Here is a 72089-nt window from a genome sequence, read left to right as displayed (position 1 = left end):
TTCCTTTTTCGTTTAAAGAAACGTTAACTTTTCTTATTGGATTCTTAATATTTGATTTCTAAAAGCATTAAGTTACTTGATTTTAAATTTTAACTCTCTCTCTGAGCGATAGAAAGAGACATTAAAAGAGATTTAAATTAAGTGTGACCACGTCAAACACAATAACAGTTATAAGCCGTTGAAACACATTCATGTATAAAAAAGTCTGATTGGGTGCTTTGTGTACGCTTATTATTACGTAGGGAATAATAGGCTTATCAGTTGTGGGTGGTTTCAGGACTGTTTGGTCGAAGTAAAAATCCTAGTTTCTTGTAGGAAAACACCACTACCTTCTTATAAGGCCGGAAAAGCTCTTGTAAATGTTATGAGATTTTTATAACGAAATTCGAACTTTTTTTTTTCTCCCGAACCAATTCTCTCTACACTACGGTTTAAAAAGGCGGAGAATAAATATGACATATTAATTGGTTAAATATAAATTACATTTCGATGAAATATTTTTTGTTCATCCTTCTCTTCTGTAGATGATTCATTTATAGAAGCATGTATGCATGAAATCCACTAACTATGGGCTTCATCTCTTCGAAAATCAAATGATCTAAATCAATTATGTTTATCAATTAAACTAATGAAGAAAAAAAAAGAACACCATTCTATTATTCCTCCTTCCCCTTCATAATTGACTTAAGTTACGTGTACAATTAATATTATGCATAAACGCCAGAAGAAAATCTTATAGATGTGATTCTGATTACCGAGTATAGGGACTTTTTTTTTCTCCCTAGATTTTTATTCCTTTATTATTATTATTTTTATTTGATCCTAAGTTAACTGATCTCTGGATCAGGTAGGCAGGTAGGGAAAAACTCGTGTTTTTATTCCTGAAATTTAGATAAATCGACCTTGGAACTCTCACACATAATATAGATACAAATATCACTACTTAAATTTATGAACAAGAGTGGTAGAAAATCGTCTGACATATTCTTGTCACCGTTGGTTCTAGCACGCTGGCAGACTTGCACTCAGCAGCTTCTCTACCGGTTCAAAACATTATGTCTAATACAGTGCCAGCTACTCCCTTTGAGCAATAATGATATCATAGAATTTATGTATTCTTATTTATTTTACTCAGGATAATCGCTTCAGTCGCTTAAATAATCAAATTATTCCCGAATAATAAAAACTGAAAATATTTTTGATATTAAAAGAAATACAGACTAAACGACCCACATGGAAATATAAACATTGCAAAACATATGAAATAGAATAAAATAAAATTATTGAAGTTAGAAATAATATTTTTATGGATTTCTTTACATATTAAATTTTTAATAAAATTCGACTTTGAATAAAAAGAAGATCACATTTTAAATTTTATTGAAAATGATATAGCAATTTGGCTGTTTTTCCACATAACACTAACAGATGCCTCCAGAAACTGTTTCCAATATTAAAATTATTAAATTAGCAGATATTAACCAATCATCCTCTCTTCTTTCGAAAGTTCGTTCAAGTTTTATATCAACATTTCCAAGAATTTCTGATTTCTGTCAAAACCTATTATCAAAATTTATTTATCTGCTTCGAATTTCTCTTTAAACTCCAAATTTGTCTTTCCAATGGTAATTCTTTTAAATATGTGAGATATAATTGCAAGTGAATATGTCTTAGGCGACTGATGTTTCCATAACATTAGAGCTTATTAAGTCAGACACAGAAACAAGTGCACAGGAGCAATGTTAGTCAGACCTATAAGTTAATTTTCAATTTCACAAGTGACACATCTAAGTAGTAAGTGTGAACTACATGCAAGTGTTGAATGACACCTAAATTAGCGACGACTTTAATGTGGGACTGAATATGACCGTTTAATTTTAATTGTGGGAGAAGTCGGCCGTATTAAATAGCGACTTACGTAGAGTGGAAGCATCTTTCTAAAGTAGGAGGGGGAGGGTTCTACTGTATAAACTATTGACATTCTTTGACAAATGCACAACTATAGTAGCATTCTTTGACAAATTCCTGTTGTAATGACACTGAAACTGCACACAGCTGTTGTCGCACTTTTTGAGAGTGCAGCTACAAGCACAACTGCAGCTGCTGCACTCTCTCTATCGCATGATTGACAGTATTAACTATTAACCTCTTTCTTTTGACACATGAAACGAAGAGAAAAATCCGTCATCTCCATGTGTTATGGACAGGAGTTAGAAAATCATAACACAGGTGCCACTTCCAATCTTCATTCAAACGCCTCTTATCTTATCTTACTTTCTTTAGACGAGGGATCAAATGAATAGCCAGTTTATTAACCATGGCATGCTTAAGTACGGAAGCAGTTGGCTTTGTTCTCACTGCCTGTCCAGGATCATTTAGATTAGAAACATTCACGATGGATGAGCATGTGTGTGTGTGTGTGTCAGTGTGTATACGCGGGCTCTTGAATGTAGTAATTTAGTAAGGAATACACCATTAAACACTTCTAATAGCTGGCGAGACTCTATTCTTTGTGGTTTTAGTGGTCCATTTCAATATTTTATCCACATTTCGAAAATTCAGATATGTAACGGTTTTGTGATCTGGTGGCCTACTGACAGAACAATAACCTGTTTTTTATAATATGGAGAAGGGATTAACTTGGTATGGATAATTAGAACCGCAATGATCACTCATGTTTATGTTTAGTGGGAAGAATATAAACGTTTTTTTTATTAATTAGATATAATAATTAGAGATAATAATGCACTTAAAATCCCACTCATGAGAGTGGGATTTTAAGTGCATTTCCAAAATCCGTAAACACATCTTAGATTCTTTTTGTCATCCAAACGTACATACGCATGTACGTTTGGATGACAAACATATGTATGAAATTTAATGAAATTTACTATTTTTGCAATCCACACTGAAATTTGTACCTCTTTGTCCGATTTAAACCTTTAAATTATCTTTAGTTTAAAAACATTGCAAAATTCAAGACGATACAAAGTTATATGCATCCTATGTTAAACATAACAAACTATCTACACAACCTAAGCCAAAAAACGGGTCTGAACTAAGTTGTGGCGATAATTAATGCCATATTATCCATGCTTATGGATATGGCATACAGTGTCCTTACCACTATTCATAGTTCTTCATGTCCTTCTCATCATTCATTGTTCATACTGAGACTATTCATAGCAATCTTGATTAGCATAGATGATTCTAGTTTTAATTATGCGCTTTCTTTCATATTATTTTTTTCCACGGATATTTGTAAAGTGACAAAATTCTGGGATGTTTCTATTCTGAAGCAGGCCGATACTCTGTTCATCACGTATGACAAATTATTGGTGACGTTGGATTCTACTCATTTGTGGATTTAATCTAAAGAGGATAAACAGTTTCGTAAATTTGAAATCTCTTTAGGTTCTCGTCAGGGGTCAAGTAGGGAGTTTAGACTGTCCAACGAAGATTCACGATTAAATCAAATGCTGTTATCTTCAACTTATTCAAAATATTGTTTGATGTACATACGAACGTTTTATTGTTATTATTAGTTCACTCTGTTTCAGCCTGTTAATGTGTCATAATACTCATATGGAGTCAAAAGATAACTTTGCAGTATGATATGTCGTGTGATTTTATAAGACACATTTTCGTTTGCCATTATTGGATACCGGATGTTGATTGCATTTTCTTTTAATTAGTTATAACGGGCAAGTTGAAGAGGAACTTTTAGACTCTTCCTTATAAATAATTAATTAAATGTAAAACCTTAGCTGCTTTTTTGTACAGCAATATAAAAGTTGTTTTCGGTCTAGTTCAATTTCTCCTAATGTCTAATTTAATCAGGTCTCTTTACTTTAGAGATTTAAATAAATTATCTGTAGCTTCTCTGTCTATAGGTATTGGCGCGAGACATATTTTTATAGTTAAAATATATATACGGAATTCTTTAAATAACTTTTATGCAGTTTAATACTATTATCGTTTCAGCATATTAAGCTGTACGCTTTTCGAGAATAAAAGAGCAATATTCAGGACGGTACTACACTGACTTGAAAGAGGGAGGGAGGGATAGCAACACTGAAAAAATAAACGGCTGCCAATTTTCATAATGTTTTGTGATGAAAGTGCCAGTAATAATGAGGAAACATTGAAGAGATGTGGCAAGATAAGGCTACAAAAACAAGGCAGAGGATATTAGAATAAGAAGAGGATGCGTCAGCTGAGTGTTTCTAATAAAAATACCAAAAAACTTTCTCAAGTGTTTGTGAGTGTTTCCGATTTTGATTAAGATTTTTAAGCATTTTTTACTAGCGAAGACATAATAGGAGAACTCTTTATAGACATAACTTGTCTTGTCTTTTATTTCTTGGATCTTTTTTTATGCAGAATTTAGAAGAAAAATAGCAGAGAAAGATCCTCATTGAAATTCATAGTCCAAGTATGAATTTTTGCCAAATCGGCATACTGTGTGTTCCTCTCTAATCCAAGCAATAACAAAATTCTTTGTATTCATTTTTTTATTTAATGTACTTTAATTTTTTTTTACTAGCACTGAAATATTGTTATATAGTATCTAACCATCTAGATTCCTGATGCCAAAATCACGCTTAACTGTTACAGGCGATGCACACTCCGTTAGAAAAAAAAAATCATTTCTGAAGTAGACTTAATACGACTGCCGAAACCATTTCATTGTCTCAGACTTTTTTTTGTTGTTGTTGTTCGCATTTCTCGGTGAAGATCAAAAACAAGAACACATCTATACAAAAAAAAAAAAAATTCTTATGAATGGTATAGACAGTCCTTTGAAGTAGATCTTTTAATTAGCCGTGTTCATAACATTGGCTAAATTAGAGGTATGGAAACCACACTGGAACATATTCGTATCTTTAACTGAGTTAACAGTATTATACACGGCTAATTAAAATGCTATATGCACCTGAATATTGTACATTAATAGGCAACAGAGTATTTTATTTATTTATTTATTTGGGAAATGGGGAAGCATTCGGTCTTTCACTGTGATCATCTCCAAAGTTTTTTTTTTTTTTTTTTTTTTTTTAATGTTGGACCCAAATACGAGAGGTTGGCTGGTCAACCTATAGTACTTTAGGTTGACCAGAAGGAACTTGTTAACATTAGATTTGAAAGCCTGTATATTGTATTCCTTGGGGAATACCTCAGGGGGAGAAGACTGTTCCATAGTACAGCAGTAGCAGGGATGAAGGAGGAGGAAAAGAAACTTTTTCAGTGCATTTCTCCGCTGTGATAGATGGAAGACGATGTTTTTAATAATGTATGTATGTATGTATGTTTTGCTGGATTGGGAGTTAAGAATCCCTAATTACTTCCTAGAGAAAAATGTATTTTCCAAGAGAAAAAGGTTCCTACAAACGTTAGATAAAATAGGACCTATACTATTTAATAGGATCTTTTACTGGCAGACTTAGCTTCTTGGAAGTATATACAGTTTGAATAGTTATGTTAAATTATTCAGTCTTGTTCATCTATTGATGCATAATTCTACAGTGTGAAATGTGTGAAATGCGCATAATATTGGGCATTTCACACACCCTCGCACGCACTTACACACACACACGCACGCACTTACACATACACGCACGCACTTACACGCATGCACGCACTTACACACACACACGCACGCACTTACACACACACACACACACACACACACACACACACACACACACACACACACACACACACACACACACACACACACACACACACACACACACACACACACACAAATTTGTGAAATTCCCCAAATATTTTTCATATATTTTCCATACGATTGTCACAAGTTATAGTCAGGTGTTTCATTAATTATAATTATCATATATATGAGAAGACCGCTACTATGAAACTACGAAACAATTTTAGATTTTTCATGCGTATTTCAACTATTATTTAAAATGTTTTCTACTTTAAATGAACGAGAACTTGTCTTCCAAAAACGCTATAAAATGACCGAGTGTTTTTTTTTCTGCAACCAGGATAATATCAACAGCAACACTCAGTGTGAGAATCTCATCGTCTGCATAACTTTTTGGCACGTGCTAATGACTCGGTTAAATGCTACAACTAATTGCTTTGTTATACAATGGGATGAAGAAAGAGAAAAATCATTCTGCAGATGATTAGAATGTCACTGTAAAAGCTACTGTAATATCATTCAGAATTCTTTTTTAGGATGTTTGATTGACCTTCCGAAGCACCTCTAAAATACATAAATATCATTGGAAGATATTACAGTTTTTTTTTCAGCCTCCTACGACTTTCGATCTCTAGATTATTAGGACTGTAGTTTATTGAATTGTTTTTTCTTGAGAACTTCACACGAATAAGGCTTCGAACGATGTTACTTGTATCATATTAGCCATTTGATATTACTCTCCGTGTTCAATTCTTTCTTTTTCAGTTTATCAAGGATTTATTGCAATATTTCCAGCTTTGAAATCCATCTACCAGTTTCCAGCACGTGTATGCGCTACTTTCCTTTACTCGATCAACATCGAATTCTTGTTTTTCTCATGATGGATTCTATTTGTTACCTTCTTAATAAACCCGAACATTGAAAAGTTTGAATGAAATTCGCGTCAACAATTACGTGATTATTTGAAAAGAATACGCGGAATAATTATTTTAATCATCAAGTACAAAAACAAAAATATCGCAATTTAAATTATTTAGAAATATAAATTATAAATATAAATATATATAAATTATTTGAAAAGTATTTCTTAATTTGTAACTTTTCCTTATTCTGTATTGTATCATATTGCACGGTATACCATGTGACCAGTAGAAAGAACGATATTCCTATTGGTCTTTTTGAATTTAAGTAAAAGCTGTATTTGACGATAGGTTCTCAATCGAGTATGTACACCAGATGATTTAACCATTTCTCAGGAGAGAAACTTCATCGATACAAACTACTACTTCTGCTTGAGACCGGCTAAAATATTTTTTTGCATCTTGTACGGAACTCAAACCCAAATTTAAGATCTCCTGCGATATGGAGGCATAGTGAGATCAGTTAGAATACTAGAAATTCTGTGGTGGTTTATAGTACCGTAGATATAATATCTTTGTGACGTATTCGGGATTTAGATTTAAAGAAGATTCTGAGAGACCTTTTCATAATGATCTTCGCAGGATTTCGGAAAGGCTCAAAAATTTTTTTAAATTAAAATGATACTCAAAAAATTACTCTTTTTCATACTAGATCCATTGGCCTGTTACTGACACGGCTTTTTACAAAACTAATTTTTGAATAATGATGACGGTTTATCCTATCAGTTCCTATCAAATCTGTTTGTTATGAAGATGTGGATGTTCTATCGCCGATTTGTCTATTTTTATACAATGAAAACCTGGCTTTCCTGAGAGAGAAAAAAAATCTCTTGTCACCTCTATATGTAATTGATTAATTCATTTTCAGTTGAAGAATACATATAAATGGTCCTCAAGAGTCAGCCCGATCGAACCGAGCCCTCTCCAATCAAACATTTTTGTTGATGACTGACGGAAGCTTTTTCTTTTTTGTTGGAGCTCCAAGTTTGAAATAAATAATTGGTTTAGAACAATCGCAATATACACAAGTACTTGATAATCAAATATGAATTTGAGACTTGTTTGTATAAAGGTAACAGCTATTTGGATGCATTTTCTTAATAATGAACAAGTTTGTTGCATATCACATCTCGTGTTGCAGAAGAGGAAGAAAGAGAAAAACGAAGAGGGAAAAGAAAAACAACAAGCGGTAATTAAACAAAAGAAGAATTATGATAAAATGACAAAGAGAAATATCAAACGACAACCCCCCCCCCAAAAAAAAATTCTGACTACCATTCAAAATTCCGTATGAAAATCTGTACTTCAATTTAGCGTGAAAGGAAAGAGGCTACTTTTATCCAAATTCTTATAAAATTCGTCGTTCTCATAGATTATTCATTAAAATGAGTGAACTACCCATCAAACTGTAAAATATTTATGTAAGATTTTGTTCTTAAAGGAAAATCGGTACATTTTTAGACTTCATTTAATTTCTGGATAATGAGACTTCGGATAACTTAAAAATGGAAAATGGTGGGGGGGAGGCATCTAAACGAGATTATTAAATGGCAGGTATAAAACTTTAATGTTAACGTTCAGCGTTCAATTGACCCATATAGTATCCTGCAGAGTGTTAGACTGAATGAAGAAAAGTATTCATATATGCCTTGAATATCTGTAGATGATAGTTTCACGGAAATATTGATAGAAGAAATCCTTCCAGAAGCATGAGAGATAAATGAAGACCAATGAACATGGCGTGTTCTATGTTCGATCGGAATGGATATTCAGTGATTCGTGTTAATTTTAACAATTTTGTGAACATTTGCAGGGGATGCGCTGGCGCGCGTTATGTGTCGTACATAAAACACAGAGCGAAAAGTCAGTGTTTATTTAAATAAGTATCGGAAAGTCCTAAGAAAAGGTTCCATATCAATATGACTGCTGTTTTTTCCCCGCAAAGTCTATATTGTAAGAAAATATTCAGAATTCTGTTCAGATGTTAGCCTGTCATCCATCAGTTCAAGTTATCTTGGATTCGTAGAAAGTGGGTGCTTTTCTTCATTGTTCAGATGAACCGACTGTAGCATAAAAAACAAAGGAAAAAAAGCGAAGAATACACACACACACACACACACACATATATTAAAGATCTATATATATTAAAATACCAAGAAATTACATACTTGAATTTTAATCCTTTTTCATACCAAGGCAAGTGATGTGAGGTCATTAGCCTCTATATACAAGTAGCTCAGACGTGAATATATTTCTGGCGCAAAACATTGATTTGCTTCCTTGGGTTAAAAATTAAAAACTTAGTATATAATTTCTTGATATCTTTAATATATAATAGAAATAAAGTAAAAATCTCTCAGTATCTTACTTTTATTTAGAGATTATTATTAATAAGTTCTAACACCTTTTAGCTATTTTTATATGAGAAAATTATGAATCTGCATTTCTTTCACCTTGGTAACTCTCTTGGTTGTCATGAGATTGACATGGTGTTCCACAGTTTGGTGTTGACAACAATACCTTGTGTAATAATTTGTTCAAGCTCCAAGGATACCCTAACAGAAAGGATTTTGCTTAGAGAATTGCGTGTAGAGCCGCCTTCCAGTCAATACCATCAAATGGAGGTATTAACATCGGAGATACAATCTGTTACAGATTAGAAACAGTAGAACATGCATTCTACAGCTGTCCACTTGTCCTGTTTATTTGAAACGGATTATGTAATGTGTTGGGCATTCCATTACTCACAACGGAACAGGTTATTATTATTATTTTTTGCAATACCCACCACCTGTCAGCAATGGAAAGAGAATTTTGAATTTTATAATTAATGAATTAAAATGCCATTTATGGAAGGTTAGAAAGAAAATCAGCAATATGACATCCAAATGCTTTATAATATTGTACTGTGGAAATTTTATTGTTCAGTCAGACTATTTTTGTATTTATAAAGAAGCATTGTAGGATATATCAAATTTATGACTAGATGGTGCATCCTCTTAATTCAGTGTGGTCTTATAGTCATTTACAGGGATGACTGAAGAGCAATCCCAGGCAGAGAAGGCCAACTCAAGGGGGGGTTAACTCAAATAAGATACAGTAACCACTGGGTATAGGTCATCTTTGCGCTTTAGTTTCAATTGGTCTTTTGGTTGTTCATATATATGGGATTGGTAAAAATAAAAACCGATGGCCTTTGGCTATATGATGATATAAAAGAGCTGAGGCCTTTTCTTTATCTCTCGTACTATCTACCTATCTTTTCTTTTTCCTAATACTATGAAGCTCTCCTGCACCCCATACTAACTTTTCTAGGCCTATGATGAGCACCACTTTACTTTTTCACCTCAATAAAGGTCGAAACCGGTCTAGGTAGTGGCCCTTCTTATTATCCATAGCATTATACATGTCCGAAAGGATCTGCGCTTTGCATTATGGGATAATGCTAAGGCAAGTGACGTGAAGTCATTAGCCTTATATGTATAATAAAACCAAGGTTAAAAAACCTTTCAACACACACACATATATAACGAAATAAAATAATGTTTTAGTTCTGGAGAGACAGTAATCGGATATCTTATTCTCTCTATCTCTGTATTGCTAATAGTATAGACATGAATTTTAATAGATATTCTATGATAATGTTGATTTATGCAATTCCAATCTACAAAGGGGATTTAGTCAGTGAAAGAACGTTCTTCATATACAGAAAGAAGATAACAAGAAATAAAGCAGAGCACAAGGCTTGAAAGTATTTTGATACTGATACAGAAACTACCATTATCAGAAATACTGGGGAATCTAAAAGGAAACGGGATACCCAACTGAAAAATGGAGATATACAATTTCGAAATGGGTTATTCTCAGATCCTTTTTTGTCCCATCCAATCCGATGTACTGTAAGTATCATCAGCTTGTTTTTGGCATTTGTCCAAAGATAAGAGTATCAGGATGATCTAGCAGAAGTGGCCAAAGTCTCATTGTAATAGATTATTCCATTATTTGGAAAATAGGACGAATGAGAGTGATTCATCAGTAATTGGATGACACACACACATACACACACAAAGAGAGAGAGAGAGAGAACCTCAACAAAATTCAAACCTTTTTCAGTGGAAAGACGTGGGTGTGAATCCTGAATAGGACGAAATGAATCCTCATCAGGGACTTTCAGTTGAAGTTGAATTAACTTATCTCATACGGAGGTGCAAGGTTTTCCATCCAAAAACTCGGGTTTATCATCCCACAACCAGGCAAATCTTCCAGGAGAACACAAGCAATTAACATATAAAATATATTTAGACATGATTATCCATCTTATCCTAAAACCAAGGTTACGAAATGTCTGATAAACCAGTCATAGGGCTTCAGGTATCGGGGATTATTATTATTTATTAATATACGTCACTTATTTTTTTGAGGCATCTTAATTACAGGATAATATCCAAGAGCGGGAGTAAATAACAGTAGAACAAACAATGCAAACATGGTGAAATATAAAAACGTTTTTACTCTGAGGTATCATTTTATAGAATAACCAGAAGAAATTTTCAGAGTCAGGAGGCCATTTTTGTGTTTATGTTACTTAATGTCTTGAGTCTAATTTCTATTAGACTCAAGACATTAAGAGGCCACATAACAATAATTGGTGCATATGCACCAGAAGAGGGAAAAGAAGAAGACAGTAATATATTTTATAAAGAATTACAGAATGCCATAGATAAAACAAACAAAACTGACTATTTACTGCTATCAGGAGATTTAAATGCCAGAATAGGAAACAAAAAATACAAAACAAACATAGGTAAATTTGGCGAAGATACATGTAATCAAAATGGTCGCAGATTGCGCGATTTTGTCATTTATAATAATATGAGAATAATGAATTCAATGTTTAAACACAAGGAAATACATAAATATACTTGGTCAGCCAGAGGATATAAATCAGTAATCGACTACGTTATCACAAATTTTAAATTAGCGGAGTTAATTTTAGACGTAAGAGCATATCGAGGCTTTGAATTAAACTCTGATCATTATATGGTATCAGCAAAAATTCGTTTTAAACCAAAGTGGTTAAAAACACATAGAATTGAAAATTCTTACCAGCCAAGCTACAAAATTTCTTCATTACAGGATCCTCAAGTTAGACTACAATATCAAAAATGCACAAACTTAAAAACAGAAACCACACATGAATCAAGTGACATAGAAGATGAATGGGAAAATTTGAAACAAATTCTCACAAAAGCAGCAACAGAAACCTTAGGAATAAAGCACAAATGGATTAGAAAAAGAGGACTACGAGACTGGAACAAAGAAATAGAAAATATAATAAAAACCAAAAAGACAGTTACCAGAAATGGCTAAATTCCAAAACAATAGAAGCAGAAATAGAGTATAAAAGAAATAGTGCAATTTCAAAACGAGAAGTAAGGAAAAAACATAGAGAAAGATGGAACAATTTCGTAACAGAACTAGAAAAGGATTTATTTAAGCCACAACCCAAAACCTATAAAGTAATAAAATACACGAATAAAGAAATAAAAGAAAAGATAAAAATCCGAACAATAGATTTAGAAAAATGGGTGACCTATTTCCAAAATCTCTGGACAGATGAGAACAATGAATTAAAATTTTATAAGACAAAGAATGACCTAATAGAAAATATCACAATGTTAGAATGAAAAATATAATAAAGAAGATGAAAAATAGGAAAATGCCAGGAGAAGACAATATAAATATAGAACTCTACAAAAATGCAGGTGAAAAATTTAATGAAAGACTTTTGAAATTTTTTAATATGGTTTGGATGTCCGGAAAAACCCCTAACTCTTGGATAAAAGCACTGGTCATCGCAATCTATAAAAAAGGAAATAAAGACAATTGCAATAATTATAGGGGAATTAGCCTGCTGAATACAGGATATAAAATATATGCAGGAATATTAAAAGAGAAACTAAGCAGCATTGTAGAAAACAAATTACTAGAAGAACAAAATGGCTTCCGAAAAGGTCCTGCATAGATCCAATTTTTACTTTAAAATTATTAATAGAAAAGATAAGAGAATTTCAAAAAGAAACACATGTGGCGTTTATTGATTATGAAAAAGCTTTTGACAAAATTAGTTGACAAAAATTGTTTAAAATATTAATCAATTTAAACATACCAAACCAACTTTTACAATCTATTCAAGAAATATATACAGGAAATAAAATAGCAGTTAAATTAGAACACACCTCAGAATGGAAAGATATATCAAGAGGAGTACGACAAGGATGTACCCTCTCACCTCTGCTTTTCAATATATATATAAATGAAATATTAACAATCTGGAAACAGCATAACCCATTTGGTATACAAATGAATCCGCAAATGAAGATAGATACACCTATTTGCAGATGATCAAATAGGTATTAGCTACATCAGAAGATGACTTACAAAGATCATTAAAATCATTAAATGATATCTCAAAGCAATATAATATGACAATATCCAAAGAAAAAACAAAAATAATGGCATTCAAAGGAGAAACCCCAATAAGAAGTAAAATAGTGATAGATAATAAAATACTAGAACAAGTAAACACTTTCAGATACCTGGGATGTGATCTATCATACGAAGAAGAAAAAGACATAGACACTAAAATATCAAACTTTGTCAAAGTAAATGGCATAATAAACAGTATATTTAAGCCATCCCTGGTACAAAAACACACTAGAATCAGACTATATAACGTCTTGTCAAAACCAACTCTACTATACGGAAGCGAAACATGGACCACGAAAAGGAAAGATGAAAAACGAATTCAAACAGCAGAAATGAAGTTCCTCAGAAAAACAGCTGGATATACCAAGTGGGACCACAAAACAAATGAAGAAATCTTACAATCCCTAAAAATCAAACCAGTTAATTACTACATAAGACAGTATAAACAAAAATGGCTAGAACATTTAAATCGAATGGACAACAGCAGACTACCAAAAATATTATACAGATACAAAATAAGTGGAAAAAGAAGAATCGGAAGACCAAGAAAGAGATGGCATGAGACCGGAACAGGCCACATGGCCTATATTCCATGATAGGAGGAAGAATAAGATGTTACTTAATAGCTTAAAGTGATATTTCGGTGATAAAAGATCAGTGGATGCCATTCATGTGATGCATTATGGTGAGAGGATATTTGACTTGGTTTATGATGCAGGTTTAAAAATGGAATATCCAGTAAACAACTTTATCTCATGAGATGACATTATTTAAGCTAGTTTACAATAATGAAATGAAAAGAAGAAACAAAACTTAACTACTGGATAGTGTCATCCGATAGAGCAAACACCATTTATTAAATATATCCGTTTAAAATAATTTAAAGAAATATTTAAGAAATTGCATCTTGACGAAGAGTTAAGTCTTATCTACAACAAAATAAAAGATCATGATTATCGTATGTACGCAGAGTGATTTTTTTCTTTATTATTGACTTAAGTGTGGCTTCAGTACATTAATCTCATGACGCAAACATTCAATGACTGCTGTCGCTTCACATATTAATATCATTCTCTGTAAAGACAGTAAGCTATGCAGGGAAGCCAAAGTTAATGAACATAGAAGTTCCATATATTATAGTCTTCCAATCAACAACTACTTCAATTAAACTTCTAATCACTCTTAGATGAATAGTCCAGATATGACTTCCAACAGACACACGACATTAAACATTAATTTTACGATAAATTTTGTGAAGTAAACAGAAATACATAAGTGCATTGTTAAATATTGCAAACAGTTCAGTGGAAAAAAACAGTTCTAACATGCACTTTTACACTGAATTTCTGTATTAAATTTTCAATAATTCTCTTTAAAAAAAACTCGTTTCTTTATGCTCAATTGTTGGCGTAGTAACGAAGAGTGTAATACATATCGATATTTTGCTTGTTGTTGAACTGCATTAGCTATATTAAACTTGGCGAACTTTGACCTAAAATAATGATGTTTCTATTTAAAGTATTCTCTACAAATGTAGGTTAGTTGATCGAAAGAAAAATTGCTTTAGTTTCTTTGTAAAGTTTGTATTGACTTGTAGTTCATTGTTGCATGCGGAATAGTTGATTAGAAACAATTTTGTCTCTATGCGGGCTCACGCGATATAGAACAAGAGATGGAAATAGAACTGTTTATTTTGGCTATGAAAAACAATTGCAACAATTTAGTAAACTATTTAGTCTTATTTGTCATTTGTTTCATTTTCATTCTCGGAAATCAACGAGCTAATAATTAAAACACGCATATAGTTGCGTAACTTTTTTTTTATCTATTCATGAAAGATATTTTTCCTTTTTATCTTTCAACTTTACTTCCGGTATTTAGAAAACTAAAACGAATATGCTTTCAAAGTGAAAAAAAACTACTGCCATAAAAAAACAATAAAGTAAAAAAAAAAGAAAAAAGAAACACCTGTTTTGCTTGATCCTTCATCCCCAGTCGTAGCGAGCAGCTATTGGCTACTGGATGATTAGACACAATAGCAAAGGCGCGCGCTTGTTTGTCTCCAAGAGCAACCTTTAAACTAGAAGTCACCTAGATAGAGCTATTTCTCAGTTTGTACGCACACATGCCGAGTCTTAGTTGCATAATTCCGGCTAAGAGAGAACCTGCACACACAACTAACTTCCTACGTCCGACACTTGTGACGTCACAGTCTTTTATACACCCCCACTACAAAGTGATATAAAAGCGAGCAGAGTGCCACTGATGCTCAGTGTTCGCGCCAAAACGCCTGTTGCGTTCGCAAGCTCCACCGCCATCCTCCAATAAGCTGAGTGGATACACACACATACATACATACATACATACTTACATACACACATACATAACGACCACCCTTCAATTGCCTACTAAAGACGTTGACGAGTAGTACGCTTGCCGCTTATCACTTCGGACACTTCAACGCTGACTTCTCCTTTAGTCGGTCTCTTCTCCCAGTACACGATGCAGGCTACTATTTGTCTTCTTGTACTCTCTGTCATAGTAGCATGGTCCACAGATGGAACCGAAGCTTTACTGAGAAAATGGGACATCCGAGAAGATGAAAATGCACCTGCTTGGAGTCGTCAGGTGAGATGAAAATTACTTCATACAAATTTTTTAATTAAACTTAACTCGAAAAACAACTACTAGTTATTGATATGCATTTATTTTTCAGTTAAATGTAAGATACTAAAATTTGTAGTTGAACTGTATTAAGCTACAGAGAGTAAACAGTTTTTATTCCCTAACTGACAGCTTTTCGAGTTGTATTTGAGAGGCACTTGGATTCATTCTTGCATTTGTATTTAGTTAAACAATACGTTTCAACCTATTCAGTGAGCGATTTATAATAAAAAGATTACTTTGGAAAATGAATATGTAGAATATGAAATTCCCAAAATATCGAAACTTTGATGTTATTTGAATATTGCTTAACTTAGTATCTTATTCCATAGGCTGAACTATTTCCTACTTGATGTTTTTATAAGTTAAAAAAGCTAATAAACTTAAACAAATCACTATCATATTAAATGTTTGTACACATTAATTAATAATTATATTTCGGAGGTATATAAGTCATACTTAATCGTCTTTTTCTTTGAAAAATGTTTAAAATGCTATTTAAAAAAATTCTGAACTCAGGAAACCAATCTTTTTTTAAAAAAATATTATTGTAATAACTAGGATGTATCTAATCAAAAATTATTGCTACTTCTAAGAATTAACGGACCACAGAATCCTAGCTTCATTTGAGATTTAATGCCTTATAATTAGTAGCTCATGGATTATTTTGTCATTCCCATCAAATAAGGATTAGTTTTATTGACTATAAAATATTCAAATAAAATTCATAAATCATTGAGATTACGTGTACGACTTTGCTTAGAGAGTTTAGTGGATGGGAGGCATTAAAATTACTTTTTTTTAATTTCACTTTAGCAATTTTATGCATGGCAGAAATTGCATTATCTTGTACAGTTACTAGTAAAAATGATTTTTTATGTGACGGTTTAATTTTGTAATCAGAAACTGTCTAAGAAATATGAACTTAAAGGATTAAGAAATTTTATTGGAATTAAATACTAGTTTGTGCATTTCTGACATAATTTATGTTAAGCATGTTTTAGTCAGCGATCCAAATCATCTTCAGTCGCCGTGTTTTACAAAGAGGAAAGAAAAACACAAGATAAATATATATATTTGATGAATATTTTTGTATATCATTGCTATAAGAGTAGCAAATGAATGGAAATTACCTCTAGGTTTCTACCATAGAACTTTATGGGATGCACATAATGGTTAATCTAATTCCGCTTTTAAGTTTTTTCTAATGCTCTAAAATTCATCAACAGCTAGTGATCGCTATTTGCCCTCTAAAATAGAAAGAACCAAGTTTGAATTTCATCTAGGGCGCTATGAATCATTACCAGGACCGATAATTCAGCTGATGATGAGTTTATCGGTCTCATACGGATGTGGAACGGTTTTCTCATTCAACTGCTAAGAACAAAACAGTTTATTTGGTAGGGCTTCCGATATTAAAACAAATAACAATAACTACCAATATATATATATATATATATATATATATATATATATATAATTTTGATTTTTTATTTGACTTTTCTATAAAACTGATACATCTGAAAAATAAAGAATTTTGCTCATGTGGAGAAATATAATCCATACTGAAGAGATTCTAATGCTTCTACAGTTATTAATAAATGCAATAAATAACTAATAATGTATTTAGAATATGAAGAATTTTAGTGAAGTTTTTAATATAATTTTTAACCTTTAAGCTCTCTAATGATAAAATCATTTAGTTATTAGGCGGAAACTGCATAATGGTGAACGTCGGGTTTGAAAAGCAACAGAATCTTTTAGTGTTGAAAACTTAATCAGTACGATGATTAAGTAGAGCACTGCATATTTGGTAAAAACATTTGATGCAAGTCGACTATTTACTTACATTTGCTTCATGTTCTGTTCGCTTGCATCTTGACATTTTTTTCTTTAGGAAATAGAATTTACGATAACTGCTGAATCGATGATTTACTAGAATTACACCGGAGTATGTAAGATCATGAGATAAGTGTATTTATTTCTGTCAGTTTTGTGAATTCTAAGACCAGTTTCTGTTTCTTTTTCTTCTGTTTCTTAAATGTTCTTCATGTCTTACAAGGGATTCTAGCCTGCATATTCTTGACCAAGGGGCACTTATTTTTCCGCGTGAAGTGCGGAGACACCTAATTCTTCGAAATATTGCAGATACCATATTTACATTTCATTTGCTAGAGTTATATTATTCGATATTTCTGGATATATATTTCGAAATAGGGCACGACCGATCAGACAACACATCAATCCTCTTATATGGCATGCTTGATACATTACGTACACATCTCGCCTTGGCCACCAAATCTTTAGGTTCAATCCTGGACTGAAAAAAATATAATTATTTTCGAGATAAACAATTAGAACAAAACAGTTTTGTGTGAATATTTTTCTTGAGCAATAAAATTTAATCTCATCATAATAATTAAAGAAATGTCTAAACACCATATTGTGTGGTGTACCTCCTCTGTTGTCAATCTGTTTTCCGAATTTCTACTTAACATGTGCTCTAACAAGACCGCATTTACTTGTTTGATTAAACCGATAGCAAGGATGGAGACTGCCAATTATATCTGGTGACGTGGAGATGACTTTATGTATACGTCATCTACAACCTTTGGGAGAGATTGAAACAATCTGAATGCCTCTAGATCAGTCAAGACGCTTTCATTCAAGGCCATGATTTGGCAGCATTAATAGTCCAGCACAATATTAAAGTAATATTTTCTCAGCTGAAATTCGGTGTCAGCATAGCTACAACTTTTTTAATAAAGCGGTTCCGTGGTATGAAGACTGTAGTGGTTTTTATCTTTCAGCGAGTCTTTCAGAATCCTTTTTACTTTCTTAAATAAGTCATTAAATATAATTTTCTTTGGAACTTTGTCACATGTTGTTATTGGAATCACTTGTACTAACCAGTAAGATGTTCTTCTCAATATGTCTTATACCTGTGGGTTTATTTCTTTAATATTAATATTACTCGATCAAAGACCGCTAACAACGAATAGGCAATTGTAAGTTATAAATCTTTCATGAGTTCATTAAGCTCAATAAAATCTGTGATTATTGAAGAAGTTATAAATACAACATAGCACCTGCTTAGTTCAGTCAGTAATAAGGATTCCCTTTGTTGGAAACACCTAGGTTTGACTCCCTTCTATGATGTGAGCAACAGAGCTGCTCTACTGAAGATGAGGTAGGTGGTCTCAATTCAGAGTCAATGAAGTGTTTAACTCCAGGAAACTCGTCTTTTTCCTTCTACCAATTAGACAAATCCAGAACTTTCATGTAGTGACAGGCATAGGAATCTGAAGATGTGATTAACTAATCAATTATTACCAAAATTACGGTCATATAAGCTAATTAAGCAGGTATCCTAAAGCTAAGGATGAACTACATTTTTATTTGTATATGAAAAACGTTTCAGGACCACAGCCAAATGCGGACATAAATTCATTGCCTGCATATAAATAAAGTATATTACATAAAATTTGCTATAAATTTCGTACAAATTAAATTGCAATACGTTTTTGGCAAAAGTTATAAATTTCTTAATGAAGTAGTTAAGGAATTAATGTACAGTGCTTACAGAAAACTATGCGAAGGGACATTTCAGTATGGAATATGTCCACTTCGAACTGCGATGCAGATCTCACAACGTCGTACCATGCTGAGCATCAAGGATTCAGGAGTTCTTGAGGCAAACTGGCCCACTCCTACTTCAGAGCAAAGACAAGGCTTTGTTTGTTTTCCAGAGGGGAAATTTCGAATAGCAATGCGTCTCCCTATTGCGTCCCCAACGTGTTTTACGAGGTTAAAATGTGGATAGCATGCTGTCCACTCGGTCTTCAGAAGTATCTACGCTGCTCATGTATTATGTGCGGTATTGTCATCCATAAAAAATATCCTTCGTCTACTGCATCATGGAACAATCGAGCATGACGCTGAAGAAATTCGTTGCAATGTCGTTCACCAGTCATAGTTCCTTTTTTCAGCACTTGTAGCTCTGTGCGTCCATTAAGCATAATGTCTCTCCGCACCATGACCCCAGCACCCTTGTATCTGTCCCTTTCAAGAACATTCTCGATGGTAAACACCACCACTTGCACACTTGATCAAGTGTCGTCTAGAATCGGAGGAAATATTAAAACGACTCTCATCTGTAAAGAGTACATTAGTTCATTAGTGTAATTTCCAATTTTTATGGATATAACACCACTGAAAACGTACTCTGCGATGAGCTGTGGATAAAGGAAAGAAGACTATAAGCCTTCGGATGTATAGACCTACTTGTCGCAGACGTCTTGCCACCGTTTATCGAGATATCTGCGTACCTGTGCTCGAATGAAGGACTTGTAAGCCGTGGTACATAGATTATATTTTGCTGTTATAACCAAAAATCTGTCTTAATGCTCCACGGTAGAACAAGGGCGACCTCTTAGCAAACGACAGGAATGCATTCCATTAGTTTGAAATGCTGCTCACAGACTGGATAAAAGGCTATGTGAGATTCCAAACTCTCTGGAATACTCTCAGTAATTCTGTGGCCTTCAAGCTTTTCAATAATTCTTCCAATTCGCTTAGTGCAGCCTTTTATCTTTTATCCTGCTGAGTGTTACCACGTGACACCTTGCGCGAGATTCGAAAATCTGAACGCATATCTGCTTTCTACTCGAAATCGTCAGCAATACAAATTGCTACAAGCTGATTCGTCTGAATTTGTGGTTTTAATCTTCAGAATTCGTCTTTAAGTTTTTGGCCATCAGTGTATTAATATGATGAGTTTGTATATTTAGCAATGATGATAAATATATAAAAGCGGCTGATATCAAATTTGATTTTATTCACCGAGTTTGAGCAAGCGATAAAGATTCTGGAACAATTGATTCCATGCTGTCAGAATCTCGTTTTTCTAAATATACGAATCCGTTTTCTTAATATAGAGAATAGGTTAATGATAACAAATGATTTGAGTGTGTAATAATATCAATTTGAGATAAACATTTGGAAGAAATGTCTATTAGTACGAACTGACTATCGGTAAATAACACAAAAAATTAAGGGAATGCTTCAAGAAGGGAACTACTCCCTAAGTGATCATTGCTAATGGATCATCTTTACTTTATTTTCGAACTCACAATGCTAAAGGGATAAAAGACTGTAATAATTATTGTTTTACAATCATAATCAAAGTTACGTTTCATATTTCGTCTTTCTTTTATTTATTATTTTTATTATTATACGATTAGTTACATTCTTGACATATCAAGTAAAAAATTACGGCAATGTTGACATGTCGACATAGCGAGGTTTTATTTTTGGGATAGGTTGGAAGGAATAGTGAAGAAGACATCTATCAGTGGAATATTCGACATACGAATAGTGAACAAAACCATTATACTTCAATGTACTTGTACTGAAACAGTGTTACAGTATCATTAACTGTCGCAAAGTGTTTCATGTCAACAAACAAACCTACGCATGCTTGCTCCACAAACACTTTCTTTTAGTACAGTAAGTTTTATTCTTCATACATGCTAATATACCGTCCTAAATTTTTATTTAATTTTAACATTGCAATAATTAAAAAAAACTATGAATATTGCCATCATAATATAAGGCCAAAGTAGCTCATCCTAGATAAACAAAAAGGCAATAACTTTACCTTTTTGTGAATAATTAATTTCTCCTATTGAACCGGACTTTGGAACATTCATTATACAAAGGCGGTTTAGAAGTCAAAATAGAGTAAGATATGTGACCCATGGAAATTATTTCTTTTTCAAAACCATTAAAACATTCGGGCGATATGGATGTCGGTATGTGCAGTGATCTAAGATAATAAATCACCTTTAATATTCTCTTCAAGGTCTTGCGCATTTGAGTCAAAAGGCGCCACTAGGTCTGAAAGTGTATCAAAAGAAGATGTGAATCACTTTTACTTCATTTTCTAAAGTGGCTTCTGTTCTTGTATTGCTATCTTCCTCATGTGCGGTTGCTTCGTTTAAGAGATAAGCTCGCTAATATATAAACACAGAGTACAAATGGCATATCTAACAGATCATTTTCATTGCCATAAAGTAGCAGAGAAATTATATTTTTAAAAATGCGTTGTGATTACGAAGAGAATTGAATTTATCATTTAAAGGAATGTGTGTGTGTGGTGCGCGCGCACGTTAATCATATTATAATAGTGAAAAACTTCGCTATACTATCACTCATTTACAACTTGCCATTGGTAAATATGCATTATAGGAGTGATTTATATGATTAAATGTAAATATACCGACCAGTGAATCAGAAATCGTGCAGATGTACGTAAACGCCACTTACGGAGCGTATATGCAAAATATTTGGTCCCGTGCCACACCACGTGTTCTAGGCAACTATTTAAAAATGCTGCTGGTCAGTAACAGTAATCGTCAACAGTGTTGATCACAATGGGAAAAACAAAAGATTTTTCAGAGTTTTCGATAAAGAGCGTGCGTATTGTGGGTAGGTATCCATCCGGGATATCTCACCTTTTGAGAAACCAGTCAGCTCTGCTTTTTCAAAATCGTCTCCAGCCAGACGGGCACCCACAACGGCGATCTCGTTCCTGACAGACTTTGGAAAACCTCAGAAAAATAAATCATATTGCTTATCTAAGAAGCGTAATTTTGGTGCAAAGACAGTCTGTCAGGAACGAGATCGTCGTCATCTGAGGACCATATCGACCCATATCTCACCGAACTATGCAGGGAATTGAAAAAATCGGTATTGGCAATCGCATGTTTATACGGAAACCACTGATGAATAAAATGTCTTATTCATTGGCCGGTATGTGTAGAACTAAACACTAGTGTCCATGCACACGACCATTACCTCATCATGAGAATGGGCCAAAATAAATAAATAAAATAAATTCACTTACACCTTTTTGTTTCACAATGAGAGTAGGAAGAATTCTTTTAGTCCTATTTTTTTTTTTTTTTTTGAAATGTGTTGGTGACCAGTTTTCATCCTTGGTCACCCTGATAGCCATTAAGAGCCATCGATCATTTGAAAACTTTGGGACGAGATAATAGTAGACAAGCTCGTTCCGCTATATGTTCGCTTATTGGAGGACTGAGATGGATTGAAAAAAAGTTTCGTGGAACAGGGTTTAAATACCCGAGGTTTTTAGAAGGTTTTAGAAGGAAAATCCTACAAGCTCTGCCAAAATCAACTAACTCGAAAACAGGAAAAATATTCCAGTTCCCGCTGAAAAGAAGTCCTGAAAACGTTCTTCTAGCACAAAGTAAACCATCCCTCTAGGAACATTTCCACAAGGGTATGTAAGACCAGAACAAAATATTTAGCAAGTTATAACTTCTGCTTTACTCAGAAATTCTTGGTTCAAAATTCTTCCTTCTTTGCACAGAAACATATGGGTACATAGGTGGAAGAGGAGGTGAGTTAGTTAATTAGATTAAGAGCCAAAGTGCGAGGGCAGTATATATTGACTGTTGATCTGTCTGCCTGTTTTGTGACATGAACAACCTCAATTTCAGAAGGAAAAACCCTGCTATGTTCATATAAACCGTGTAACTCAATTTTAGCTGAAAAAATCCTTATAAAAGTTGGGTGTTTTTTTTATTAGCCCAACTTTTATAAGTATATACGAACCCACGTCTGAAAGTAGAACAGGGATGAGAGAGAGAGAGAGAGAGAGAGAGAGGATGATTTATATTATGAAACATTATACTTTTATTAAAACATTAAAATTAGTTTGTTGTTTTAGAAACTGCATGTTATGCTATCTATTTTAAAGAAAAAATGGGAATATCTGGAGAACGACTTTCATTCTATTGTGACATGGATATTTGTGAATATCGCAATGGAAAAAGATAATTTTCATTACCCGGTATAAAAATCAACTTGCTTTTTGGAGGCATGAAGTGGTTTAAGAGTTTCATAAATGAAATACAAAGTATTGATTCCTAAAAATACATTTAGAATTAGTTGTAATTGAATTTTCTGACAGTGTTCCAAGATATAAATTTTTCTGGATAAAATTCTCTCTCTCCCTCTCTCTCTCTCTCTCTCTTTCTCTCTCTCTCTCTCTCTCTCTCCTTTTGAGAAATTGTAGCGAAAACAATGGATAGGTAACATCTCTTGCTAAAATCATTACGAAAGAAACAGGGATGCTTAGAAGAGATATAAGAAAATATTCGTTGCCGATTTGCTCTGTCCTCAAACACAATACTTGACAAACAACTATTGTTTCATAATCCTTAGAAATAGAAATAAAATATCGAAGGCAATTGTTTAAGCGGATCGAATGACAGGGAGCAGGGGAAAGAAGACAAAGAAAGAATATGATAACCTAGCGGTACGAATTCGTAGGATCAATATAATATCAGGGGGAAATTGACGGACACATAATCTACGGAAGAACAATGCTCAAGAGCTCGGATGCATTTAATTTCTCCATGGACAAAAATGGAACTCCTGCTGGGAATTAAACCCATGGACAACAGTTCGAAGATTGGGTCTGTGTTGTTCGAGAGAACAGTTTGAAAGATGACTTTTAAGAAAATCTCTCCAACACACATGACAAACAAAAGAAAAAGAATTACCCGCCATTCAAAGGCTAAGTTTATACTTTTAAAAGACATATCAGACATTTAAGAAGCTGTCGACAACTTTTCAAAGGTTAAATTAACATTTAATTGTTGAGGACTTAGTTATGAATAAATTGTTAGGAAAGGTTATGAAGAAGGTTTAAAGAAATTAAATAAGAAATTCTTGCACGAATTAAACACTCTTCAGAAAAATTAGCCATAATTAGTTTTTAAAGAAAAATATTATTTTATTGTAAATTAGTATAACTACCTTTTCTATTTGAAAATAATTATTATTTAAATAAATTTATCTGTCGAATGTCCTAATTAATGCAAGCTTATATTAGCTTTCATTTATTTCTTTTTAATTTTGTGGTCTAAATTGCAATTAAGAAGATATTCGTTTAGTTTAATCTTGAACATGCAATTAGATAATCAAATAAGCTTGCGTGCACGAGATGCTCGATATGGCACATCGATTTTCAAATATTCTAATTTCTAGCAAACAGCTTATTTGTATGAATTTATTCATGAAAATGTTCGTAAACATATACAAAACTAATCATTTATAGATCGATTTCTTTAATTTTTTTTCTCTTTTGATACAAAACAAAAAAATCAAATGAAAGACAGAGAAATAATAAATTTTACCTTTTTTTTAACATTCTGTTATCAAACGTTTTTTTTTTATATACACTTCTCACTTTGTTAACCGATTCAGTATTTAAAATCGGCAGTACCCAAGTTCTTGGTGCAAAATATTTTCTTAGCTTAATGATCATTTTAAGATTTACGATAATTTTCCTTTCCTTAATATTTTGATCCGAGAATTTGATGAAAGAAATATACAGGCATCCCTCGATTTACGCGGTTAATTAATCCCTCGATATTTCCGCGTATATCAAAATCGCGTTAATCAAATCTAATAATCAATGGTAAAAATTACAATTCGTCCATGATCGATTACTGTATTAATAATTCGTTTTATATGGTACTCTTTTAGGAAAGATAAAAATGAATGCAAAGTAAATGTTTAATAAATACTTCTACTACATTATTTACAGCAATTTTTTTTATCAAAAGAAGTTATCAAGAATCGTTTGAACAGTTTTAGTTTTTTTCTTATTGGCATAAATTCTACGATGAAAAGCAAAATGACTCTCCAGACTTCGACAAACAAGCAGTAAAACATAAAGAAAAAACACTGCAAATATAATACATGATGGTACAAATTAAGTGGATTTTGAATCTAAAATTATTTCATAGCCGAATATAGAAAATACAAGAGTTTCGTGCCGAATATATAGAACTAAAAGTTTCGACGGATGTAAGCAAAAGCAACCTTATGGGCAACTCGTAGTAAAAGTGGAGTAAGTTCCAGAGCACTTTCCTTAGTATTTTCCATAATGTAAAGCACATCTCCTAGAGGACATGTATGATAAATAAGACTTTTTGCTCTCTCTTTCAGTAATACATGATGGTTTATTTATTTTCAGTTACAATCTAGAAATTATTGAACCAAACCAACTAAACCATACTATACTGACATCGGAGGTCGCGATATATCTCTCAGATACAATTTACTGTCAAATATCACAAACCTTTACATAATGTGTTAAACCAAACTGACAGCAAAAAATAGTGCGGGATATCACTCATAATATGAATGCACAGCTACTCATCATCTCCAAGCTATACAATGAATTGTGTAAGAATATTTATGTTAAACATTTGGCATGTATCTGTCAGATCAGAGGCGAGCTCCGCAGGGTTAAAGGCGTGTTAATCAAACTCTTGCCGCATATATCAAAGGATTGTCGCAATTAATTTCAGAGCGTTAATCAAATCCTGCGTTAAGCAAAACCGCGTTAAGCAAGGGATACCTGTACTTATAAATTAACATGAAACTGAGATCTATCCGAAGTTCAAATTCTCACCGAGTGTATTCATTTCGGTGCTTTAAAAAAATGAAACCGAACAGCCTATAAAAGAGATAATAATAACTAAATAAATGAGGTGTATGTAGTAATTTTAGGAATAAACTAAAATACTCAAAACTATTTTAGAATTAATGTTAAATCTTGGATTTTTTTTTTTTTTTTTTTTTTTTTGATGCTATCGAATAACTGACTCTGAATACCTCATCATGCATTCATGGAAAAACAGTCAGCCAAGAGTAACTAAATGTCATTTCTTATCCTAGAAACCACACAATTTTTAGGATAACAAAACTGTCAGACGCAGTCAGCTATATCACTGCATGAGATGTAGAGTGGAGAATTGGATAACAACATTTATCTTTTTTTTTTTTAAAAAAAAAAATCAGAATTCTGTCAACGCGTAAGTAGCATTAAAATTTCTATTACTGGCGACAAAAATTTGACTGAAGTCCAAAACTTTTGAAACATATTTAGAGTCTAGACATCAAACTTTGCATCCGTAGTCAGTCTGCATATCAGTAATTCAACGTAGGCAGTGACTCCCTTAGAGAGAGAGTTAAAGGCGGCAACTTGACAACATGGTCTCGAGCAAAATTATCTTTCCTAGACGAGGGATTTGTCTTGGAGAAACTTCATTTTGTATTCCAGTAGAATATGCTCGAACAGTAAACATAATGCACGGAGACCTAAATGGCCTTAATACCTAAGTTATTAATCAAATTACCCAATTCTTAAAATGCTACTTTAGAACAATACCAGTTATCTTTAAATTTTTATTCAAAACAATGCAGCTGATAGTTTCTAGAATATTTTTAAACGGAACTGCTGATCTTTAAAATATTTTAAAAAAATCATTACTAGTCTTCAGAATCTTAAAAAAAAACAACGTTATTGTTCTTTAGGTTACAACAAGGATATAACCGAGCTTTATCTTCGGTGCTACCCAAACATAATCCTTACTGATGGGTTGTTTGCAAAGAGAGGAATAATTTTATTTTCCAGTGTTTCATAATAGTGTAGCACGCAAGCCAATTTTGTTCTATATTATGGCTATTTGTTATTGAATATTTTGCCTTATATTCCGACGCATTATTTTGCATTGATTAAGTATATAATCACACCGATGAAAACATCGAATCTTACTCTGATTTGCATTTGCAACCTAAGTAAAGAATCTGAGATAGTAGAAGAGGTTGATCCTAAGTAATCTGACATGTTCTTATCTAAGTAATCGCGCACTTGTAAGGCACTAATATGTTTCGTTTATACTTCAAGCTAACGCTTGAAATGTCAATTATTCTCAGTATGTTAGTAAATAATCGTAGCTTGTACTAAGTCTAAAGATGTCAATACAGTAAATGGAAACTATCGAATAACGAAGGTTGTGACATTCTGAATTTTCTACTTTTATGGTCTCTCATCAATTCATCTGTCTCTAGTCTTCGAAACATACAGAACAACTGGCGTTGTTCCTGCGGCTTAAGTTAGCCGTATATGGCCTAAGGAAAATGGACTGTTAGTTCCCCGCTGCAGAATAATGTTTACACATCATGGTGCGGTTGGACTGTCAAGCATGACTAGTGAGCACTGATATTAAACCTCTCAGTCTTTCCGTTTCGACAGAACTTTGCAGCTGTTGACTTTTGGTATCAAGGCCTGGATGCAATGCACGGACCGTAGCCAAAACACAAGACACCGATCATAGCACAAAGACTGCAGATTTGATAATCCGATTTATCTACAGTTAACGCTGTTTTCACTAATTACTATTTTCTTTAACTGGAATTTTTTTTTCGAAATATTTAATTTGATACTTCCAAAACATCCGGTAGTCTGAAATCCCCCGATCATTTTGTAGGGACGAGGAGCGGTGGAGATGGAATATCAGATGAAGAAAATAAACAAATCATGTTTGCCGGACTGGTTCAGATCTTAGTTGACAGAAAATATGCTCGCTACCAGTTTACTCTTTTGTTCAACCAAGTTGAAAAACTGCACTACGGAAGAGCTAGAGAAAATGGAGAAGATCTGGGTTCGAATCCCGTTTAGGACTAACTTAACGGAAGTTTAACTGAACTTAGCAAAAGAAGGAAGAGCTACCCCTTTCGAAAACTTTCGTTCTTTCACTTGAGTGTATGAGTAATTAAACAAAGTAATTCCTCTTTCTTTTAATTTCTCTCTCTCTCTCTCTCTCTCTCTCTCTCTCTCTCTTTCTCTCTGCGTGTGTGTGTGTGTGTTTTTCTTTCCTCTTTGTTTTTTTCTTTCTTTCAATCTCTTTCCATTTGACTCTGGACAATATCCTCCTCTGATTGAAAAAGATCTGGGTTTGAACTCCGTTTAGAAATATAGGGAACCTTTATAAGATCTTTTCATGGGGGGCATGTTTTTATTTACAGTAGTTTTTCCCTCTTTGAGTGTGTAGGAAAAAAATATAGCCATTATCAAACATAATATACCGTATTATCAAAATCAAGTGGATATTAAATCCAGCATTATTTCAAAGCGGAAGAAAATTTCATAGAAATAATGCTGGATTTAATATCCACTTGATTTTTATCATTTACTTTTACGCACCGACAGAGTTGGCTTACCAAAAATACACCTCTCCGATGTTTCAAGTTCCTTAGTACTGAGAGTTCTTGCTCTCTTAGGTTTCTGCCGAGTCTTGCCCCGCTGAGGGGACTTAAGATTTCGGAAGAATTTTGCCTGAGAGAGCATTTTGAGTCTTCTGGGGAAGTGCTTTCCGGCGTGGTCCGTGTGGGGCCGTGTCGGTGGGTGCTTTTCCCTGGAATATAAGCGGTTCTGCTTAGTGGTGGGGTGAGCGTGTCACTGGATGGAACCAACACGTAGTTGGACGATCTTTCGGTCACTCGAAGGGAGTGGTCCGAGGGATCGCCTAATTTTTAGAGAGATCTTTGCTTAAACAGTGTCTTTGACGAAAACCAACCAGTTTGAAACAACTGTCAGGCCAGTGAAACCTTATCAAAATGAGCCAATAGGAGGCGAATATACGAACTCTTGGGCATAGCGATCGTGTGTCCTATAAGGTTTCAGATAGGGTAATTCGTAAATGCCGGTCCCGTAAGCTTTATGATCAAATTTCTTAAGAAACTTTTGCAGTTTCTGTATTTGGCTTTGAAATAATGCTGGATTTAATACCCACTTGATTTTTATAATTTTTAAATCGCCGAACTGAAACCTTTTGGCTCTTTATTTTAGTAAATAATATACCGTTATAGTGGCCGTAACTATCTCTGCTGAATGATTCTAATCAAAGTATTATTCTCTCTCATTCTTATCTCGATATAACTTTCATACTCTTTCAATTATGTTTCTTTCTTCCTTTCTTTACCATGGTATTTTCTTTTCTTACCTCCTGACGCGTACTGTTTTTCTCATTATCACGTATCATTTTATCGACTTCCCTATGTAGAAATACAGTATGATGAAATAATTATTACGACAGAACTATATTGTAGAGGAATCTTAATTGCACACAGTTCAATGGTATTGTTTTGATTCTCCTTTGGTGGTGATCATACTTCGCCTTTTTTGGTATGTTACCATCAGAGCAATAATGCGATTCAAGTAATTTAAACAATTCTCTCTTCAACATGACCGCAGTTGTACCGTTCATGTACCGTGATTGAATACACTGGTCTGGCCCACATCCGGCATTCTGTTTCTTACCAAAGGGATCTTTAGTCACTTTTTTAACGTTCTTTTTTTACAAACCATGTCATAATGACACTGAACTATGAAAAACTCAAAATTGCAGGAAACATTACACAATGTGAGAAAATTGTGCAAACTTGGCATAAATTAGTTAGTGCTCATTCCTCCAGGCCCCTCAAACGTATGACATCCACAGACCATTACACCGATCTACCATTTTCACATTTCGGTTGACGCCATTAGCAAAAGGCATTCCTCAGTCATCAATCATACCACACTTGACCATCCAGTCGCAAACTGTTGTACAGTGAATCATTGTTCCTTATCACGATATTCCAACGGCCTACAAATCCATCATGACGTCCTTATGCCGTGTTCTGCGACGTTAATTTGCATGGTTAATGTTTGGCTCATGCACACCTATTATTCCGTAGAAATTGAGTGTCTATCTCTTTGTAATATTATAACACTAACTTGAACATATGCTAATTCACTGAACCCACTAATGATAGTTTTCATATCGGACTTCCCAGATTTCCGTAGTATCTTTCTAAGCATCGTTTTGATTCGCTTGGAGTTAGCTTCCTGGATCTTTCTATTCGTTGTAAAGTGTCACAGTCACATATTTATCGGCTGTAATGTTGCCTACAATTAATTTTGGGCGATGCAGACTTTTACTAAATGCCCAGAACAAGTAAATCATCAATATGGTATTCCATGATAACCCCTTTTTCAAAGTTCGTAAGGTCTTCTTAATGTATCATTGGCAGTAGAAGTGTAGAAGGAGTGAAATCTAAGGTTATATACGTTTGCTTGTAATAGAGGAACTTTCGGTAATACGGATGAAAATGATATTATGTATTACCGAAGTTCCCGTATAGCAGTATATTTGGCCATATGGATATATCAGTATGTTTCATTCTAAAACAGAGGGAGTTCTACTTTGTTTACACTGCGTTTAAAAAATAATAGAACACCCTCTGTTTTAGAATGAAACATACTAGCTTTTCCTTGGACTTTTTCAAAAGATTTCCTAGTTGAGTTTGTGATTTTGTAGGAAGATCTTCCAGAAACTTTGCGTTTTTTTTTCTTTTCCCTAAACGAGTGAACCAGCCTAACACCTAATTAGGATATTTCTAATGAATAACTCTCTCTCTCTCTCTCTCTCTCTCTCTCTCTCTCTGGAGTTGGTGTAAAAAGTTTTTAGCTGCTATATATAAACTTACTATGTATAAATCTATTTTTATTGCATATTTTGCGTGTATATATTAGAGTTTATGTTTCAGGACCTTCATAAAACAGACATTAAAGACAATCTTGTACAAATTTAAGTATAATTTGTACAGTTTAAATTAAATACAATATAAATTGTCTTTAATGTCTGTTTTATGAAGGTCCTGAAACATAAACTCTAATATACACACGCGAAATATGCAATAAAAATAGATTTATACATAGTAAGTTTATATATAGCAGCTGAAAACTTTTTGCGCCAACTGTTGTCAATGTATTTTCCTTACTCTTTCAGACACTTGTTAATTTGTAAATTTGTCTACAAGCTTCTCAGTATTGCCTACACTGCACCATGTCTTTCATTTACATTATGTAAAAAAATAAAGTAATATATCGTCTAATAAATTTTTATTTTCCAAAGAGAGTAAATAAGATGCATTTATTTTAGTCATAACTAACTTTCTGGAAATCGGTGGGTAACTGGTTCCCATTTTTACACGTCACCATAGCTCACGGCTGTCGATGACTTTCAAGGCACCAAAACAAGAGTGTGCAAGTTGGTTTAGAAACAATTGCTGCTTTCTCGTAATCCTAAACCCTAACATTTTTACTGTAGCGTGAAATAGTATACGTTCTAAAGTCGATTTTTCTGATGAGATGAGAGATCAAGAACCATTCATAGAACAGATTTTGAAAAAAAAAATTACCAGAAAAAGTTCAAGTCAAAAATCATTTCGAAGGAAGTCTAGACTGATCACTGGCGAAAATTTTGAAATAAGCATGGAATTGTTTCAATGACGTCATGCATTCTGATGATGCAGAAGAAAACATCTAATTAAAATTCACTTTGAACAGCAGGTTTTCAGGGTTTTTTTTTTGTGAACTTTCCCACCTATTTGTATGCGCTTCTTTAGCATGCACTTTACGCCATACCATTCTTCACGTTCTTCTGTAAATGAAGAAGGATGTAACCTTTCTTCCCCATGAAAATATTGAGTCGAATTAGGATTGTTAACATGTTTACCCTTCCAGTGTACGAGTCACAATGAGCATCGACAAATGGGAAGATGCGTTTTGACTTGTTCTAACAACATCGTTGTTAGAACAAGTTCTAAACGTTATGTTTAGAACGCATTATGATATATTCTATATTCTTATGTGCAAATGACTTTTACTTTCGTTTTTTTACCCATTTTCCCTCATAATTTATTTACATTAGTTTTATTCATGAGTGACGTTTAACAAAACTATAAAAGATATTTTAATATTTGGATTAAATAAATCTTCATTAAGTTGTTTAATTCAAACTTAACGAATTATCATCAAATTTTCCAACAAGGAATCTCTTTGCAAATATGTTCCAGTTTAGTACATCTGAAAACGAATTCCACTTCTCCTTTGGCTGTGAGACAATCTAAAATGTTAACCATTTATCAATAACACTGTCTGCATAAACAACACGGAAGCTATAGAAACTTCTGATTGACTAACCCTCCATTACCTCAGGTCATTTTAATAAACGGCACTCTACAAGGATCAAGAGTACCAGAAATCACTGCACACAAGCCAATTTGGCGTGAAGTTAAACAGAGTCTCGTTCTACGTAACTGCAGAAGTTATTCGAAATGACTTGAATATTAATCATCACGTTTACTTTCAATTGAAATGAGCTGTTTCTCAATTGTTGGAAAACAACAATACTCCAGATAGATATTGTTGTAATTAATTGTTACACATGGCATTGTTGTTCGTCCATTTATCATATTGTAGAAGTAAAAACAGTTTAATTATTTGTATGTAAATTTCTAAACAGCGTGTTTTTAATTGTAAAAAGTGTATATTTCTGCTAATATCAAAAATTTTGTTTTTTTCCCCTCTTTGACAAGCATTCATGTATTACTTAGCACGTGATTTTATTTAAATGGCAATTTGTATAAAATATTCGTACTGAAATAATAATGAAGTATTTGAGACAATTTCTAGTTTGCAATTTTTATATTTTTAATTCATAACAAATACATTCATAATAGCGATACTCATTTAAGTTCTCATTTATAATCAATAACGTCTCGTTCTGTTTGCTAACTCATGCATTATTGATTCAAAATGCCACTTCTGTTTTGCATTCTATGCATGGCTTAACGTCCTTTGTTCTTTCCTAAGCAACATCAAATAACACTTTAAGTTAATAGCCTTAAGTGAAAACTTTGAACAACTTTTCAAAAAAAAAAAAAAAAGTCTGCGATTTCCAGAGATTGAGAGTAAAAGATTAATCAGTTTTTTTTTCCTCTTTGGACTTGAGTGAATAAAAAAATATCTCAGACCACTAATGTCACTTTGATTTTGCGAATAAGATTTTTATAGGAACAAAGTAGACTTTTCTCTCTCTCTTATATATTTAGTTTTATGTAAAAGATATTGGGAACATACTGAATAGTTGCTGACAATTAATATAAGATAAAAAAAAAAAAAAACAGACAGTGAATAAATAATGAGCTGGAAATCTTAAGTACGTGGAATGCGTTACTGAAAAATATCAACATCTTAAAAATTGGAAAGGGTTTGGATTCCTGAAGAAATTTCATATCTCCAGTCATTGCCATAAATGATTTTTCACCAGGATACACACATTGTAAGAGGCCCTTCACTTACCCGGTGTATTGCAATCTAATCTTTATGAGATGAGTTAGTAACAAATAGGTTAACAAAAGACATCGGAAATAAACTACTAACATAAATATAAATTTGACTGAAAATCACCAACCGTAACGAAGCTCAGACAGATTAACAGAAATCACTCTCTCCCACCCACATGCACTTTATATGGCGTGATTAAACGATCAGCTCGCAAATGAAATGTCTACAAAAACTAAACATGAATTATTAACACTTATTTAGAAAACGATGCTAAGCATGAAACCATTTACACTCTGCCGGGATTAATTTATTGGTAGAGAAAGGCCGCCTGGCTAATTAACCTGAATTTTGTCTCTTGGGATGAAGCTGCACGGAAAAAGGTATATTAAAAGCTGGTGTACTCAATAATTATGAGATACGTCAAGCGGGAGTGATTGATTGCGTGTGTAACAGGAAGGCGACGGAAATGGTCAACACTATGACAGATTTCAGCATATCAGGGTGGCTTTTATCTGTTACACACACGTGCATAGAATAGAGAAATAAAGAGAGAATCAGTAAATCACGCACGCACGAGCGGATACAAACAAACGCACGCACTTCTTTTCACTTCTTAAATCAAACAGTTTTATTTCAGGCACTTTGTAGTTTTATTGACTCTCTCTCTCTCTCTCTCTCTGTCTGTCTTTCGTTCTCTATTACCGTCCTTTAACCCACAGACTTGTATTCGAATGCCATCGTAGTATGAGAGGAACATTCCAGTCTCAAACGAATTATGGCGACTCGCATGCATCCACGCAATTGGAACAAGCAACGGAAAAGACGATATATTCCCCCTCCCCTCATACTACTTGCCTGAGTTGTTCGACGTAATAATCAACCGATCATTCCTCCGCGGTATTCTGCTTTTTTGTCACTGTTTTTCGTATTTCTTGCTCATTCATTCTCTCCCCCCCCCCCCCACACACACACCAGGTTTCGTTCACCACATACATGCCTAATAAGATGCAAATGATACATACGACGTCCAGTTCCACAATTTGTCCGATAATTGATGAACACACAAAAAGCAGAAGAAAGAGAAGATGGACAAGAACAAGATCTTGAATCATGCAGAAGAGAAAATTCAATAAAAATTCTCCTTCCTAAATAAATTCGAGTTATTTTCAAGTTTTCTTCAAATATGTAAATCAAGACTTGTTGGCCGGTCACTTTCCAAACATTTACTTCCTTGGAAGAACTGGAACTATTTCAAACTTCCTGTAGTCGACCTTTCAGAGCGGCAAAGAAGAGAAGCGAACTTCTGTAAACGAATTTACAAGATCACGACATTGAAGACTCGTTCTCATTTGCCGTCAAAGTTTGCTTTTGCCCGATCCACTTAAATTTCTGCGGAAATAATTATCAATTATGCAAATTTTATGCGAGAATTTGCCGCTTGCTAAGTCGAAAGACACTCCATTGTAGTGAATAGGATAGCCTTCCTGTCCAGGAGTGTAAAGAGAAGCAACTTCTTGCATGTAACTTTATGACATTTAATGAATAGCTTTGTTGAGCTTGACTCGGGTCAGTTTTCCCAGGCAAAACGTGCTTGAGAAGCAAAGTGCTGTGATATGCTTTACAGGACAGTAGAACACAATCTCACTATAGTAAATGGAATACTTCGTTTCTCAAAGAGGGTTTTGTTATATTTTACTGAGTTCGCTTCTCGTGGGTTATCGGTCTATGAATGAAAAAGAAAAACATCGTAAAAATATCATTAAAATAAAAGAATGAGCATTAGCAATATGTATGATGTGAATACTAATATATATGACAATGGTTCGATTGTTGAAATTTCAGTTGAAAGAATTGTGTTGCTTAGCAACAATAGTATTTTTAAAATGCTTGGAATAGCCTGACATATAGTAAAGAATTGCATCTAACTGTTAACAGCAAATAAAAATTAATTGTTGAGTTCTAATAATTCTCTATACAATGCCGACTGCTGAGTTAAAAGGGTAATAAGCAGCAAACAATACTCTCCGACAATAAAAGCAAGAAACAACAACAACATTATATATATATATATATATATAATTAAACGAACGATGGGAAAATAGTGTCAGAATAGGACCAATCTCAGAGAAAATGCATTTTATAATTTAAACTGTTGTTAATCCCTTAAAAGCAAAAATTGTTAGATCTTGAGCCAAAAATGGGGTTTACTTTCTTACCTCCAAAGACTTCGCAATGCGGAAGTCATATTTGGACAAGAAATAAATTTAATTTTTTTTTTCCTTCTTTGGTAGACCGTTGACGTCATCATTATCGTAGCGAGCTGTGCCAAGTGAGGGGAAACGTCAAACAGGAGTGTTAGTAAGGAACGCCTGGCTTCTTAATTGTGTAAAAGGGGGAAAATGGAGCACTCCCGTGGTGTGTCACAAGTGCGCTGAGATGGGAGCAAAAATTAATAACTTCTCGCAGTAAGACGTCTCTGACGTTTGAATCAATAGAGAACTCGGAAGTTCCTCAATATGAAAGAGCGCGCGCCATGACCTCTGTCATGAACCCTTGAAATATAATACACGAAGGGACATTGTTCCCCTCGCGATAACACAACAACGGGTGTGTGATGGCGTGGGAGGAGTACTTGGTGGCATTTGGTGTTGTTTGTTACACGAACTCCTGGATTATACGGCGTACCATTCGATACCATTGACCGCTGTTGCCATTTGGATCCTTTGTTCATCTGACGAGAAATGTGTTTCTTACCCCCCCTCCCCCACAAAAAAAGCTAAGAATCAGGACGGAGGAAATAACGGATGAGATCTGTTTCCTTTTTGATGAGATAAAAAAATACGAGTCAACAAAAACTTGTAGAAAATACTCATCTGAACACGAAACTCCGTTTTTTTTTTATTTTTATTTTTAGAATTTGTGTTGTTATTCTGTTTTGGATTAAATGACCACCCCATATTGATTTTCTTCCCGATTAATGAATTTTGGTGTCATCTAACACAACTGTTACTCTATTTTTAATCTCTAAAAGGTCACTTTGATTTGCGCATGCGTACCTATCTATTTTTAAGCTCATGAAATCAAACTCTAGTAACAAAAAAAAAAAAATCATAAAAATACCTATAAGAACTTTGTTGTGGTGGTTGTTCTGAACTTTTAAACATCGATTGCTTTTTTCTATTTGCTTTAGCAATATGTACACTGACTGGACACTTTATTAAGATCAGTTATTAACTATGTGAAATTACTGTGGTTTGATCGAATGAGAAGACAAAAATATTCATTCCTATTATTGAGAGATGCGAATTAGCTTACACTGGTCTTATGGTTATCCTCGTACTTTGAGACTAACAGTCATGTTGGGAAGAGATATCCCGTACTTTTTTCGACGGTAATGCATGATCAGAAGACTCATAGTCAATGCTATAAGTGTCCAGTTGGACTCAGTGAAACATGGCGATCAGCTAAGATGGTGAAAGACTCGGATGAAATATCACCTCATCTGAACTTTCCGTAGTTATTAAGCTTTTCAACTGTGTTATCGGAAACAAACAAGGGTTACAAAAGCAAAAATGAAAATTTCAAATAGATTTTTCATTTGGAGTTTTTTTTTCCTTTTGTTCTGACGAGGAGATTTATCCTTTGTTAAAGAATTCATTGTTAGATTTATTATCGTTATTCTTATACAATTCTTCTAACTTTCTACTATTGTCATAGAGATGCGTCTACATATCCATTCGCTTTCCCTCCTTCCAGAACATTTCTTACGACACGTGTGATTAGACGAGCAATGATAAAAGAATATTGTTTGTCCAAAATTTTCTGCAGACGAGAAATAATCTTTTATTTCTCGTCTGCAGAAAAATTGTTGCATTGAAATTGGCCCAAAATTCCCCATCTCGACATTTAGACGATTTAAGACATTTTTTCGTCCGAGTGGCTTGCGCTTCGCAACCATATGACTGGGAAAGGAGTGTTCTGGGTTCGATTCCCGTCGTCGACGTGAGGAACTTAAGGATCTTTCTCAGACATAGCCAAGTTAGCCGGACGTGGACAGCAGGGTTTTTCTCACCAGTTTATTTGGGGTTCTCCCCCCCCGCAAGCAGGCAAAGTGGCCCTGTGACCACACGCAGCTACAGACAGGACACATCAGGAGGCATAGGGCTAACCACCTTATCCTCGGGACGGATAAGGCTTAGAAGGGCTAAAGATAGCTCCGTAACAGGCCACTAGGCCTAATAACTGAAGCGAAGAAGAAAAGACATTTTTTTCTCCATCCGTACAGAATTAAGCCTTTTAATTTGGAGAATGCAGCATTCGTTAAATGTACAAAAAACCAGCCTTCAGGAAGTTGGTGTTCCCTGAGTAAGTTTAAAATTGCTGGGTACGTAATCTTAATAAATTATGTGTGGTTATTTTATTGGTGCACACAGGTAACCTTCAATATGTACGTCATTAGGCTACAGAATGACGTCATAGCAAGACAAATTATCCTTAGGTGTCTATTATCGGAATACATAAGTTGGGTAATTTATGAAAGTTCATCTCTTATTCGATAGATGGCGCTCGATGTTCCTTCAAGAGATACATCAGCAAAAGTTTAATATGATTATAAACCGTACAAGCTCAACAGTACAAATAATAATAATAATGAATAAAATTAAATAAATAAATATAACGACTTGTGTTTTAATGCTCGCACATAACCCGCTCTTGTTCTTAAGTTATTGACATTTTCTGTACAAGTCTAATTAGTCTTAGAAAATTAATACGCTTCTGGACTATTCCTACCAGCATCTGCTGCCCTTCGATTGCATCAAATGTCTATATATTAAGAGACAAAGCCGTACTCCCACTGGCGATGTCCATTATAAAGTCCTCAGATTAATTACGTTTCAGTCATTTTACCGGAAAGGGAGTCGCCATGATTAGAACAGGAGGGGGGCCAGTTGATTCATATAATCGATGCCTCACTTAATCCATCATGTCAACCACTTCACCGTAACCCACTCTACTGTTTCAACTGTCTCGCGGTGATTATGGGAGCAGCTATTGTTTCATTCAAGTGCTATGCCTTACCATAGAAATACGCATCCTGCCATAATATACGTGGAATATTGCCGTGTATATTCCAGGCTTATATGACCATAATCAGTTTATGGTATATCATCGTTGATTCATCTTTGTACTGAACTGTAGTTAATAACTCATTTTTTTCAGAACTATGCCTTTCAACCTTTTGAAAAATATGTTTTTGGTAAGTCGAGCACACGATGGTGCACTTTAATGGTATGAGAGTGCACCCACAAAACAGTTGCAAGAATAACGGAATCCTTCTGTTTATTGAGAACAACAACAACGACAACAGCTTTTTATGGCACAATAACAAGACAATTCCTGGCAGGAGTTGAGTTTAGTTTAACTTGTAACTATGAGGATGTAATTCAACTTTCAAACTATTGCGTCAGGAATGCAAACTTTTTCCCGTTTTTACCTTGTTTAAAAAATAGCCAAACTTCATGTTAACGATTACTTTTAAAGAATACTTAATAATAAAATTAAACAAAATTAACAACTGAGGAGCGAGAGTAGATGATAGTTTCTTGCAATTATAATTTCAGATATACAATAAGATTTTTTAAAAAAAAAAAACAACTTTTTTTTTTCTGTTTCTTTATAAGGTACTAATCATGTAGTCAAGATCTTAAGATGATGTTCAAATGAAATCGTTAAAATTCCACTACCATTCAAGTCAGCTACGAATGAACGGTAGCAAATCACAATCGTGGTCTGGTATACGCCGAGCAGAGAATTCTCCGCTTTCAACTTCGATTTTCATTACAGCATAGATATCTGCGAATACCTTTAGATGGCAGATGATTTTCATCGCCCGATGTGATACCATCATCATGCTAGTCTCCGAAACAGAGTATCTGAATTATCGAATCCTAACACTATCCGTTGTACTTATGTGCGATACGTTTACAACCTCTCTTCGTGAGCGTAGCATTAAAACACTGTACACCCCACAAGGGAGGATGCATCATGACCAGTGAGATTACTTAGGAGAGTTGAAAGCTCTGAGTGGAGCTGTTTCCTAGCTATGGTGACGTAGTTGTTCCTAGCTAGGACTAATCATTAGTAATCGAAAATTGCACTCATCATAAGTACTCCTTGACTCCAGTTGGAGTTGAAACTCATCTGCACTTAAAGATTTTTATTAACATTCATGCTACAGCGGGATTTGAATTCGCACGCTGCTTAGTAGCAAAAAGCTAATTGGCGGGTAAACTTTAAGGAGAAAAAAAAAGTAGATAAATGTCTTATTGTAGCTTTTCATTCATGCTGAATTGTCACAGCTTATATACTCGCAACTGCTCAATTAACTGCAAAGCGCATTTCAAGTCCTTTCACCTAATTGATATAACAATTAATTATTAACAAGACATCCGTTTCAAAAATCAGAATCAGAATACCTCGGAGGTTGTTTTGAAGGAGCTTTATCAGCGACTTGACCTTTATTATATAAAGGTCGTCTCTCTCCCACACACTTTTTCTTTCTTTTGTAGTTGCATGCATTAATATCGTTATTCTCTCTCTCTCTCTCTCTCTCTCTCTCTCCGCAATGAAACGACATACCGTTAAGCTAATATACACAGTTCAGTCAAACTATTTTGGACTGTATAAAATCTTTGAATGTTGTAGGAAGCATGCTTTACTACATTGTCAGGATTGCTCCCATAAATCTACAAGTGTCCAGGGTAGAGGGTTCAAAGCCGGAACTCTTTATCCACGTAATCCCAGAGATTTTTTCAGGGAATTAAAATTCACTTGCCATGAAGCTACAGTCTAACGTGGTAACACCGGAAAGTCACTTTTTTAAGGGAACTACTTTCAGATGATAGTGTGCACTATCCTGATATATATACACACAAACACCTGTGCCATCCGAGAAGACAGTCATCTCAAGCGGGGGATGTACTCGATCAGCCACAATGAAGAGGTACTCTGTAGCATTCATAATACAGTCTTCAGGTATTAGGAGCTGCCACAAGAGATTCCCAGGAAAATCATTCGCCATATTATAATAATACCGTCTCTTACCTGTTACTGCTGAACCATTTCATCGAGGCAATTTCTCTATTCAAGTTTAGCCTAAATCTTCATCTACGTTCTAGCGTCGTAACTGGAAACGAGATCCATTCGAAAAGGCGCCTTTTTTTTTTCTTTTTCCAGTCTTCGTAAACGTAGTCGTAGTTGACTAGACGTAAGCATGAGTACCTTGACTAGGTGTCTACTTTGGACACATGCAGAGGAGGGAAGGTTTGATGGTGTAGTGGGAAACACTGCCATTTGTCCCATCGTTAAATTTCATGGCCATCTGTTCCGCCATAGTCTTGCACAAGGTATGAAAACCCGTGTTCATCATGAGCATCGATGAAGAGTGAGCTTCCACCATTCGCTCGGCTACTCTACTTACTATCCTTTCACTCTTGGAACATCTTAACAGTAGTGCACTCCTTTAAAAGCCGACAATATTGGTAGTTTTGTGGATATTACTACCCTTTAACTGGTATCCTACGATCATGCTTTGTTCGAAGTCCGTGAGATCATTCTTGAATTCGGTGAGGTTCTGTTCTACCATGAATTTTTCTTCAGCTGTTCTAAATTTTTATTGCGCACTTTCTTAGAACGTAAACGTGCCTTCCAGTGACATAATTTAGAATTTGCTCTAAGAAATATTTGCATTTATTCATTCATTTCATTAAACTACAATCTACAGCTGTTTGCTGCCAATGTTAATACATTTCTCCATTCTTCCCAGTCTCTAGTTCTCGACATCAACATCACTAATCTGTAAAGGGGAGTTTTCTGCAACTTTTCAATTAAATTGTTGGGTTCACTACTAAGGGAGTATGTCGGAAATTAACGTGGGAAGCTAAAGGAAGGAAAAAGAAATAATAATGATAACTGCGTTCTCGTTTGTTTGTCTTTGTTATTGTTTGTTGAGAGGATTTTTTTTTTTTAAATCAGTCTTCTTGTTATGCTGGGGGTGTTTTCATTACACTTACTTTGCATTCTATTAAATTTCAAGCAACTCGATTGTTGACGTTAACGTGGTGATATCTCGTGTAGCAATGAGAAAAGAAGCAAGCAAAACAAATAACAGGAAATTATCAATTAGAAAACAGACAGAAAAATTTCAAGATCACGTGATCGCTAATGATGATTACTTTCTACATAGCAGTTGCCAACCATTATGTTTGAGATTAATTCATCTCCGAGCCAAGCAGGAACGTGGCTGAAAGAAAGAACTGCTTAATCTAATACTTCCAGTAAAACAACACACTTTTTGTCACTTACGTCTCTCTCTCTCTCTCTCTCTCTCTGTATGTGTGTGTGCGCGCGCGCGCATGTTCTGCATGAGCATGAGGTATAACACAAGAAACATAACATTAAGAGTTACAGAAATTAAAAAAAGAAGGTAGGGGGAGTGTTTGTAAATATGGAGATGCTTGCATAATTCGAAAGCCAGCAGGTTAATGAAAACCTTATCTTAGACAGTTTTAAATTCCTGAAAGCATCCATTACATCAGAAATGAAACCTTCCAAAGCCGTTAATAAAAATAATCATTTGGAAAAAAAAAAAAAAACCTTTTTCGTGTAACCTTTTTAACTGAATAAGACCAAGACCATTTAGCATTACAAAAAATGTTCATATTAACATTTAGCACGTATCTGAGTATTTAAGAAAGAAAAATTGAAGTAAATTCCCATTATCCATCTTAAATACGCATTTAAGATTATCGTGTTTTATTTGATTTTTATATGCAGTTCTTTATAAATCTATCGCACATTTAGTACTGTGAGTATTTGGGTTTGCTAAGGGTCATGCGCTGGGGATCAAACACGGAAATCTTTTCAAGCAATTTTAGGCCTCCGATAAACAGGGTAGTGATTGTCTCATACCGGGCAACAAAAATTATCTACGACCCAGAGATTGTACAAACATCCATACCTGCAGTTAAACCCGGAGGATAACCTTTTGTTTTGAGAGTGTGTATATCATCCATTCGGAACAACAATATATATATATATATATATATATATATATATATATATATATATATATATATATATATATATATATATATATATATATATAATAGTTTCACATTACTAGATTACGACCTTTTTTTCTCACTCTTCACCGGAACAACTTAAATTAGGTTGCCTGCATCTTCATACTCATCTAAAATATTAAATTAACGAGTCTGCAGAACTATGAATTATGTTTTGACCATAATCCATTATCCATTGATTTAATTAATTAAAATACATGTTTGTTTATTTTATTTTATTTAGACCTTAGTTATATAAAAATACTAGTTCATGAGAGGCAAGATAGTCAATTGCTTGATGAAGACAGGAAAGGGGCAAACAAATGTCTTCCTTGACTAAAAAATCTCGAATCTAAACTACAATGATAAAGAATGCTATTAGTTCACTTACTTGATAAAAGATGGCAGCAGCAGACCCAAACGCATGATTACACAACAGCACCGCCTTTACTTCGTTTCAGCGCGGACACGTGCTACATACGACTCATGAATGATTTCATATTCACTGTTTTCGGTTCTAGTGTTACCTAAAGTGTTTCAGTTCATCTGTTCAAGTAGAAGTACATCTGAAATAAATCTTGAAACTTTTCATCTGGATTCTTATGATTTCATCTGGATCTAAACTGAAGAACTGTTCAGGGATAAAAAAGTTTGAAAACTTCGTCGTTTAGCATTAATTCTAGATTTTTGAGATATTTTTTAAATATTAAAATTTGGTTTATTTAATAATAATTTTATTAAAAACAACTAATAAAATCGAATTTAAGTTATAATAAATTTAGACGTATTTACTTCTGTAGTTGATGATATATTGACTCTATGTTTTTTTTAATCAATTATCGAGACAAAATTTTTAATAAATTATCGCGTAAGTATGGAGTGGATGTTCTCTTTTAGAATAAATAGATGTATCCTAAGTTTTCCATATTGTCAATTCGTTTTTTATATAAAAACAAATACCATTTTTTAAACAGTTATTTGGAAATCAAAGTTTTTTCGTATAATTTAAAATGTATATATATATTTATTTATTTATTTATTTATTTATTTATTTATTTATTTATTTAACATTAATTTAATTTGATTTTTTGACAGGAGAGCGATCCCTTATAGATCCTCACTTCTGCTAATATATTGTTCATGATTTTGGTTAATGCCAAGAGATGGCAGCACAATCTATTAAGAATTTTAATACGATTTGTACTGTGAACGGGATAAGGATTAGATAATTTAGATTATTCAGGCATCCATACATAGTGGAAGTCACACCAAGCGATGAAAATCATCTGCCGGCGATTTAATTAATATATTTCTTTTCTTTATTTACTACTTTTTTGTATACGTTGTAAATGTCCATCCACAAAATAGTGTAAACCTATCGTATATTATTTATTTATTTATTTATATTTATTTATGACATTATGCGAATGAGCCTAAGAGTGACATAATCCCGTAATCGTGCAGAGTTGAAACATGGAACTTCTTCAAGTCACTTAATCTTCCATATATGCAGAATGGTAGTTTCACTCACATCTGGCAGTGAACCTCATCTTCTGCCTCAAGCCATTCACAAACAACCATACCAGTAGTGGGCATGGTTGTTTGTGATTGGAGAGAGCTGATATGCTATTCGCTCCACTAATCAGGCTGGCTGACTAATTAATGATATTTTTCTCCCTTATTCTTTGTGCTATTTAACTATTCTGTTTATATTCGTATACAGTTATAACGTTTTGACAAGAATAGTCAGATTTTTACATAATTATTATCACTTGATAGATCTCTTTGAATAACGTAACTCTGTTGCAGTTGTGTTAGTTCTTGTGAAAACGATGGAAATAACAACAATGGAAAGTTCAACTTATTAATATCATATACCTTGAATTATAAGCGGCATTAAGATCAATGTGATGGAAGCGATAAGCTGGAAGGCAAATGGTTTTACATTATGAAAGGAGTCCTATTCAAAGCTACTTGAATAAAGATTTTATCTTTCATTTTCACTGAATCATTTTAATCCCAAAATTGGGCGAAATAAAACTGTTCAATGTACAAATTGCCAAAAATTTTTTAATAAATAAATAAAATAAATAAATGCTTATATTTAATTGGGATAATAAATGATGCCGATGTACAAAAATGCAATTATCAAATCCACCTTTCTCAAAATTGGATAGAATTATTTCATTAGAAAACTTGCATGCCTTGCTGAGTATAAAAAAGTCGCTCCTCTTATAGTTCACACATGCATATATAAAAGCTCAGTGAAGGCAGTTAGTTATCTAATAAATATATTTTATTAAGAAAACAACAGCTGCTTTGCAATTTCAGTGTGGTAAATACAAGTGTTACTTTCCCGTTGTTTACTGTATTAATAGGTGCCGATATAGATACATCCGTTTTTAATTAATTTCTTTAAAACACTTGAATCATTATAAAGTAATGAAAACTATTTATTTTGGTGTATGATTTTATTTTAACTATAATTTTTCTCCATAATAACATACATCCTTAGCCTCTTTATTATTTTTTAGAAAGTTTTATAAGAAAAGTAGACCAAAATGTATATATATTATATGTATTCCAATTTAATATTATTATTATAATTTAAACTATTTGATATATTTAAATTTTTTAGTAATTATTTTCCACCAAAAGCTGGAACGTCTGTTTCATTATTAACATCGAGTTGGTTCTAATTAGCTGAACAACTCTGCAGGGAATTTATGGTGAATACAGAACTGTTTTTTTTTTTTTTTTTTCTTTAGACATAGTTTGATTAGGGTGTTTTAGGTTAATGTCAAGGAACTTATGACCATCTAGTATCTAAATCTTATGAGAGAGAGCGAGTTTTAAGGAAGTAACTGTACTAACCGCAATAATTCTTTATATTACTCTTCCTTCTAACATTAATGAGGAATTTATGGTTCATTTAACGAATTTTACTTAGCAAAATGGTGCAATGATGTTGGTTGAGGAGAGTGGTAATAAAATATATGCCTCCTTTCATGTTATGTTCGGCTTCCTTTTATCAATCTGTCATCACTGAATTCATGTTTTATGGAAACCCAAGCTATCCCACTTATTAAATGAAGATAATATTCTTATGTTGATAGTTAACGTGCATCGTTATAGGAATCTTGATAAATTAGAATAAAATCCTCTTGAAAAATATGCAGTAGTTCTCACCTACAACCATTTTATTCAATACAATTATTTTTTTATTCATATAAAAGTTTAATTTGAATACAAACATAAAGTTGCTTGTTATAATTGGGAAGTTCAGAATTTCCAAAGCGTCAATAAAAATAACTAAACACTAGCAAATATCAAGTGAATTTGTTTTGGATCAATTCTCGCTGACCTACAGGTTTTGTTTACGTAAAGCAATTTAGTCATAATGAATTTCCCGAGTAATTATTCAGGTTTCCAGTAAACAGCAAACTACTGTTCGTAACATATTCATATTGATGCTGTTAGTTAAAAGGGCACTAACAGCATCAATATGATTTGCTTATCCACTCGCCAGTTAACGGTGAGGTGAACAAGGAATCACTTTCTTATGTCAGTGCGATCTCTATACTTAGTGGCATGGCTGAAATCAAGGATCCTGTAACAAACTGAAGGCCTCTGCAACAACCGACTATTGCCGATATACCATATAAATCATCGAGAGACGTTTAAGGAGTTAGTTTACAAGAGACAACGGCGCACGTAATTGTAAACAGCTCCTGTTTTTCAGTGTCTTGGAAGCCGCAAGAGCATCATATGACAGTGGAAGACCTTGACATGTTGTCCACACTTTGATAGACAGGTCGTTAATTACGCAGTAATCAGATGCAACCACTACCAACAAATATTACTTAAAGAGTATGACCACTTTATCTCATACGTGAAATGCTATGGATTATCTAATAAGGTCATTTCTCATAAAAGCCAAAATTGCAAATTACTTTAGTGGGTATTTCATATAAATCCACATAAACATAATAATAATAAATAAAACTCCGATCATGGCAAGAGGGTAACAGCAATAGCCGAACCTCAATTAGAACTACATTGGCTACAGCATTGCCATCCATTACCCTCCAAGGGTATTAATCATCGCATCTCACGGTCGATCCACATAAACATCCTGTATTTACTTCTTAATATATAATATATTTGAAATTTAATAAGTGATGCATATTTCAAATTTTACTTATCTTATAATTTTCTTAAATTTCTAGAAATTTAGTTAAAAAGTCAAAATAATAATTACTATTTATATTATTTTATATGTAAATTTTATAACACGTAATATTTGCAATATGTCAAAAAAGATCATATTTAAGGAAATCTAATTATCGATATCTGTAGATTGAAATACTTTCTAAGCATAAAGAATTCATAATAATCTATTCATATTTTAAATTCGTGTTTTCAGTGAATTTTATCTCCAGAATTCCAAACTTCCACTTTTAGTATTGAATGAAGTATTGTGTTCGCTAACTTAATGGTATTTAATTACTGTTTCGATACTTTAGACAATTTTCTAAAGTTATTTCTGGCAGTAGAATTGTTGTTTACTTTAGAAGTTTTATTTAGAAGAGTATTTAAAAAGTAGTACTTGCTGACTTCACTTTATCACTCTTTCAATCAAACCTATCTCCGACGCCAAACTTGCTAGCATTTTCTTCGAATGCTGCTGCTCTCCACAAATGACGTATTATTACATTTTCGAAGCGTTTTTAGTAATAAAGCTTATTTACAACTTTTGATAAAATTTGGTATAGAGATAACATTTTCAAAAAAATAAATAAAATAAATAATAAAATATAAAAATCAATAACCCATTAGTTAAAATTTTCATTGTAGCAATAATCATTTTTGCTGTTATCGAACAATAACACCATTAAAATTTTTACATCTTGGTAAATATAAATTTACTGACCAGGCAAGAATGAAGATGAAAAGAGTGGGGGATCAATCGACCGTGAGATGCGGTGATTGATTCATTCATTCAATATCCAATATCCTTGGAGGGTAATGGATGGCAATGCTGTAGCCAATGAAGTTCTAACTGAGGCTCGGCTATTGCTGTTATCCTCCTGCCATGATCAGAGCTTTAATTGCTCAATAACACCTTATCCCTGCACTGTCCTCTACAGATAACGGGGAAGATGAAAAGCATTCTTGCTTCGCCCCTTTAAGCCAGTCCTTATAAAGAATAAGGATTGTATAAACCAGCAGTGCATCATGTTATAAACCAGCAGGTTACTGTATGTTCATTGACTTATTCAAATAATGAAGATCTTAATCAGCGTCAAAATGGAAAACCCAATGCGGCCTTATTCATTTGTATTTTCTTACAGGCACTTTCTGTTATCGTTTTATTTCTGAAGGCAGATGTTGTCGAGTTCTCAGTAGCACTAATACACTTAATGTTTTCCAGATAATTCTTATGGCCAACTGAGCCCAAGCTTGATCCCCACCACCACCCCGCAAGTGTCAACTAGCAGCGAAATACTATTTTAAGTGCAAGACAAGTATCATTTGATGCTGAAAGGGGGGGAAAATAAAATAAAGATTTTTTCTATTTTATATCATTATAATAAATAAAGTAAATGATTTTAATTTCCACTTTTAGACTTTTAAAAAATCTATGTTCCTAAAGAGGAATGCGATGATGGTATAATTTATTTATTTTTAAAAGTATGGATATAAATTGTGTAGTCTCTTATTTTCATTAAGTTGCTTTGATTTTTTTTTGTAAAAAAAAAAAAACTTTTTTTTTTCACGTGCTGTATTTTTTAATTGGATTGGATTCTAATTGGATTGTTCCACGTGCTATAGTTTTTTTTTGGAAAAAAAAAACTACAGCACGTGGAACAATCCAATTAGGACGCTCCATGATTTTTTTTACGAGTACTTGTCTGTCTGAGAAAAAACTTACTTACCTTTCTCTCTGTTACACACACACACACACACACACACACACACAGACCTCTTTCATTTCACCTTGTAAAGTGTTTAAGAGGTGATAAACAGAGTTGGTTTCCGTTCGTTTTCTCTTCTGTGAGTAATTGCAGTAGAAATGTAGCGTAGCGTGATGGACATCAAGGTTCGCGTGACATATTGAAGGTCTTTACAGCAGCATCCGGAAACCATCAGCACACTTTATGGATCACCTAGAAGTTGGAAAACATCGGTTTACTCAAAATGATGGCACGAGCATGTAATTGTGAGTAGCGACTTTTCTGTCGCGCCTGTGAAACCAGTGCATCACGTGGTCGCACAACCAAGTTGTGAATTGCATCACGAGCAGATTATACTGACAGATAATACTCAAAGTAAACATGATGAAATAAAATAATGTCACTTCACGTATGTACAAAAATCTCATAAAGAAAACAATTCACCTTTTACACACTACTTCACGTCTATTCAATAAGATTCACATTTTTTTTTTTATTTTAAGCTCTAGAAATAAAGAAACGAATTATGGGATAAACAAGATCATTACTTTCTATATCCAAATAATTCTTCGAAGCAACATACCATAAGCTTGTTTACTACTTCATAATTCATTTATGTTCCTATCACACTCTTATTTCTAAAAATATGAAACTTACTTCGGTGTAAACTCTGGATCTCATATTTCTCTAATCAAAATATTGTTTTTATATCCTTGGAATAATATTATACTGCATTATTATTATTATTTTATTAAACTAAATTGTAGATTTTTTTTTAAAATCAAATTATTCCTCACTGATTTAGGCGGGACCTCCGTAGCTCAGTCTATAACGATGATGCTGTTTGATTGGTAAGACCCGGATTCAAATTTCGCTTCCTGAAGAACCTTTATTGGAGCTTTTCAACTGAAGATGAATTAGGAGCTCTCATAAGAAGGTGGAAGGGTATTTTACTACTGGGATCTATTTTTTAAATCTGCAGAACACACAAACCTGCTTCATATCCTTAGTCGCTTTGAACGTGATTGAAAACAAACCAAGTTGATTGTAAAAGCTTAAAACCCCGTAAATGGTATCAGTTCTGAGGAGCGACACTCAAGAAGTAAGAATACATATATAGTCAATGGAATTGGTAACCAGCAGCTCGTAGGCCGCATGCGACTCCTCTGTTCACTTTGATTTTTTTAAATTAAAAGCATTAGAGGATATTCTATATTCAATTTTTATTAAAAAATTTTATTTCGAGGTAAAGAAGCATATAATTAATTTAAATCAGAAATATCAGACTGTTCTATTTTATCATTGCAGCCGAGTTTCTCGAAATATTCGATTAAATGCCATTTTCACCAAAATATCTCTTCACTAAAACAAGGTAATCGACGCCTCATCTATCCAAAGATTTGCTGATCATCTGGAGTGTCTCCGTAGCTGCTGAGAAAAAGACCATTACCCTTCAGTTGAGACTTCGGTTCGAATCCCGTCTAGACGTAAGGTTTTCTTCAGTTGAAAAACTGAAAGTCAGTGGCAGAATTTTATCTTCTTAATTCTGTTTTTCATTCCGTAAAATAAATGTCGACAGATTATCCAGTTAAAAGATAAAATAACCTGTCCTAATCGGCTTAGCTGTTTTGCCCTTAATTCCAACCGACCCATCTGCTCAATGTGTCTTTTGCTTTTTATGATAGAAGCATGAAAAGTCCAGTCAATTTACACAAAGTTCTTTCATTTCAATTAGATTGTTAATTTTGTGGGTAGGTACGACTATCTTTTGTTCATTCTAAATTGGACACATTAATATGGTCTTCACTACTTTAATTTGTATTCTCTTCTGACATTGTCAACAGGTCTCTCGTCGTAACGTTGTTAATTCTCACAAATTATGGTTAGCCCTTTAATTTTTAAGCTAACCAGAATGTTGTGCCATTAGTTTCTCAATAACATACACGCCTCGTTGGTCTCGCTAAAGATGAAGTGCGATAAAGCAGGAAATATCTCAAAAAATATTATTTTTTATGTATTGAAGATGTTTTATTCTAAAATTATCTAAATAAATAAACCAATTTTCTGTGTATTAGGTTAAATCATTGTGCTGTAATGAACTATTGAGACATGCCATTATAATTAGAAATTCTCGAATCTAAAATCTCTTATGATTAAATTTATGATGATAATCATGCTTTAGAAAGTTTTTTACCTTGGGTATAATATATGTTAAAGATACCAAGCTATTTTAAATTTAATAAACCTGGTTTTTTACTCCATTTCCCAAGTAAGCAAACAGACAAGTCAGTCAAGTTTGCGCCTGCAAGTGTTGCAAGTCTAACTGACCCTGCACGTAGTGCAAGTCCAAGGCAACTCGTGGTAAAGGTAGAATAAGCTCTGATCACTATTCTTAATATTTACCCTTAATGCAAAGCACATCTCCTGGAGGAGATGTATGATGCTATGTATTAAAAGCAAGGGGCAACTACCCAGATCGGTTTCGACTTTATGAATAAGTAACTCTATCTATCTCAATGGCTTTCACAGGCCTTTAAGGCAGGCCCACAACCCTCCAAGCATGCTTGGATTTCGTAACCGAAATACGAGGATAGAATGGTCACCCCCTATGCCTCGAAGTATTCCTGGCTGTATCCTGTGTGTGTGTTCACGGGACCGGTTTGCCTGCTTGCGAGATGAAAAACGCCAGATAAACTGACGGAAAAAACCCTGCTGTCCACGCCCAAGACCGGCTAACTTGGCTATGGCTGAGGAAGATCCTTCAGCTCCTCACGTCGTCGACGGGAATCGAACCTAGGGCACTCCTTCCCCAGTCATATGGTTGCGAAGCGCAAAGCCACTAGGCTAACCGCGCGGACATGAATAAGTAAAGCCGTCTCTAAAAAAATCGGACGATCCCTAGGCCACTCAATAGTGGGCGAAAGACCGTCCATCTCAGCGTTGGCTCCACTCAGTGATGGCCTTCCACCCACCGAGCAGAACCGCTCATATTCCGGAGAAAAGCATTCACCGATAAAGCCCCTCACCGGGCCGTACCGGAAAACACTTTCCCCGGAGACTCAAATTGCTCCCTTAAGGCAAAAACCTTAGGAGAGCAAACTCATAATAGCAATAGCCGAGCCTCAGTTAAACTTCATTGGCTACAGCATTGCCAGACCGGTTTCTCATAATGTAAAATGCAGCTCCTAGGAGATGCATTGCTGTTTCACATTATGAGAGAAGGTCGCTACCCAGACCGGTTTCGACCTTTATTGAGGTGTATTTAAGTAAAGACCTCTCTAAAAATTAGGACGATCCCTAGACCACTCCATAGTGGCCGAAAGACCGTCCAACTCAGCGTTGTTCCACTCCGTCACCGAGAAGAACTTCTCAGCGTTGGCTCTACCCAGTGGCAGGCTCACCCCACCACTATCCAGAGCCATAATCTCAGCGGTGGCCCTACTCAGAGACAGGTTTTTGCCTGTCTCTGTTCCCAAGCAGAGCCTCTCAAAGCCAGCCCCCACCAGTTCCGACCCCTATCGACGTCTCATCAGTGGGAGCCAGGCTAAGAAATGCAAAGTTTGAAGTAATACAGAGCTTACAAATATTTTACCAACACAAGTTACATAAGGTGCTTTGACCTTATTAAATAAAAATCTCAGGATGAGAGATAGATGTAGAAAGTTTATTTACCTTGGGTATAATATATGATAAAGATACCAAGTTATTTTAAATATAAATAAACCTGGTTTTTTACTCTATTTCCCAAGTAAGCAAACAGACAAGTCAGTCAAGTTTGCGTGCAAGTGTTGAAGTCTAGCTGACCCTGCACGTAGTGCAAGTCCAAGGCAACTCGTGATAGCCGTACCTACCCACTGATGAGACCTCAATAAAGGTCGAAACCGGTCTGGGTAGTGGCCCCTTGCCTTTAATGCATAGCATCATACATCTCCTCGAGAAGATGTGCTTTGCATTAAGGGTAAATATTAAGAATAGTGATCAGAGCTTATTCTACCTTTACCACGAGTTGTCTTGGACTTGCACTACGTGCAGGGTCAGCTAGACTTGCAACACTTGCAGGCGCAAACTTGATTGACTTGTCTGTTTGCTTATTTGGGAAATGGAGTAAAAAACCAGGTTTATTAAATTTAAAATAGCTTGGTATCTTTAACAGATAATCATGCTTTTTTTCTTACATTAGAAAAAAATATCACATTATTGAATTAATTTATAAATTAGAGAAATGAGTGCTCATTGTCGAGTAATTTAAATAATTTTAATTATACAGTGGTTTTGTATATAATTGCAAAGTTTCCAATTAGCTAACATTCATATGATAAGCATGAAACGTTTGAAAAACCAGTGATTTAGTTAAATACGCGTATTATACATATTAAAATGTTGTATCATTGCACTATTAGAAAAATATGTATGTTATATGGTGTATGTCGAATTCGAACATCAATTTCTAAACAAATAATGGTATAAAAATTTTGAATTTTGAATTTTCTATTTTGAAAGCAAAATAGAATTCAAATGTCATTATTATATGTATCTAGTTAACAATTACAATATTTCAGCTTCTTTCCGCCAGGTGATCAAAACAGTGATGTTATGCTGCTATTTCGAAAATAATAACATAGTACTATTTATTAAAAATCAAATTAGACATTAAATTTCATAGGATTATAAGACTGTTAATTATTGTTGCAGCAATTTTGTTTTTATTTATATGATAACTTTAGTTAATTTTAGGATTAAAACAAGGGAGAGAAATATACTTAGAAGCGTATGAAAACTTTCAGTGGTTTCCTTTGCAAACACGATGACTATAATTAATTCATCGCTCTGCTTAATTTACATACTTTATATTTTCATAATAAAACATCTCATGGAACAAGTAGATACGATATTCATAAACATGAAATGCGCTTTGTATTCGCTAAAGAATTTAAATGAAAAAGCCTTTGGAATTTCCAAGTTAAATCTGGGATGGTAAAAATAAAAAACAAATCGTTAAAATGTTTGTAATTTGCAACGAAAGAGTGAAAAATAATAAATCCGTTAATAGATAGGTTACTATTAATGCAAAATAATTTTATTTTGTTTCGAAATGTACGGTTAAATATAAAGATGATGTATTTTCAGTTAGTTTAAATCAACCTTTAAATCACATACCAGTCTCTGGAATGTTTCCAGCCAATAGAGCTTAGTATATTAGTTTTGAATCTAACCTTATAATGTTGATAAGTTTTTTTTTGTTATTTCAACATTAGAACAAACTACAGGTACAGTCCAAAAGTTTCGAAGATTAACCGCTAGAGGACGATTGGTTTTATCCAACAGGTGATGAGTAATTAAAAAGATACAGATGTCCTTAACCTTTCTAGAGTGCTTCTCAGCCCTGAGAAAATATTTGCATACATAATTTGCTTGAAATCGAGCAAAAATCTTAAGGAATTTGTGAAATGCTAAGGTCAACGTATGGTTACTGAGGCAGTGAATACCGCTCACTCTGTAGTGCCACAGAAAATTCGAAAATAGAGAGAAAAAATGTGAAAATAAGGTCCAACTTCAAACCAAATGTCAAGACGTTTCACAGCGGTTTTCGAGAGAACACGCAATAAAAGAAACGAGTAGAAACAGAACAGCGACGACTTGTTTCCTTTTCCCTGCTAACTGCTTCTTCAAAAAAAAAAGGGGGGGGGAAGAGTAGCTCGCACAGACTCTCCTTTCCCGATCTAAACACATTTGAACTTTTTGTATTTTGTTTCGAAAATGAAAAGCATGTGGAAAGAGCATTCTCTGAGAGGTTCAGTTTTTAAGAGGAAGTGTTGGAGATAGAAAATGATGTCTTTCAATCATAATACCATTAACTGAGGCTACATTGAAGTATTGAGTAGCTTTATGATATGAGTGAGTAAGAATGCTCATAAATAAATCAATTCTCGAAACTTTGGAATTGTACCTTGAACATATCTTTATTATTATTATTATTATTATTATTATTATTATTATTATTATAAAAGTTTCGAAAAGATTCATGATTATACGATTGTCAGGGTAGAATAAATCAAAATCTAAGATGTATTACTCTTAAAAAAAGTTAGAAATATTTGAGTTGATACAATTTAAAAAAAACTGGATAAACACAAAATAACAATAACAATAATAACGATACGATTTTCTTGCTTTCTTTTTTAATCTACATATAATATTCGTTTAATTGCTCTGTTAAGTTTGCATTCACTAACAGGACTGTGGAACTCTAGTTAAGGGGATTGCCAACTGACTGGTTTGTTTTGTCCATTATTCTACGAGGTCTGTTCTGATCCACGCGATAGATATGAGAGAGAGAGAGAGAGAGAGAGAGAGAGAGAGCACATTTCTCACACTTACACTGTTGGTGAGATGAATGAAATATTTGTCTATAATGCATTTCCCCCAATACTTTCTTTTAAATATTTTGTGGAAGAAAGATAGAAATTTGAGGTCAAAAAGTAAAGGGTTGCTCATCATAGGCCTAGAGTAGTTAGTATAGGGGTGCAAGAGAGCCTGATAGTATTAGGAGAAAGAAAAGACAGATAAGATAGTATGAGAGAGAGAGAAGGCCTCAGCTCTTTTATATCATCATATAGCCAAAGGCTATCAGTTTTCCTTTTTCACCAATCTCATATAGATGAACAACCAAAAGACCAAAAGACAAATTAAAGCGCAAAGATGACTGATACCCAGGTGGTCAGCCCCATCTGGGTTAACTGTAACCTGTTCTGTTCTGCCTGGAATTGCTCTCCACTCATCCCTGCAATTCACTACAAGACTACATTGAATTTAGAGGATGGAACTATTTAAAAAACCTCTCATATCAAGAATAAACAGAATTTTATTTCCCCCTCCGGTGAATATTGCATCATGTGGGTGGTCTACACCATCTAGTCATAAATCTGATATCTCCTACAATGCTTCTTTCTAAATACAAAAAATGTCTCACTGAACAATAAAATTTCCACAATACAGTATTATAAAGCATTTGGATGTCATATTGCTGGTTTTCAAATCCATGTTTTTTTTCCTAACCTTCCATAAATGGTATTTTAATTCATTAATTATAAAAATCAAAATTCTCTTTCCATTGCTGACAGGTGGTGGGTATTGTAAAAAAAAAAAAAAAACCTGTTCTGTTGTGAGTAATGGAATGCCCAACACATTACATAATCTGTTCCAAATACTCAGGGCAAGAGAGCAGCTGTAGAATGCATGTTCTATTGTTTCGAATCGGTAACAGATTGTATCTCCGATGTTAAAATGCCTCCATTTGCTGGTATTGACTTGAAGGTGGCTACATGCAATTTTCCAACCAAGATCCCTCCTGTTAGGGTATCTTTGGAACTTCAATAAGTTATGAAAAAAAATATTGTTTTCAGTACCGAGCTGTGGAACTTCGTGAAGAAAGAGATTAAAGATTTCGTTATACGAAATTTTACTTTTTAATGGAAAGAATGTCAATTCCAGAGTGTTTTAACAGTTCTTAGAGTTATGCACAAAGTGTTGTAGTATTCAGGAACAGTCTCAGCTTTTGGACCTGCATAATTAGAAATTTGCAAAGATTAAACGAGAGTTATCGGTATCTCACCCTTTCCTTATAATGACTGGCTTAAAGGGGCGAAGCAAGAATGCTTTTCATCTTCCCCGTTATCTGTAGAGGACAGTGTAGGGATAAGGTGTTATTGAGCTATTAAAGCTCTGATCATGGCAGGAGGGTAACAGCAATAGTCGAGCCTCAGTTAGAACTTCATTGGCTACAGCATTGCCATCCATTACCCTCCAAGGGTATTAGATTTAATGAATCAATCACCGCATCTCACGGTCGATTGATCCCTCCCACCCTTTGAGATCTGCACGAACAATATATATTTTATTATAAATTCTTAAAAAAGGTGGATTATTCCTTATTTACGCTCTGCACAAAATCCGCAAAATATATTAAATATTCTTTCTTATTTAAGTTAAGGGATATGGCATCCCATATTGTTTCTTAGCCGAATAAGAAACTCAAAGAGTTTCATGCCGAATATAGAAACTATACAAAGTTCGGCGATTCCAAGCCTGAGCAAATACCTGGATAGTGGCACCTGACCCATTTGGTAGTGCAAACTGAGGCAACTCATAGAAAGGGTGGAGCAAGCTCCGATCACTATTCTTGGTATTTACCCATAATGTGAACTTAGCTCGTAGGAGCTGTATTACTGCTCGGGATGCAATATCCCTTAACTTAAATAAGTTCATGTCGCCGAATTGAAGCCTTTGGCTCTTCATATAATTAGTATTCTTTCTTAATTCTTAATCTTATTTGAAATCTTTATTTTTTATATTTATTTTATATGTATAAAATAAAACAATATTTTTGGGAACTCGGGATATTATGCAAACTAATGCTATATACATCAAGAGAAGCAGTAGTTTGCACATTTATATTCGCAAAAATATTATTTTATCTTATAATAAAAAATGAATATCCCAAATAAGATTAAGAACTAAGAAGAATATTTCATACATATTTGGAATATTTTATATAGAATAAAAAATAGAACAATCCACCTTTTTAAATAATCTAATAAAATTCTTATAGTTAGGGCCGATTTGAAAAAAGTGCTGTTACCCCGTGTGGTGGCTGGGATAGGAATAGCGCTGACGTAACCTATACGTGTCGTAAAAGGCGACTAAAATAGACGCTGAGTTTTGAGAGTTCGCTCTCTCAGGTTTCTTCCGGAATTTTGCTCCCGGTGAGGGGGGCTTAGATTTCGGGGGCCTGCCCTGAGAGAGCATTTTGAGTCTCTGGGGAGGGTATTCTCCAGCGTGAGCTGTGAAGGGTCATCACTGAGTGGAGCCAACGCTGAGTTGGACGATTTTTTGGCCACTATTGAGTGGTCTAGGGATCGTTCTAATTTTTATACAGGGTCAGCCCATGCATGTCGTAAGAGACGACTAAAATGGGACGCAGAGTTTTGAGAGTTTTGCTCTCTTAGATTTCTTCCGAAATTTTGCTCCCGTGAGGGGAGGGCTTAGATTTCGGGGGGGGGTGTCCTGAAAGAACATTTTGAGTCTCTGGGGAGGGTGTTCTTCGGCGTGACCGGTGAGGGGCCTTGTCGGTGAATGCTTTTCCCTGGAAAATATGAGCAGTTCTGCTCAGTGGTGGGGTGCCCGTCACTGAGTGGAACCAACGCTGAGTTGGATGGTCTTTCGGCAGGGAGTGATCCGGGGGATCGTCTTAATTTTTAGAGGTGGCTTTACTTAAAAATCCCACTGCAGCCCATGCATGTCGTACGAGGCGATTAAAATGGGTGCTCAGGGAGGGTAATGGATGGCGATGCTGTAGCCAATGAAGTTCTAGCTGAGGCTCGGCTATTGCTGTTACCCTCCTGCCATGATCAGAGCTTTAATAGCTCAATAACACCCTATCCTTACATTGTTCTCTACAGATAACGGGAAGTATGAAAAGCATTCTTGCTTCGCCCATCTAGCCAAAAAAAAAAAAAAAAAAATGCCGTAGTGTAAGCAATTCACATTCGATATCTCAATGGATGATAATTGTCGATAGTTGTAGAAGAATATTTTCAAAGTTGTGAGTAGTTGTAGAAAGATATATTCACAACAAGCAAATTGTTTTGTACTCTTTTATTACCGAGAGTTAAAAACAGAAACTAGAGATGATGCAATTGACTCATATGTGAATATGCTAAATATGCATCGGTGCTGAATATCTGTATTTATTATTTATAGGGTAAACGATCAACATGAGGGATCAAACATAAAACTGTTTAAAATTTTCCAGAAAAGTGCTTATATAGAAGTTGTAAAATTTAACTTAGAATTTCAACTCCGAACTAATAAAAAAATTGTTATTTATGAGATTTTTAGCACTTCGCGATCTATCCAGGGATATAGAATTGAAATGGGAATGAGAAAAGTCTACACAGAAATGTGCACTTTTCTAAATAGTTCCATATTCTTTGTAGTTAATTGGGAAGAACGTTCTATAAATAATGTTTTTTTTTCCCGAGTCAGCTATAGTAATTTTCATCCTGCATCCGTTTAAAATTATCTGATAAGCATACCTACGATAGGTATGCTTATCAGATAATTTTAAACAAATGCTATTGTTTTAGCTGCACATGTCCTGTGAGTTGAAAAGTATCGAGAAAAATGAGGAGAGGGAACTGCAATAAATCGCATTTTCGAATCGCACGTGTCATCATATGTGAAGTTGGAGCTCTTTCTTTGGGAGAAAGATACACGGACATTTCTTAAAAACCCCCGTCAGAAATATAAACACCAACAATAACTAAATCTTATTCACGCGATCTCCACTGAAAATATCCCACAAGAGTGTAAGAATAGGATACTTAAAAGTAAAAAAAAATCTTGTATTAACTTTCTTAGTTGTAGAAGAATATATTCTCAACAAAGGAAATGTTTTTTTACTCTTTTATTACCGACAGACTGTGTTGCAGTTAAAAACAGAAACTAGAGATGATGCAATTGACTCATATGTGAATATGCTAAAAATGCATCGGTGCTGAATATCTGTATTTATTATTTATAGGGTAAACGATCAACATGAGGGATCAAACATAAAACCGCTTAGAGTTTTCCAGAAAAATGCTTATATAGAAGTTGTAAAATCTAACTTAGAATTTCAACACAGAACTAATAAAAAGTTGTTGTTTATGAGATTTTTAGCAATTCATGATCTATCTTGGGATAGAGAAATGAAAACGGGAATGAGAAAAGTTTACACAGAAATTTGCATTTTTCTAAATGGTTCCATATTCTTTGTAGTTAATTGGGAAGAACTTTTCTTGGCAACTTTGGGAAACAGTGGAATATCTTCATTTTCAAAACAAACAGAATTTCTCTCTCTTCAAAAGTATTGCCAATTTCCAATCAGTTTTTCGGATTAGCAATAGCAAAATGCCTTTTATATTTTTAAAATGAGCCTACTTCATAAACAGCTTTCGACTTTGAATATTATTTCTAAAAAGACTGAAGTCACGGCTTTTTTTTTCTTAACATAACACATTATTTTATCATTTCTGTTACAATAATTCAAGTATTTTATTTTCACATTTCGAAAAGATTTTCAAGCACATTTTCTACCTGCGAAGTCTATTTTATTCCCGATCAATATTTCTTCTTCCCTGAGGATTATATACGCGCTTTCTTATAGAGAGCAATATACGACTTGCTCGCTGAAGATTGCACAGAGCTTCACAAATCAAACAACAACATGAAATTAGCAGGAATTCATATTCGGTTTAATAAAAAGTGTGGTGGGTAGATGAATAGGTTACATTTTATTACGCCCGTTTATAAATTTCGAGATACATTTTCGCCGAGGTTGTTTCCAATAAAGTATGTAAATTGTTAGCATGTTACGATGTTGTAGAAGAAATATAGCGAAAGGCAATCGAGAAATTAATGAATATTTTTGTTGCATCAACAACAACAGTTACAATAAATGTAATTTATGCCTTGTCAGAAAACATAAAGTAGTGTATTTAGAATTACAATAAATGAATGGCTGTAAAGGTGATTTCATTTTAATGTTCGTGAATTGGAGAAATAAAATATGCCAGTAGTTCCCATTTTTCAAGTACTTCTTATTTTAAATTGTGATCTACTATAGAATTCGCTTTTAATAATAATAATAATAATAATAATAATAATAATAATAATAATAATAACTAGTGAGTTCTTACTGAGTGGTGCAGGTAAGATTTATGCAAAAATGCTAAAAATAGGCTGAAAAAACTGTGGAAAAGAAATCTGTGGAAAAACAGCTGGATTCAGACCACTTAGCAAGCGACTTTATTTTTAAAATATTTTAAATATTTCTTTTTTGGTATATGGAAATATACCAGAAATTTATATTTAAGTTTCAATATTTGGAAAAGACACATTATAAAGTAAGATTTCTCTTACTTTATAATGTGTCTTTTCCATGCGCAAAGATAATGCGCATCGTAACAATCAATACCAGCTCTCCCTTGTCTGACTGATTGTTCTTCCTGGCCTTTTCTAGACTAATCACATCACTTCTATGGAATCTTCGCTTTTTATTTTTGGGATTTCAAAAATTTCGATTTTTTTTTTTTTTTTTACTCAGAAGCCCTTTTCTCTCAAGACGTTACTTTTCATCTATCCAGCTTCTTATTCTATATAAATCCAAATCCGCTCAACTTCGACAAACTGATTTTATATTTGGGATGGACTATCTAAAACCTCTCAAAATATTCTTGATAATGTCCAGAACAGGGCATTCGGCTGATTGACGACTCCTTTCTCCCATTCGCTGACACTTTCTTCCGTCACTGTCTCACAGACGGTCAGTTTCCTCATTGCATATATTTTCACGGGCGCCGTTCCTCAGAAATGAAATCTTCCTTCATTCCATCTACGTCGATTCTGTGAACAGCCTTCGCCATGAAGTAGTTTCCAAAGATTACAATTTTCAGCTCTTCAAAAAGACTGTCAACACATAACTGCTCTTGACACTTGCACGTAGAATGGCATTTATTGCTCCTAGACTGTATTTCTCTCTGGTGTGGGAAGGATACAGAGAGGCATTGTGAATACAGTTCCTACAGAACATGTAAAACATTTCTGCTATTGAGGTAAACATTTTAAGGTAAAATAATGAAAGATGATTGAATGAGCAAAAAGTAATATTAAGGAGCTTTTCCAGTTGAATACATTTCTATGGAATAAGAAGGACAAAATTATCCAAACACTAAACTAGAAGTATAAAGAGCAGTGTTCGAGTGTTCTAATCAGTTGTAACTAGTGGATCCGAGCGTTGGGTTAGAAACAAAATAGCTGATCCATGAACTCATCCATGATCTTTACTTTTTGATTTTTTCTTTCTTTCTTTCTTTCTGTACTGGTAACTGAGTTTGACAAGAGGTGGTTTTAATTGCTACTAGATGTCACTGTGATCGGACATTCGAAGCGTCCATCTGTGTGACAGACTCTCTCTGGGAGCGGAAAGGTTTCAAGTTATTCCAAATCTGTGTAGTCGGAAGGTTTTTTTCTTTTGCAATAGAGAGAACCGGAGTTTTTGGAAGGAAAAATTCCATCTTCTCCGAAAATGAGGAGAGAGAGAGAGAGAGAGAGAGAGAGAGAGAGAGAGAGAGATGAACAGTTAAGTGATAATATTTTTCTCTCTTCGTTCTCTGTATCATCTTCGAAACATTTCATTCTTGAAAGAATGGTTCATATCTGGTAATAATATCTTTTATTGTTTATGAATGTGGTCATCTAGCATCATTTTTATAGCTAGAGAGAAGAGAAAAGAAAGAGAGTAGAATGTGATGAATGATGATTGGACTTCAGGGAGGTCCACTGCTGTCATCATAGCAAACATCTCTAGGTGGGGATAATCACGCGTGTATCTTCCAAGACCAATGATATTGTTATTTTTGTGGAACAGCGGTACCTCCCTGAACAGTCATTTGAAGCATGCACATTTTGATTTCTATTAGATAATTAAAAGCAGGTTAACTATACATATATATATATATTTTTCTTTTTTGTTTACGCTCTATGAAGTTTAAACAAAAAAGACGCTATTGTTTATCAAAAACAAAAACTATAGCGTAGTGTGCTTATCTTATGTCTAGACATTTTGTTCCGGTTATTACTAAAGAATGTCATTTGTCAGTCTTCATAAATTTGAACATCTTCTTACATTAATTAGTAAAGAGAGTACAATAGCACTTAAGTAAAGTTCCTTTATTATCCAACAATTCTTCTTTATCCACTAGACATGGTTCTCTAACTCAATACGATTTTCGTTTCTACCATATAACTCCTTATTCATACACTGCGTTGTACATCGAAGCATTTAAATTTTTTATGCATAGCAAGAGAGATAGATAGATAGAGAGAAGAATGATCCACACAACAAAAAGGGAACAGAATAGAAATAATGAAATTAATTAGAAGGAAAGGATATTATGGAGTATTGTAAAGCATGTAAATGGAGATGAGCTGGCCACATTAGCAGATTAAAAGACGAACAATCGAAAAAATTATTACTTTTTTCGATTACTAAATTATTACTTATGTTAGTTATTACTTTTTATCGGCTTTCAATAGTAAAAAAAGGAAAGAACAGAAAATGTCGCCAGAGAACAAGGAGGGATGATCTACAAAGGTTTGCATGAGATGATGGACCTTGGCTAAAGACAGAAAGAAGTGGAAAGTTAAGGAAGAGGCCTATATCTAGCAGTGGATAGAAAGAGGCGAAAGAAGAAGAAGTAAGACAGCTACACTAGCTTAAATATAAATATAAAACTGTTCCTTCTGTTCATACATGTCTTCAATATTACTAAGTGACGTTTTATGGAAATGAAATGATTGTAAGTGATATTGAAAGCCGATAAAAAGTGAAATGAAATAACATAGGAGAAAACAACACGAACGACATGTGAATGAAATTTATTAATAATTGAATTACCAGATAACAATTAACATCGTCAGTGATCAGTTTGTTATTTTCGACCACAAAACTAATATAATAAAATAACTTACACTGGGTTTATTGGCCCAATGTAAGTTATGGCCCAGTTAGATATTTGATACAATTAGTTATCGACTAGTTTCGCCACGTCAACTAGTAGCTTCAAAGCCAAGTTGGCAAACTAGTTGTATCAAATATCTACGACCAATAAACCCAGTGTTAGTTATTTCATTAACATCATCAATCTTTTATATGAATCCCATAGCGCATTAGTACTGTTAGTGCGTTAAGGGTTAAATGCATGGAAAGTCTACTCTAAAATACTAAAGATTGAACTTTTTTCAAGCCATTTCGAGTCTTCGATAAGTAGAAGTAGCAGTGACCTCAGACTGCGCCATAAAGTTCACTTATCACCTAAGGCCATTCACAAATATTCATGCAGCAGTGGAATTTGAATCAGCAGCCTGTTGGGTGGAAAGCAGAACAACTTATCCAGTCTGCCAGCTAAGCTGGCATTTGTATTAAGATGATGTATGGTTGACCAAATCTTGAATATTTCAATTGCATAATCTCTGTTTACACACTGAATCCCTTTCTGTTTCTTTGCTTAGATATATAACTGAAATTTTGATGGATATGAATTTTTATGGCATTTTTATTAGACAAATTACAAATCGGATGAAATCACCGTAATCTTTTTTTTTTTTTTCGTTTCGGTTTTCCCGGTTAGGTTGAAATCAGGTAGTTTACATTTAAGAGAGATTTTATAAATCCTGACAGAAAGTTTTTTCAAAGAAAAATTTTTAAAGGTAAAGTTTAAGTCATGTCATTGTTTTTTTTTTCCAATTCGGATTGCAGATAACTTTACAGATGTAAAAAACTTAAAAGTGAATTTAAAACTTGAGATAGAGTAATTTTAATGCATAGAATGCTCGTCCTCGTTCAGGTGGAAAATTTAAAAAAAAATTTTTTTTAGAATTTTTGATTATGATCTTTGAGTGTACACATAAGCATTCTTAACTCATGAAATGATATCATCGCTAACATACAGAACTGAAGTTAATGAATAACAACCACTTTTTTGGTATTTTTTCCCCTTATACATATTCCGTTTACGAACAATTCACTGATGCAAAGCGATATTTACTCACAGTTTCATCCTTCCCAAAACAGTTACCATTGAGAAGGCTCCACACATACCAGAGAGGCATTGTCTGTACAGAAAACATGTTGAAGAAAGACAATAATACCTCTCAGAGGTGTCACTCTGACTGCCACTGGAGCAACACAGTTATGTACGCCTTCTTGAACTTTCTTCGCTCGCTTTATTTCATGCGTTAAGCGATCTTCTGAGACTGCGTAAAAAAAGTTTGCCTAATACGCTCGACTGATTCCGCGGTAAGAGTGGATCTTTCCACAAATGTGCCTCAGCTGTGCAGCAAGAAGGTTGCAACTTTTTTTGGATAGAAAGATTTCATTTAAAATTATATTATAGAAATAGTAACACGGCTGGATTCTAAACCTTCTCAACGAAGATTATGTTAACCATTCTCAGAATATCGGAGAAGGTTGTCGACTTTCTTTCCATAAGAATACGTGCAAATGACACACACACACACACACACACACACACACACACACACACACACACACACACACACACACACACACACACACACACACACACACACACACACACACACACACCACCTGCAAAGATCGTTACGAGAAATCATAAATTGTGGTAGCAATTCTTCTGGAGATTGTGAGTGAATTATAAAGTGATAGCAAAGTTGTTTAGAACTGTTTGTTATTAGTATTTATGTATTATTTATGTATTTTGTTTTAACATAATTAATTCATCTCTCATTTGAATTGAATTATTTCAATTTAATTAAATAAAATAGAAAAATATTTGATATAGGGATTAACCAACTTGTATAATTCAATATTTCAAATCTCAATACAATAAATTTTGAACAATAGTATAATAGTAGATTTCAAACTAACAATTAAATGCTTTTTTTTCCATTTTATCTACTAGAGGGCTCTGGAATCGGAACAATCCTTGTTGCATCGGTTAGAAGCATTAGCAAAAGCTGAAAATCGAGATTGGATAGATTCAGAATTCGGCGACATTCCTTCAAAACGTCAGATTCGATATCACCAGTGCTACTTCAACCCCATCTCCTGCTTTCGACGTAAGAAATAGGAAGGATCAAGCCACATTCTTCAAGAAAAGAGACAGGGTCCAAGCAAGTCTGGTGAAGTCATTGAATTCTTATTGAAAACTTTATCAATTTTCCTCCACCCTTTGTTTGTATCACTGGTATTATATTAGCAATATGTCAAAGCTCATCGCTGACGTAGGGATACCCAGCAAAATAAAAATGTTATATCGACTGCCCTTGGAAGTCTTCCCTCTCCCCCTCCTGTTCATGTAAAAGTCAGTAAAGTTGCCTGTTTTTATTGCCTATTTTAATCGATAGATGTAGCCATGTTTAGTTGAATAAAAATTGGCTCATTATCCTCAGAGAGTTGTGCTCCTGATTTTAATATTTTGTAGTCGATATGTGTCTTCTTATTCAACACAATGCATAGGATCTGTAGATGTCAAATGAAGGCTTCATCATATCATAAAGCAACGGAATTCTGCCTATGTTGTATGGATCGAGTACTGTCTGCTGACAATTTTAACCAGACATGCGAGAATGCATCGAGAAATTAGTTTAAAAACTGCCTGGAAATCCAACCATATAAGACATGAGTCTGAGCGCACGCTTTCGAACATTCACAACCACGAATTGTAGGTAATTGTTTCACATCCGCAGTGCTGAACACAGGCATTCGATGCGTGTGTGTATTATTTTTATTTCACTTCTAGTTTCTATTGAATTCGAGTGAATCTGAACAAATGTAAAAATAAAAAAGTAAAAATAAAAATTTAAAAAAAAATTAAAACAACAACAACTAGACATTGAATGATCATCTCTTTTGCTTATTGCGAATGGGTGTTTCATCACTGGAACTCCATATTTTTTTTTTTTTTTTGGAATATCCAGTTCCAAACAGCTATTTATATGAGTATCTTTGTAACATAATAGCAATACGTAGTAACTACGGAGTTAAAATTTTGACATTTTAAATAACACTTGTAATGAATTCAAGAATATGTCGATTCTTGTACATCATTTGAGTGTATATGTTGTTCTCTTTTTTCTTCGGCTCCTTTTACTCTGGAGGTTTAGATATAAATGACTCAGTTTTTATTCACTTATCACTTGGAATCAGTCCTTCATGCCCGAAAAAGTAGGGTAAACACCATTGGCATAAAGTATGTACTATACTAATTATTAACAAAAGAAAATGTATAATTGCGTTCGAAATTTATACTCAGTACATAACGACTTTTAAATATCAAGTTGGGATACGTCCAATTTCACACTTAAAAAAAACAAAACAAAAATTAACTGCTTTATTTATTTTTATTTTTGTCGAACCATTGCTAATTTTCCCGACGATTGTATTGAGAACTACCAAACATTCAATAATCGTATAGTTTTCAACAAATATAATAATAGAATATCCAATTTTTAAATGTCTAAAAACGTTGAAAAGAAAATAATAAAAATATATTGGTGTTTGATTTATCGGAATTTAATCTTTCTTTAGTTTTATTGGCTTCAGAGAACAACACAACAGGTCATTCCATCAGCAACGTCATCACGCAGGTCTGCCAAAAACATCAATCAATAAAAAAAAGTGACAGAAAATACTTGGATATAAGTAGACAGTTTCTTAGGACCAGGTTTAGAAATAACAATGGTAGGCTGCTGTTAGTGAAGTTCAGAATGCTTAAAGATAATTAAATCAAAAAATATCGTAATTCACTATACTGCCATCATATTCTTCGTTTTTTCTTCAAAACCTGAAATAACCCAATATTTTGATAACAGCAATACGCAAAAAAGTCTACAGTGTATCTATGAGAAATTGGCTTGCCTTTGTCCATTAACTGCATTGATTTATTTCTCGAATTCCAAGTTTTCTTTAGCACAGAAATGTTTTTAATCTCCATTTCGCTATAGTAATTTCAAGCATCTAGCACTAAAAGTTCCAATACATTCATACAGATAAATAACGATTTAATATTTACATTATATTTAATTAATGGTATTAGTTACATAAATTCCTATTTAAATTAAAACATTTAACATTCAGACTTCTTCGTTTTGATTATGTGCTATTCCGTGTTAACTTATTGGCTGAAATAGAAGGCGCTCTATTTCAGTTCAATTATTTATATACATCCACATAACAACTTCATTACGCATAAAACCAGAAAATATTCCTTCCCTAACTTCTTCAATCATCTTCCCATTGACTTGCAACATTGTCTTTACATCTATGTTTTTTTATCCCTCATCATCATGTTTATTCCACCCACTCCCTCAATTCCTCTCCTTTACGTTATAATCTAGCATTCATTGCTGTTTACCGCTGTGTCATTTGTCTTTCTATAACAGCTTAAACTGTCCTCGAGGTGGCATCAGTCATCATTCACGACACTTTTAAACTACTCGGTTGCGTAACTTTCTCGAAATTTTTGCTTATCGTTTCCATTTTGTGTTTTATAAATCGCTGCGTAATGGACTTCAGAATTTTCTTAGCTTCAAGAAAAATTCAATCCATTATGTTTCTGAAATATTTGCAATATTTTAAAATATTGCAATTCTACCAACAAGAAAATATTTGTATGGTGTGTGGAATTTTAATTGATTAAAATAAACCTTTTCCAGAAATAGTTTCTACTGAATATAAATAATATTTTATATCAACTATTCATCTATTAATTATACGGCAAAGGTGCAGATCGGATTGTATTCATTATACAATGAAACCTGTGGAGAATTCATGCCTAAACAAGCACACGTAATAACCACAGTGATTAGTTTTAATACGTAAATATTTCATCCGAAGTATCTTAGGATATCTTCAGTACAGTTAATTTAAACAATACTAGGAATCACATACAGTTAGGGCGCATGATTACAATGGAATCCCAATATGCGTGCAGTACCGTGTTATAGAATTAAATTAAAATACATCAGGAGGGAAAAAATTACATTAAAATGAGATAACATATATAAAAATTATTTTACACAATTTTATATGACAATTTCCCATACTTTAGGAATAGCAAGAACGTCATTACGGTTTAGGTTTTGTCTCTGAAGTAGGGCTTCAGCACTTTCTTTATATAAACGTTCATGTTTATATAAAGATCTATGTAAAAGTTTGGCCTTTTCCCAATGGATCCCATGGTTTTGGTTTTCAACTCCGTGTTGTGCGAGGCCAAATTTCTGAGGTTTGATAAGACGGATATGGTCTTGTTGTTCTGAAACAGATCTACCTGTCTGTCCATAGTAAGACAATTTACAGGAGCATGGAACCCCGTATAAGCCAGGTATCATCAGATGTGAGAGATTGTCTTTAGGAGAAGGTAGCCAATTGTGGATTTGATTGATTGGTTTGTAGGTAGCAGCCAATTTATATTTCTTCAAAATTTTTGAAAGACTTTCGGAGATGCCTTTGACTCAAGGTATGGGAATCCTATGGGTTTGTTCTTGTCTAGGTTGATGTGTAGGGAAGTGACTGATGCTTTTTTGAGTTGTTTTAAGATTGTATCCATTTAATATGGCTGTATTTTTGATTATTTCCAATTCTTGGTTTAGAGATTCTTAAGAGGAGCAGAATCTGTGTGCTCTGGTCGCTAATGATTTAATAATGCCAAATTTTTGAGATGGATGATGAGCAGAAGAATTGTGAATGTAGCGACCTGAAGATGTCGGTTTGCAATAGACAGAAGTGGAGATGGAACCATCTTCTTTTCTTTGGATGTGTAAATCTAGAAAGGAGATACCCTGTGGAGATTCTTTTTCCAGCGTAAAGTTGAAGCGAGGGTGAAGAAAGTTTATTTTATCTAGAAACAGGTGGAATTCTTGTTCGGAATGACTCCAGATAGCAAAGACGTCGTCAACATATCGTAGCCAAATTTTTGGTTTGGTTTAAACATGAAAAGTTTTTCTTCAAGGTATTCTAGAAACAAGTTTGCTAAGTTTGGTAATAAGGGGGATCCCATTGTTGTTCCTTCCTCTTGCTTGTAAATTTTTTCTTTCCAAGTGAAGTAACCAGACATAATAACAAATCTGAATAATTCAACAATATCATACGGAAAGTTTTGAGTTAACAAGTCTACCGTTTCCTTATGGGGAATATTAGTGAAGAGGGAGACAATGTCGAAGCTAATTAGCATGTCAGTTTCCAACAGTTGGATGTTCTTTATTTTTGCGTGAAACTCTGTGGAATTTTTAATTGATGAGGCTGAGTGGCCTATGGGAGGACGGAGAAGGTTAGATAAAAATGGTGATAACTTGTAAGTCGGGCTGCTAATAGAATCCACGACGGGTCTGAGTGGAACGTTATTCTTGTGAAGCTAAGGTAAACCGTATATTCTAGGAGGCTTAGCATGGTACATCCTGAGTTTTTTTATTGTTTCTTCATCTAATGAAGTAACTTGTTCAATTTCTTGAGCTGTCTTTTTTGTAGGATCATAGTCAAGTTTGGCGTAAGTATTTCGACCTCGGAGTAGTAAATTCAAGTTTGGCGTAAGTATTTCGATCTCGGAGTAGTTAATTCATTTTTCGGTCATATGAGTTGGTATCTAGAACCACAGTGGTATTTCCCTTGTCGACTTTGGTGATGATTATGTTTTTATTACGTTTTAAGAAGGTAAAAGCTTTCAGTTCTGATGGTGGGATATTTAAGTCCATAGGTATGGCATCATAGATTATTTTGACTATTTCGAAACGAACTCTGTTGGCTTCAGTACTGGAAAGATGGTCGATGTTTCTTTCGATGTTGTGTATAAAATCTAAATATGGAAAGCATTTAGGTGAAATGGCAAACTTATGACCTCTTGCTAGAACATTTAATTCATCTGTTGTTAGTGGGCGGTTAGATAAGTTGACCACCCATTTTTCTGTGGGTAATTTATTAGTAATTGATTTAGCAAGTTAAGGTATTTTTTATATAGATTAATATTACTTTTATCAAATGCTTTGATCCCCGAATTTTTTTAAACACTAATAATCACGTGTAACAATTCTTGATTTAACGTATTTGAGAATTCGCTTCTAATTCTGTAATGTTTAAATTATTTGTTGCCAATTCATGTTTAAAAACTCGTAACTAATTAAGCAGTAAAGGAATGCCTTGCTTTCTGATAGATTTTATGAGCACCTGGTGATTTGATAACCTCCTTTAGTTTAGCAAACGTTGGAATGAGTTTATAACGTCTGCACTTTTTTAAAAAAAAGAGATTCGGGCACGTAGCTTACTCTGTTTCAATTGAAGTTTGCCTAGTAAGTCCGTCTTCTGTGCTGTCAGTTCCACCGTGAAGGAATAAGACTTTATTATACAATGAAACCTGTGAAGAATTCATCACTAAACAAACACACGTAATAACCACAGTAATAAGTTTTAATAACTAAATATTTCATCCTAAATATCTAGGACATCGTCAGTACAGTTAATTCAAACAATACTAGGAATAACATACAGTTAGGGCGTATGATTACAATGGAAGCCCAATATGCGTGAAGTAGGGTGTTATAAAATTAAATTAAAATACAGGGTGGCCATAAAATAAATTTCCCTCTTTGGAGGCATCTGTAGCTAAAACCAATAAACGGAATGAGACCAAATTTTATACTGAGACTTTTGAAGGCATGGGGAGATGATTTCCACGAAAAACGTTTTAGTATCAAAAGTCGCCGATAGGGGAAATTTTGGCGCTGGAGGAGCCGAAAATAAGCGGATAATTACATTAAAGGTAGATAAAATGGAATAATAACATTTCGACGGTGTAAGCGACAGCTGCGTCACTCATTTCAGCTGGATATGTGGCGCGTTACAATGATAATAATAATAATAATAATAATAATAATAATAATAATTAAACTAAAACAACAACTTGCGAGAGACACAGAAATTAATCTAGTGATTGAAGTCACAGGAAATAATGTTTTATTCATCAATGTCGTCCAGGGTCCCCTGGACGACATACACGATTTTCAATGTGCTGACCTTTCTTGTGTACAACAAATTGCATCCGGTGTGCGACATGCTCTACAGCTGAGCGTAAGAAGTCGAATTGAATGTTCATAACAGCCCGTTTTACGTTCTCTTTCAAGACATGCAAGTTGGGAACGCCACCAACATACACAAGGGATTTCAAATACCCCCACAGCCAAAAGTCACATGGAGTGATGTCCAGTGATCGAGGCGGCCATGCCGTCGGAAAGAACTGACTGATAAACCCTCTCATTACTGAAATGTTGGCGTGAAAGGCGCTGTACTGAACGTTCAATGGTGGCCGTGCTCCATCCTGCATTAAAGTCCCAACATTGTCTTTGCTGTAATGCAGGAATGACAAAATTTTCCAGCATTCGTCGATAAATCTCTCCAGTAATGGAGCAGGTTACAGGACCTGTAGGGGTAATACGCTCAAAAAAGTATGGTCCTATTATGAAATCGGCTGTGAAGCCACACCACACGGTTACTTTTGGAGAATGCAGCGGTACTTGCTGGATCGCCTGGGGATGTTCAGATGCCCAAATTCTGCAGTTGTGAGTGTT

General features: G+C 34.1%; 1 protein-coding gene across 1 annotated transcript; it reads left to right on the top strand.

Annotated features, from left to right (window-relative positions):
* Positions 1-15392: 15392 nt before the first annotated feature.
* On the top strand, positions 15393-65910 carry AstC (Allatostatin C). Its single transcript, XM_090391376.1, has 2 exons — positions 15393-15711; positions 65435-65910. The coding sequence occupies exons 1-2, from the start codon at positions 15586-15588 to the stop codon at positions 65600-65602; spliced, it is 294 nt and encodes a 97-aa protein (XP_090247502.1). The 5' UTR covers positions 15393-15585; the 3' UTR covers positions 65603-65910.
* The last annotated feature ends 6179 nt before the right edge of the window (positions 65911-72089 follow it).

The sequence above is a fragment of the Typopeltis vanoorti genome, chromosome 4 (genome assembly GCF_054136105.1).
Source record: "Typopeltis vanoorti isolate ZY-2024b chromosome 4, IOZ_Tvanoo_1.0, whole genome shotgun sequence".
Classification (NCBI taxonomy): Eukaryota; Metazoa; Arthropoda; class Arachnida; order Uropygi; family Thelyphonidae; genus Typopeltis; species Typopeltis vanoorti.
Note: the sequence above shows the minus strand (reverse complement) of the source record. Positions and strands in the feature narration are given on the sequence as shown.

Bases quoted from the DNA above. Each gene is read 5' to 3' on its own strand.
- AstC (XM_090391376.1), top strand. From the start codon at position 15,586: ATGCAGGCTACTATTTGTCTTCTTGTACTCTCTGTCATAGTAGCATGG. The intron at 15,712-65,434 runs GTGAGATGAAAA...TTTATCTACTAG, and splicing joins CACCTGCTTGGAGTCGTCAG to AGGGCTCTGGAATCGGAACA.